The sequence below is a fragment of the Miniopterus natalensis genome, chromosome X (assembly GCF_054644295.1).
Source record: "Miniopterus natalensis isolate mMinNat1 chromosome X, mMinNat1.hap1, whole genome shotgun sequence".
NCBI lineage: Eukaryota > Metazoa > Chordata > Mammalia > Chiroptera > Miniopteridae > Miniopterus > Miniopterus natalensis.
In genome coordinates, this window is record NC_142103.1 from 17,280,570 (window position 1) to 17,341,517 (window position 60,948).

Consider the following 60,948-nt stretch of genomic DNA (forward strand, 5'->3'; position numbering starts at 1 on the left):
CCCTTGTATATCACCAAGTATCGGTATCCAAAAATCCACCATGAGCCTTGTTAGATCCTGATTTGAATAAATTATAGAAGAAAAGCATTTATGAGACAACTGGGGAAATGTGAATACTGGATATTTGATAACATTAAGCAATTACTGTTAATTTTTAGAAGTGTGATATGGTATTGAAGTATTTTTTAATAAAAAGGGTTCTTAGTTTTTAGAGATGTATATTGAAGTACTTACAGATGAAATGATACGTCTGGAATTTGCTTCAAAATCATTCATTGGGGGGTAAAGAATGGGTGGAGATATAAATGAAACAAAATTGAACACACTGATAATTGTTGAAGCTGGAAGATGGGTATGTGGTTGGTCATTCACTGTACCAGTTTCTCTACATTTATGTTTGAACTTTTCCATAATAAAAGATTTTCCAAAATCCACCATGAAAGTGGTAGCATGGTTTTGGAGAAGCTTCTTACAGTGTGAATCTTATCCAGGAATAATAACCCACAGACATCTTAGCCTTCCTTGACCACATTAGTAAGGGTGAATTGATCAAATATATTATAAGGAGTCAGAGGCCAAAAGGAAGAGGAAATGAGTCAGAACAAGTCTGAAAAGAGAGGAGTTCAGAAAGTCCTGGAACATGGACTCTTGGCAGAATGTACAAGCCACTTCCAGCCACTGAAAGAGAGTGTTTGGGGTTGGTAGCAGCTAAAAGAAAGTAGTAGATTAGGAAGGGGAAGGCATCTTAGGTATGTGTGTTGGTAGGGGTTACTGGGGTGCAACTTGAATGGCAAAGCTGTAAAACAAATTCATCTTGATCTCCCCTCTAGAAACATCATGGAGAGAAGACACTTAGAATTCATTCTTTGCCCAATTATCACATCAAATAATAACTTATAAATCATTTTCTGTTTTTGGCCATATTTTCAAATCTACAAGTCTTGGGTCAGCAGCTGTTTTCCTATATCTGCTTCCGTTATCTTTCTAAAACAAAAAAGTTTACCATTTTATTGATTGTGAATGTTAGGCCTGAAGGGACCCCGTTAGAGCACGTAGCCCTTTTTCCACAGGTGAGAAAACGCAAACTAAGAGAGCCCAGCCAGAGTGGCTTAGCAGTTGAGCATTGACCTATGATTCCAGGAGATTGTGGTTTGATTCCCGGTCAAGGCACATACCCAGGTTTCAGGCTCCATCCCCAGTAGGGGGGCGTGCAGGAAGCAGCAGATCAAAGCCTCTCTCTCATCATTGATGTTTCTACCTCTCTCTCATCCTCTTCCTTCCTCTCTCTGAAATCAATAAAAATATTTTTTAAAAAAGAAAAGAATTGACTCAACCAGCATTGTACAGTGCAGACACATGGTAGGCACTTAAGAAATACCTGTTGAATCCAGGATTGATACATACTACTATGATCCCACCAAGAAATTACAGCTGGTATGAGATCTCATTGGTTGGTGCCCATGTCGTATTGTTTTAATATCACCCTTGGTTGGAAAAAAAAGAACAAATAGTGCTCACTTTGGCAGCACATATATTAAAAAATGAACAAATAAATAGAGACCTTCTTCCTGTGTAATTTTAGTTCTGGTTTCCATGGAGCCCTGCGTGCAGACAGATCAGCTCTTGACTGTGAAGCTCACAGCTAATCCAGGCTTCTTCTTGGGGCTGAGATTTATTGATTAGTCTATTGACCTCCTCAGTGTCCCAAGGACCTGGCCAGTCTTATTTTGAGCTGCATGGCAGAATGTACATTAAACCTCATATGTTAAAGTTTTGCGTTGCTCTCCTATCCTGAAAAAGTGGTTAGTTTGGGCTCCAAACTAGCCATTTTATTGTCAAGAAGCAGCTTTCCAGCATTATTTTTAATTTTTATCTACCTCAGGGGTGAGGAGAGAGGGTGGATCCATTCGCTCCCACCCACCCCCCCCCCGACAACTAAAAAAATAAAGGAAAGAAAAAAAACTAATTTGGGCTTTTTATTTTAAGTTTTTAGATGCGTAAATAACAGTTGAGATTCAAATTCTAACATTCTAATATTACTAACTAGATTTATATAATAAAATTATCTAAAAACAGTACAATTGGAAAATATCAATTCATTACAAATTAAGCACAAAGATTAATAGTACACTATTCTAAAAGCTAGATATATTGCTGCTACCAAGACTGTCATTTTCACAGAAGAAAGAATTGGTGTCAGAATAACAATGTGTGCAATCACAACTACCATTTATTGAAGTTCACTTTCCATGGTTTATTTCATTGATATCACTCAGTCCTTGTATCACCATTTTACAGATGAGAACTGAGGCTCAAGTTAAGGAAAGTTAAGATCAAGTTAATGAAACCTCCCAAAAAGTAGAATAAAAAAATGATTAAAATGCCATGTGAAAGAAAGATATGAAAATTAGAGAGGCAGTCCAGGACATCCAATATCCAGCTAATAGGAGTTTTAAAATTAGAGAAAATAGAAAGGATAATATTATGTAAAAAATAACATAAGATAATGTTTCAAAAATGAAAGATGAGTTTTTAGATCGAAAGGGCCCACAAAAGCTCAGCACAGTAAATGGAAGAAGATGCACAACAAGGCATATCATTGTTACATTTTAAAACACTATAGACCAAAAGAAAATCGTTAAAGCTTGCAGAAAAAAAGTTACACACACAAAACTGGAAATCCATAGGGAATCATCCTTCTCAAAAAGCAACACTAGAAGTAAGAACATATTGGAATAAAGTTTTCGATATTCTGAAAGGAAATTGTTTTTAATTAGGAATTCACCTAGTGAAACATAACCACATGTGAAGATATATTCAGACACAGGGGTTTTATTACAATTACCTACCTTGCGATCTTTCTAAGGAAGTCAGTACAGGGTGTCTTCCAGTGAAACGAGGGCATTAAACAAGAAAGAGGACAACCTGAGATCTAGGAAAGAGAATGTAACACAGAAGAGAAGCAAGAGGAATTCCCAGGATGACAGCTGGGTGACAAGTCTAGAGGGGAACCGTTCCAGAATGCATCAGGAGAGTGAGTACTGTCTCCAAGATAAAGAAATGGAACTCATAGATTACCTAATATATTTGACCATACTGAGTGGAGGTTTATGGTTCTGTCAGAAAGTTTGGGGCTGAACTCATGACAGGTACATAGAAAAACAAATCAAACCAAAAAAAGAGAGACAATTTGGAAAAAATAAAATAAAAATAAATATAATTAATGGTACTTTACATGGATCAACTGTGAGCAATAATTATATGGTATAATGCAAATATTGAATATTTTAACCAAAAATTTTTTATTTGTGAAAGAGAAGTGAGTGCATGTGGTGTGTGTGTGTGTGTGTGTGTTGGATAAGAAAGCTAGTTCCTCATCTTCCATAGCAGAAATTTAGAAATCATTTCTAAACCTAAATAAAATTTAAAATATCATTAGGGTGTTATTGAGAACTAAAGAGTAATATATTAGAAGAAAGGGTTAAAAATGTTTAAAGTGTTTAAAACAACACAAATTTATTATCTTAGACTCTGTAGGTCAGAAGTCCAGCATAACCCAAATTACATTTCTTTCCCCACTAATAAAGATGTTTTTGTAAGTAGATTATTCATTTCTCACTCTCTTACATTTTTTACCTATCAGGGATGTGGTCAAATCAAATACTATTTTTTTCTTAATAAAACCATACAAAACACTGCTTATTTGCTAAGATATTAAATGTATACTATTGGAATCAATGCAAAAAATATTAAGATATTGAAGACTGTTACTTTGTGCACATAATATTATACTTTTATATGTGTGTTTTTTCCAAATAGATTTTATCTTCCCAATCTGGCCAATAAAACTTTCAAGAAAAATTAAGAGAAAAAGAAATCCAGCACAGCATGACTGAATTTTTTGCTCAAGATCTCATGATGTCAAAATCATGGGGTTGAGAAGCCTGGGCTCCTATCTGGAGGCTCTGGGACAAGGTCTGCTTCCAGGCTCATTCTGGTTGTTGGTAGGATCCAGTTCCTCCTAACACTTTCTACATGGCCTCTCCCATCCTCAAGCCAGAACAACACTTTGAGTCCTTTCCATACTTTTTTTTGTTCCTTTTTATTGAATTTATTGGGCTGACACTGATTAAAATTATATAGGTTTCAGGTGCACAATTCTACAACACATTATCTGTACACTGTATTGTGTGTTCACCACCCCAGGTCAAGTCTCCTTCCATCACCATTGAGTCCTTTCCATACTTTGAATCTCTACTCCTCTTCTGCTTTCAGCCAGAGAAATTTCTCTGCTTTTATGAGCTCAAGTGATTAGATTGGGCCACCCAGATAATCCAGGGTAATCTCTCCATTTTAAGGTCTGTAATCTTAATCACACCTGCAAAGTCCCTTTTGCCCTGTGAAGTAACATTTCACAGGTCCCAGGGATTAGGGTATGGGCATTTTTTGTGGATCAGGGATCAGGGCTAAGGCGGGGTGGGGCAGGGGACTGCTGTTTTTTATAAGCCCCGTGCACTCTTTTTAATAATATACGTTTTGTTTTGATCAAATAAAAACCAATAAATTAAATTCAATGACCAAATTTGCAAGTACTGAAATAAAATGGACTGTATTTTAGGTAATGTATCAAGTGTAGTCATTATACAAGCAATCTATATTATACAAAATCCATTTTTGAGTTTCTAAGCAAAATGACCTAAGATCTGCAAACCTTGATAAGAAATATTTGTTAGGCACAACCATGGCTGGGCCCTTGTGGAAATTCTGATTTGGATGGACCACAGCGCTCATCCAATGTACCAATTCCTTTTAATAAAGGTCCTACTCTGCTTATTTTTGGCAGTCACTGCTAACACAAAGCTCCTTCTTGTAGTAAGAGTAGGAGATGACTGTAAATATATTTTCTTGATATGTAAAACAAAAGTTGTTTTTGTTGGATGTCAAAATAAGCTAATCTAGTCCAACCTTATTTCACAGATGCCCCGAGAGAGGAAGGGACCTGCCCATTGTATTGCTACTATTCATAGCAAAGATCCTCACTTCTAAATGAGCTTCACAACTTATGGCCACTGTTACGAGACTTGAATGGGATGCAAAACCACTAAGTCTAACATCTGCATTTTATAGATGGGAAAACAGATGCAGACAGGAAGAAATATCTGCCCAAGGTCATTTGGAACTCCTAAATTCTAATCTAGATTTATTTCCCCTGAACAAAGTAGCCTCCTCCTAACCATCTGATACTAAGCTGAATCTTATTTTCTAAGTTCCTAGTACCTAGTGCATTGCCTGGCACATAGATGAATAAATGCACAAATGAATCTTAAGACACTGCAAATAAATGATTTAAATTCTGTCTTCCAGTTGATAAGCAATAATGTGAAATGTTACTTCTTTGGGTAGTTGTTTCCTTAGGACAAATAAATACAACACTGGTTGTATTATATAAACTCAAAAGCTGGGCTGACTTGTCTTCCAAATCCATCTCAATCAATTACTAGCTGTGTGATCTTGCATGTATACATCAATCATTTTATGTCTGTTCCTTCATCTATAAAATGATGATAATAATGCAACCTATTTCATGGGACTCACGTGAGGATTTAATGAAATAATACATGCAACTTGGCACACAGTAGCCACTCAATAACTATTTTCTCTTCCATCTTATGTAATTTCTACCTACTAAGTGTTGATAACTAGGAATGAAATATGGTCCTATTGCTATTGCTGGTAAACTAAAAGCGTGTCCATTAGGAAAGAAGCCAAAAAACTTTCAGGAAGAAATCAGCTTGGGGATTGATAACAAAAATAGCTAGCACATCCAAAGGTCAGTAAAACTCCCTTGAAGTAAAAGCAGGCCAAGATTTAGCTACAGTGTTTATAAAAAAATATTTATTGCTTGATCTAATCATTAGGATTTAAAAAGAAAGAGACTCTGGAAATCAATGTGCTTAGATCATTTTCGCTCCTCTGGCCATGAGATAAGGTGACTGTGTTTGTGGCTGGAGGAATTTGTTTTCCCTAGATCTCATACAGATATACAATCCCAAGGGTCTTTAGTTAAATATTTTGTCATAGTACTGTGTTGGAGGTAGATTTCTAGAATCTTCTTGAAGCATTTTAGATAGTTAATAGAACTAATCTGACCAAGATCAGTACCCCCTACACACATCCTTGGCTTTTGGGTCCTGTGGAAATTCAGAGTAATTAACAAATGTGGTCGGGCTCAAGACCCACCCCTAGAGCTTAACACAAATGAGAAAAAACCCTCTGTGATAAACCATTTTGCTGTAGTTATAGAAAATATGAAACTACATCATTTCTTAAGAAGACAGCTATTGAGGAGAAACAAGATGGTGGCGTAGGTAACAGCTGCACCCGCCGCCTCCCACAACCACATCAAAATTACAACTAAAACACAGAACCACCATCACTCAGACCCTCCTGAAATCTGGTGGAAGAGAAGCCCTACAACCAGGGAGCTGAAGCAGCATCAAGACCAGTAGAAGGGGTGGAAATGCGGGCAGATAGGGGCTGAACAGGAGACGCCGCTGCACACCCGGTGCCGCGGTTAAACCTGGGAGGGAATCTTGGCAGTGGAGGGTTCCCGGAGGAGTGAGGGGTCCCAGCCCCACAGCAGGCCCTCAGCCCAGGGATCCAGGTCCAGGAACAGATGTCCCCATAACTTCTGGCTGTGAAACCAGCAGGGACTGTCACTGAGAGTCCAGGAGGCGGGAGTCCCAGGCTCTCCTCTTAAAGGGCCCGTGCAAGGACTCACTCGGACGCACTCCCTCTGAGCCCCAGCGCCGGGCAGCAGCTTGAAAGGAACCTGGGACATTTAGGGAGTTATTAAGCTGCCTGAAATCGAGGTGAGAGCTGAAGGGGCAGCTTTTTCCCAGGCAGAAGGTGGGAGAGGCCATGGCTCCTGTGGCGAGTCCTCCCCACACACAGCCCGCAGGCAGGCGCCATATTTGAATCTCCAGCACCTGACTCACACCTTTCATCCTGCCCTGGTGATTCCCAGAGGCCCCGCCCCTCCCCACCTGCAGCTCATCCAAGCTGTTTCCAATGGCTTTTCTATGCAAGTGGCCTCTCAAGCCTTATACTTAGGACTTTCCTAAAATCTCTCAAACAAGCAGCACCGTGCCCCATAGGGCTTGATTAGTGGCCCCAGGCCTGGCACTAGTGGCAGCTGCATTGGTTCACAGCTGGGCCTCTCCTGGACAACGCAAAGCCCAGCACAAGTAGCAGGCAACTACAGTTTGCTCTGTAGCTCATGCCAGGTGGCCCTGGGCAAGACACTGGCAGAGGCTGACTTTGCACCTCCAGGGAGGCCCCAGAAACAGTGCACCTGCTGGTCAGACTCGACCACGCTGGATTACAACCCTACCACATCCACAAGTGACACACTCAAGGGGTGGACTTGGTGAACACCAAAGCCCCACTGAAGTAAATCTTGCTCCACAGGGGTGTCTCCAGCACAGCAGCTCTTTGGTTGTAGTTGCAGCTGGTCCCCACAGCTGACTGGCCAGGGAGTCAATTCCTCCCAGTGATGCCAACAGCAACCAAGGCTCAACTACAACAGGACAGTGCACACAGCCCACACAGGGGAGCCCCTAGAAGGCCCAGCTCAGGTGACTGGGGAGGCTGAGCCACTGGACCCTACAGGACACCTACTACACAAAGCCACTCTACAAATTCCAGGAGACATAGCAGCTCTACCTAATAAATAGAAACAGACACCTGGAAGCAGCCAAAATGTGGAGGCAAAGAAACATGTCACAAAGGAAAGAACAGGAGAAATCTCTAGAAGAGGAACTAAATGAAATAGATCCAAGCAAGCTAACAAATACAAAGTTCAGAATTTTGGTTATAAGGATGTTTAAGCATACTATTAGGGAAATAATTGAGAAAATCGATAACATAATAAAGTACCAATTTGAAATGAAGGCTACACAAACTGAAATGAAGAATAATTTACAGGGAATCAACAGTAGAGTAGAGGACACTGAGAATCAAATCAGCAATTTGGAACATGAGGAAACAAAAAACACCCAACCAGAAGAGCAAAAAGAAAAAAGAATCCAGAAACATGAAGATAGTATAAGGAGCCTCTGGGACAACTTCAAGAGGCCCAACATTCGTATTATTGGAGTGCCAGAAGGGGAAGAAAGAGGCCAAGAAATTGAAAACCTATTTGAAAAAATAATTACAGAAAACTTCCCCTACCTGGGGAAAAAATCGACTTACAAGTCCTGGAAGCACAGAGGGTGCCAAACAAGAAGAACCCAAAGAGGTCAACACCAAGACACATCATAATTAAAATGCCAAAGCTTAAAGACAAAGAGAGAATCTTAAAAGCAGCAAGAGAAAAGCAGTTAGTTACCTACAAGGGAGCACCCATACGACTGTTAGCTGATTTCCCAACAGAAACCTTGCAGGCCAGAAGGGAGTGGCAAGAAATATTCAAAGTGATGAAAAACATGGAACTACAACCAAGATTGCTCTATCCAGCGAAGCTATTATTTAGAATTGAAAGTCAGATAAAGAGCTTCACAGCTAAGAAGCTAAAAGAGTTCATCACCGCCAGACCAGCACTACAGGAAATGAAGGGTCTTCTTTAAGAAGAAGCTAATGAACAAAAGAATCTGACGAACTAAATAGATCCAGAGACACTGACACATGCAACAGACGATCATATTTCAGAGGAAAGCGGGAAGGGCAGTGGAGGGTGGGAACAGATTTACCAAAGAAGTTATATGCATATATGCATAACCCATGGACACAGTCAATAACAGGGTGAAGGCCTGGGGAGGGGTTGGGAGCGAAGTGGAGGGTGTCAATTGGGGGGAAAAATGGGATACCTGTAATACTCTCAACAATAAAGATAAATTAAATAAAGCTATTGAGAACTGATTTTCTTAGTCTCAAATCTAACCTAATGTGATCAATTTGTAACTAGGGGTTCCCCTTCATGTATAGCATGACAGCTTCCTTAAGTATATTGTACTCTATTTTAAGCTTAATATTAGAAAGGATCAATTTTCCATTTCCTTTATCATGACTACAATTTTTCAAATACTTCCATCCCTTCAGGTACTGCTTGCAAAGGCTGTATTAATATTAAACTAAGTGCATGGCCTTATCAGAAAGCATAGCCATACTGAGAACAGCAGGGAATCTTATGCTAAATGATTGTAAGATAAAAGAGCTGTCTTGGAATTTTTCACATTTATTCTTCTAACTCCATTTTTTTTCTGCCACCCACTATTCATACTTTCCCCAAAATAATACCAAAGGAAAACATTTGAGTGAACATATAAAAAGACAATATTTATTTTATTCAAGCTTTCCTATAAGAAGTTAAACACAATGATCCCTAGTTGAGTAATGTTTTAGTTAACATTACTAAAAATGTTAACATTGTTTCACATATCCCTTTACTGTCCAGATGAAGACAACACTTATCTGAACGAAAGAATAAGAATGTACATTCTTACAGTAGGTTTACTTAGGCATGCAGAGAAAAAAATCCATATAGGTTAGACATAAAATAGTAAATGAACCTACTAGTTTCCCACAGGTGATGAGAATCCCACTGATGTTCAGGGTGAGGAAAAAGCAGATTTACAGTTGTGAGTACGTGAAAGTTTATTCTTATATTATTACTTAATAATTATTGTATTATTTTTCCATATGAACTGTAAACCTACTTTTGCCCCACCCTGTATCAAAGTCTCCAAGAGCTCCCAAGACCTGGGGATCAGTTTTCAACAATGATAAAACAGCCATAGCTAGCTACTCCCATAACTCACTGCCCCCTTTCCCCTCAACTATTTTACTGCTAAAAGAGGATGGAAACAAAATACAATTTCCACACTTCCAGGATGCATCAGTAGTTCCTTGGGTAATAAGAGTATCAAAGCCCCCCTCTCCCATTGCCATCTAAATAGGGTAAGAGGAAAAATGGCTTTGGTGAGGCATTTTGGTGTTTTGCTTCCCAGAATTATAAAAGACCTGGCTAGGAAATAATCTCGTTCCTACAAAGGAAAACCAAATATTTTTATTTTTAGAGAACAGTAGAACAAACTGGAACATCCATGCCCGTCTCCCAGCCTCGAAATAAAAATCTGACCTCAAAAATGAAAGTGCAGGGAGGCAAAACCTTGGCATATACCCTTGTTCTGAACCCCAATTTCCTCAGAAAACTTGAAGACACAGCGCTCCTCTTCAGTGCAAGCAGGTTGCCACTTTTCCCCAAACCTGTGAAAAGCAGAGATCTCTGATCTTCCTCCCCTTAACAGCAGGAATTATAAGTAGCACTATCTGATTAATATAAATGGGTGAATGTTTGGAGAAATGGAGAAAACAAATTTCTCAAGTTCCTACTAGTAATCTGAGTCTATGTGTGTAAGGAGAGAAACAATGGTGTGTGGGGGGGGCAGTATCATTTCCATACTTCTTTTAATTTGGAGGAAGTAGGGGTAGGAGGAAATATATGTGCTGTGGAAATGGGTGAGAATGGAACACTAACATACGCAAAAAATGTATACAAATGTTGGAGCCTTGGATGCTGCCTATCTATACAAGACACGAAACCTAATAACTACTTGTGACAGTAAGGGAAAAGAGGAAAACAAAACTATTCTTTTTATCAAGCAAATAACAAAGTTCTAAGTGAAGATAATATCTCATTTGTTTAGAAAATATGTAGAGAACTAGTAAATGCTGAAAACCTTCAAATAAATGCAGACTCACACAGAAGTTACAAAATATGCAAGAACTTATCATTGTTTCTCAGTCAACTCACACTTTACCTGAGATACAAATCACTCCCTGCTCCTCTAAGTGTTCTGAGCAGATATTCTATTGAAAGGTGAAAGACTACAATGAGGGAAAATGCAAAAGGGGAAATTAGGTGTGGGAACTGGGGAATTGAAAGGTCTGAAAAATGATTGGTGGAGAAAAAGGAAGTGGTAAGAACTGAGGAGTTCCAACCAGATTGTCAACCCTTTGAGGGAGGTGCCTCACAGCTGGGGGCCTAGCACAATCTGGACACAAAGTAAATACTTGATTTGAGTAGTAGAGGTGAAGAAAAAACAATATGTCATTAGAGAATACAGTGGTTCAAACTCTAATACCCAATAAATCATTCTGTCTCTGCTGTCCTTAAAAGCCTGGAATGGCTTTGAAAGGTCTTGGTAAAGAAGCTGCCACTGCTTTTTCTGTAGCTGTCATCATGGTGGCCAACAATGCCTTTCAAAGTAGAGGAAAATGCCGCTGAAGGGATGATGATTCCGGACCCTTACGTTTTAATAGCCACAAACATTATTTAATGGGATCCCAAACAAGAGATAACAGATTTTCCTCACTTTTGTTTGCTAGATGGTCTCAGTGATTCAAGTTGGGCATTTGCACCCAAAAATGAGTTCCTCCACAAATAAAATTTGTTGGTATTGTTTGACACAAAGAATACAAAGCAGGCATAGATCCCTCAGGAAGTCATCACAGCTCTTGATAAGATTGACTCTGCTGTCATCATCACTCTTTGCTTTGTCCCCTAGTTTGAAACCTTCACAAAAGATGCCTGCTTTTATAATTCCATGAGAACTTCCACTCTCTTCTCCAAAGGGCACATTATTTTTAGTTTTTCGGTGCATGACTCAACATAAAAAACCTGTGGCTCTTATGAGCTGCCTATTTTTAAATGGTCCGGTAATTCTGTAGTTTCAGTTTCCATTTAACAAGTTCCCAGGTAACAAATGCAGAATGGGATGAATCTTCACAAGGGTACATTGAAGGTTAAAATAAATTATCCCTATTACTGAGGGGTTCTCTTCAGGTTTTCTATCAGCACGACAGAATCTGTTTCTTCTTTGGTTTGCTTCTCATAGATGTCATACTTCTTCCAGTGCTGGAAGAAAGGAAAAAACACATTTACGATGACTTTTCTAAACACTGTTCTTTCCCTGAGTACTCACAGCCAATGATTATTTTTAGCTTTGAGTTCATAGAACTATGAGTGTATACTTCCTGTTATGTTTTTGTTTGTTTTTTTTTGACCTAAGAATCTTCATCTATTTGACCAATTAATGAAACAAAACACTCAGGAAGTAATCTTAAAGAGGGAAAAAGTATGGGGTTGGTATGTGACACTGAATGGCTATTTTAAAAGATAAACAAATTTGAACATATCCAAAATTAAAATCAGTCTTTTGAAGAAGAATAAAAGGGTGGCATACTTTTCTTACTTCAACTATTTTTACCTTTATTTTCTTACCACTCAAATTTGGCCATTGCTCCAGATATAGTAGGTTCAAAAAGCCAACTAGCATCTTAGTTAACGGCAATATTAAATGTCCCAAAAGTCTTAGTGCAGTTAAAACTTTTGACAGACCCTGTATTAACATCTTCATGTAACACCATTTGCTAGAATAGGGAATTATGCATAAATTAAGCTCATCTTGAACTCAATTTCAGTGTGTCTCCTCTGGTGAAAGTTGATATCCTGGTCCTTGATGTCTTTACTTACAATCAAAGAAAAGGGTAAAACCTGAGCTCAGTCCCCTCATCTGTAAAAGAATGTTGTTAGACTAAACCCAAGGTCAGCAAACTATGTCTAAAGACCAAAGCCAGTAGGACACCTGTTTTTGTAAATTAAGTTTTATTGGAACACAGCCACACCCACTTCTTTCTGTATTGTCTATGGCTGCTTTCATGATACAACGTTATAGTTGAGTTGCTGTGACAGAGACCAAACGGCTTGCTAAGCCAAAAGTATTTTTAGTCAACCGCAGGTTTCATTCATAGATATAACCAAACCAAGATAAAAACCATATTTTTAATCCAAGGATGATAATCCATGCATGTGGAGGGCCAACTGGATGCAATGTTCTAAGCTATCTTATATAAGGGACTTGAGCATCCCAGATTTTTGTATCTGTGAGGGCCCCTGGAACCAATCCCTCAATGATACAGAGGGACAACTATACTACCTGGCTCTTTAAAGAAACAGTTTGCCACCCAGCCGGCATGGGTCAGCGGTAGAGCATTGACCTATGATCCAGGAGATCTCGGTTCAATTCCCAGTCAGGGCACATGCCCGGGCTGTGGGCTCGATCCCCAGTAGGGGGCATACAGGAGGCAGCCAATCAATGACTTTCTCATCATTGATGTTTTTCTCTCTCCCTCTCCCTTCCTCTCTCTGAAATCAATAAAGACATATTTTTTAAAAAAAGAAACAGTTTGCCAAACCTTACCCTAGATTATTTCTAGGCTCCTTTTCTAATTTTATGTTTTATAGTTCTACAAGCCTAGGAAAGGAAATGGAAAGAAGAAAAACAAAAACAAAAGCAACAATGGCTATTCAGCTGTCTCAGGTCGAGCAACTGGAGACCGACTGAGCAAGTAAAAACCATCCAGTCTTAGAAAGCCTATGGAGGGATGAGTTGGAAAACACTGCTTAAAACATCCAAACTAGGCTAAAGAAATTAAGCCTGATACTCCTAGTAGAATGGATAAAATAAGAAATACTGACAATTCTAAGTGCTAACAAAGATCCAGGATAACCAGATCTTTCATATATTGGTGGTGGAAACGTAAAATAGCATAGCCATCATGGAAAACAGTCTCAAAATTTCTTTATTTTTCTTTTTTTTGTTAATCCTCATCTGAGGATATTTTTTCCATTGACTTTTAGAGAGAGTGGAAGGGAGGGAGGGGGAGAAAGAGAGAAAAGAAAAACATCAATGTGAGAGATACACACATCGACTGGTTGCCTCCCGCATACACGCTAACCAGGGCTGGGGATTGAATCTGCAACCCAGGTACATGCTCTTGACCTGGAACAGAACCCAAGATGCTTTGGTGGGCAGGCTGACACTCGGACCACTGAGCCACACTGTCCAGGGCTGATGGTTTCTTATAAAGCAAAACAATCCCATGTGTCTACCCAAGAGAAATATATCCACACAAAAACCTCTACATAAATGTGTATAGCAACTTTATTCATAAAAGCCAAAAACTGAAGACAACCCCAATAAGTGTCCTTGAATAAGTGAATGATTAAATAAACTGTGGGGTACAGCCATATCATAGAATACTGCTCAGTAATAAAAAGAAATGAACTATTGATACACACAACAACATGGATGTCTCTTAAATGCATTATGCTAAGAAAAAAAGGCAGACTAAAAAACTATGTGCTGTATGATTCCATTTATATGATATTCTGGAAAAGGCAAAACTTTATGGACAGAAAACAGACCAGTGATTGCATGAGTATAGGGTCGGGGATGAGGGTTGACTGCAAAGGGGTAAAAGGGAACTTTTGGGGGATGATAGAAATGTTCTATATCTTGATTAGAGTGGTGGCTATAAAATTGAATACATTTCCTAAAACTCTCCCAATTGTACTTTAAAAAAAGTAAATTTTATTGTATGTAAATCAAATCAATAAACCTGATTTTAATAAGAAATGCACAAATTTCTAACAAAAATAACAATCTGAAAAAGTTATATAACCTTGAAATAACGGCTTATTCAATAAATGGCACTAAGACAACTGGCTAAGCATTTGAAAAATAAAGTTAAACCCTACCTCAAAGCCTACGTGGATAAATTCCCTAAGGATTCAAGACTGAAATCTAACAAACAAAATCAGATAATAGAAAAATATATTGGGCAACAATTATATAAATCTGAGGTAGAAAAGGGCTTTTCTACACATAAAAAATAAAGGAAAATTTGACTGCATAAAAAGAAAAAAAATAGTACATCATTAATGACAAAAGCACAGATGACAAGTCAAAGGATTAATATCTGATATATAAAAAGAGCTTTACAAACCACCAAGGAAAAGATGAATATTGCAGGGACAAATGGACAATGAACAAGAACTGAGTAAAAGAATCAATTCAAGCCAATGAACATATGAAAAAATATAGGCATATAGTCTTTGATCCAGCATCTTACTTGTAACAATTTACTCCAAGAAAGTAATAAAATATATATGCTACCAAGCAAAATAGAGACAAATTCATAGATAGAGAGCAGGTTGACAGCTGTTGGGCGATGGGGGGGGGTTGATGGATTGAGCAAAAAAGAATAAAAAGAGAGAGAGAACTCACGGACACAGACAACAGTGTGGTGATGGCGGAAGGGGGGAAGTGGAAGAGGGCATAGAGGGGATGAATGGTCATGGAAAAAATAAAATTTAATTTAATTTAAAAAGAAGAGCACAAAGGTTTCATCTAGCCCTACAGTATTATAAGAAAAGAAATGCTAATAGGAGCTGTGAAATGATGCCTATAATAATGAAATTTAATATTCATCTTAATGCCCAAGAGAGACTTGGTTAAGTATATAATAATATAGTCACACACTGGAATGCTATTTAGCCATTAAAACATATACTATAGGACTAGGGTTGGCAAACTCTTTCTGTAAATGGCCAGATAATAAATATTTTCAGCTTTGAGGGGCATATAGTCTCTGTCCCAATAACTCAACTCTGCTGTTGCAGCATCAACACAGTCACAGATAATATATAATGAATAGGAATGACAACAAAACTTTATTTATAGACACTGAAATTTCAATTTTATATAATGTTCATGTGCCATGATATAGGATTCTTCTTTAGATTTTTTTCAAATATTTAAAAGTATAAACAGCATTATTGGCTTGCAGGCTGTACACAAACAAGTGGCAGGCAGGATTTGGCGTATGGTGTGTTGTTTAGAGAAAAATCCCCCAACAAAGGAGGTGGTTGGCAGCATGGTTTTTGCTTTTGTTTTTCAAATATATCTTTATTGATTTCAGAGAGAGGAAAGGAGAGGGAGAGAGAGAGATAGAAACATCAATGATGAGCTGCCTCCTGCACAACCCCCGACTGGGGATTGAGCCCGCAACCCGGGCATGTGCCCTGACTGGGAATCGAACCCTGGTTGCCTGGATCCTAGGTCAACGCTCAACCACTGAGCTATGCCCGGCTGGGTGGCAGCATGGTTTTTTAATTTCCCCAAATGCCACCATAAAAACCACAGGTAGGAAAGGTAAGTAGGAAAGCAAAACCAAAATCCATGGACATAATCTACAACAAAACCAGATGAAAATTATTCCCTCATGAACCCTGAAATATTGAGCAGATGGGGACAAATTAGAGATAGCTACAAGAGTAAAATGGTATCAGCTATGCTTGAAGAGCCTGCAGCGAGAATCAGTAGGGCATCTGATAGATGTGAGAACTGTGAAATCACTCAAACCTCAGCAAGCTAACTTATGAAGAATAACTAAGACTGACAGGGGTTTTCACCTTTAAAGAGTGACTGAGTGGAAGGAGGCCATGGTACAGTCAGGAGCTGCCTGGATCCCATGAACTCACAAAACCATCCAAAGCTCCCTTCAAGGGTGAAGTCCCACTCTAAGGAGAAACTGGTGGGAACAGACTCTACATTGGCCAGGAAAGGGACAAGAGAGACAAAATAGAAAATCCCGAAGTAGAAGGGGCAGAAAGGAATTAACTATAATTTTGAAAAATTCTCAAAAACAATAGAAGATGAAAGTCTAGAGCCACAAAATTAGGGGGGAAAAACACCCCAAAACTATACTAAATCAAGCCTCCTTCTAAAACTTCAGGGAAAATAAATTCATGTAAAAATAAGCAACAGAGTATTCTTACAGAATTAAAACATGTCAGAAAGACATATCCACCAAAAAATGAGGGAAATTAAAATCTAATATTTTAAAACTAGCAAAATATATTTTAAAAATTATATGATATGAAAAAATGTATATAATATGGAAGAATATAAAAATTCAGAGTATGAACAACTCAGAAATGACATGATAAAATGAAGGAAAGAATTACCAGTAAAAGAGTATCATTTCAGAAATGAAGACTAAGCTGGAGGGAACACAGGAGCAAATACACACAACAGATAATATCTTAAAAGAAACAGAAGATGAAAAGGAACGCTCTTTTAATAAAAAAGGAGTGACCCGGCTGGCGTTGCTCAGTGGTTGAGCATCGACCTATGAACCAAGAGGTCACAGTTCAATTCCGGGTCAGGGCACATGCCCAGGTTGTGGGCTCCATCCCCACTAGGGGGTGTGCAGGAGGCAGCTGATCGATGACTCACATCATTGATGTCTTTCTCTCTCCCTCTCCCTTCTTCTCTCTGAAATCAAAAACCGTAAAAAAAAGAAGAAATGAAGGTGCCCTGGCCAGTGATGGTTGGAGCATCATTCTGTGCACCAGAAGGTCACAGGTTCGATTCCCTGTCAGGGCACATGCCTGGGTTGCAGATTTGATGCCTGGTCGTGGTAAGTACAGGAGGCAGCTGATCCATGTATCTCTCTCACAAAGATGTTTCTCTGTCTCTCCCTTTCTCTCTCTGCCTTCCTCCCTCTCTAAAATCAATTAAAAAATTTTTTTAAAAAGAAATGAAGGTGCCCCAGTTGGGTGGCTCAGTTGGTTGGAGTTTCATTCCGTACATCACAAAGGTCTTGGGTTTGATTCCTGGTCAGCACACATGCCTTGGTTGCAGGTTTGGTCCCCAATTGGGATGCATATGAGAGGCAACTAATCGATGTTTCTCTCACATCATGTTTCTTTCTTTCTCTCTCCTTCCCTCCCTCCCTGTCTCTCTGTTCCTCTCTCTAAAATCAACAAAAAAAATATCCTAGGGTGTGGATTGAAAAAAAAAACAAGAAATGAAGGTGATAAAAATTATTCAAGAGGATGTGGAAAATGTCTAAGACAGGCAAAGAAAACAAGGAAACAGAGTAACTTAAGTCCATAAGTTAAGACATTTTTACTGAAATTTAAAAAAATCTGAAACTACGTACTAAAAGGGCATGCAATATACATTGGGAAATTAATCCAGAATGACCAATAACATCAAGTCATATTCTGGTAAAATTACTGGACTTTGAAGAAAAAAAATTTTTTTTGACAACCAGGCCAAAAAACACCAAGTGTTTTAATCCAGAAAGAAAATTATATTGTCAGCAGACTTTGACAACATTTTATGCCAAAAGAAGATGGATGACACATTTAAGATACCCAAGCCAAGAATGTGTGAGCCATAGATTTTATATCTAGCTAAAATTATTTTTAATTGTTAATGTAGAAAACTCCACCAACATGTAAATATTTGGTCCCATGAATCCTTCCTGAGAAAACTTTGAGCTTCAAACAACCAAAATGACTGGAGAGACATAAAGACCAGTAGTGAGTATTAAATATATACCCACACAGATGAGGGCTATAAGGGACACAATCTAGTATATAATGGTCTTATGCACTGACAATGTAGATACTGGACAACTTTGAAAATAGGGAGAGAATTGGGGGGAATATATGGAAAATTAATCTTTTCAATAATCATTGAAAGTTACTTTATTATTTGTCAAAAGTTCAGAAATTCCTTTAGTTTCACCTATTTCTTTCCCACCTGTTAAATTCAAATACAATGAAATATGAGCATTTCATTAAAACATGTTATATGATTGGTTAAAAGTGTGGAGTGGAGAATCAGGATGCCTGGGTTCAGATCCCAGCTCTGATACTTATTGGTTAACTTTGGATCCCATCTCTTCTATGTATTATCAGTATAACCTTGAGCAAATTACATGTAATACCCCTGGTGCCTCATTTTCTATATCTGTATAATGGAGTTAATACCTATTTTAGATGAGGACAAATTAATGAGTGAAGTGCCTCGCAGTGTCTGATACATAGTAAAAGTTCAATAAGTATGAACTATTACTATTGTTGTTATTGCTATTATTCCATTTACCGATAAAAGTGGAGTATTTCCACTTCTCTATGTTGTTCATGTAACACTAAATATGGTTATGCTAGGTGGTAGGATTAAGAGTTATTTTATTTTTCTCTTTTGATTATCTGTATTTTGAATTTCTCTACAATAAATATATATTGTTTTCAAAGAAAACATTTTAATTTTAAAAAATGTACCCTGAACATTATACTTTCATTGGTTTCTGGTCATGAGACCCAGTGTTTAGCTGTGTTGGGCAGAAATAAAGCCATCTGTTTCAGTGAGGTGAGCACTGCAGCAGAAAAGCCTTCTAAGACCCACTCATTTTTTAATTGCCTGTTTTCATTTCTGAAACTTGGATACTCTCATTTCCACCCATCAGCAGCATCATGGCCTTTTCCTGAGCACTGCTTCTATGACTATGTCCATGTAAGGGAACAATCGGAAAGGCTCTGGCCTATTCTTCAATTTTGTAAATTATGTCAGTTTAATTTTAAAATTACTTGTAGAAAAAATAAATCCACAAAATTACCAGTTCATAATTCAATTCTCACACTGCTGATTTTGTAAACAAGGTAATTAACAAGAGAATAATGTCCAAAGATGAAAAACATCATAAATGAAAAAAATCAGTGTTTAGGAGGCTAACACAACTGACTTTTAGTTGCAAGTCATTTAACCCTAGTGTTATACATTCCATATTATAACCATAGTGTTATACATTCTTTTATATTTTAAAGGAATAAACATACATTTCATAGGATAATGGAACATCAATTCTCAATTTAAGAGTACTTTCAAATTTGGTTATTTCCTACAGTGAATTTTCCATAGAAGTGAAGTGCAGCCCTAGCTGGTTTTGCTCAGTGGTTAGAGTGTCGGCCTTCGGACTGAAGGGCCCCGGGTTCGATACTGGCCAAGGCACGTACAGTACCTCAGTTGCAGGCTCGATCCCCAGCCCTGGTCGGGGCTCATGTGGGGGGCAACCAATCGATGTGTCTTTTTCACATCGATGTTTCTCTCTCTCCCCCTTCCACTCTCGAAAAAGCAATGGAAAAATATCCTCGGGTGAGGATTAAAAGAAAAAAAAAGAAGTGAAGTGGGTTTCATGCACCTAAGGACCACACAAAACACTGGCCTTTTGTATGCAAGTCAAGAGATTACATGCCCATTTTCTTCAGATCAACATTCACAATAGAAAGTTGTACAATTTGAATTGTAGGATCCCATGCCTAAAAATTATTGCCACTTCAAAAAGAACTGTGGAGGGGACTAATTTGGTACCATTTGAGGTGGCTAATAATCCAACCCCTTATTTTAAAAACTGATAATTAAAGGGAAAGAATTAAACATGTATCCTGCCTTTCTAGCAGAAACTGAATTTCAGAACCAGAGTCCAATTGATGATTGAAAGCAGTGCTTTATAGAAAAGTGCCAGATTATAAATGTAGATGAAATAAAAGATGAAAAAAATCATCATTTCACAACCCTAGTGGAATTAATGATTCAAGCAAGGATAACAACTGGCATAAAAAGCATCAGCTGAATAGTTGACAGGGTGCTAACATAACACCACAAAGATTATCTTCAGGTGGCAAGGGAGAAAATAAGAGTAGATGGCAGGAGGGGAGATGCTGTTATCACGTTAAATACAGTCGTCAATCTTAGCCTTACTAACCGTGGGACAATGGATATTTATTACCTGTCTCTTGATAATTGGGACAGTTGGAAAATTTTTAAATACGGGCTGAGTATTAGGTGATATTAAGAAATAAATAATTCTTAAAGTGTGATCATGCTATTTCCACCATAAAGGATAGCATTCTTGGTTTTAAAGAGATATACTAAAGTTAAAAAAATCAGCAATATTTTGAAGTCAACTCCCCAGTTAAAAAGCTTCTTTCCAATAAGGAATGCAAAACTGGCACAGTACTGAAAATATAATTGATTTCCAAGAAGTAGAGGAAGAACAGATCATTTTTTGTGGATGCAAGAGATGCAAAGGAGAAGCAATCCCCTGTGTGTATCCCCACAATATGGCCAACAGCCCAATTAGTCACAGAGAAAAGGCAAACAGCAAGAACAGGAAGAAATGCTGTTGGCCAAAATGTTACTACAGTGATGAACAAAACATTGTCAAAACACTAGAAACCTTAAGGAAAACTACATAGAAGATTTATTTATGGCCACACCTAAATGACTTTTTAAAAAATATGTTTTTTATTGATTTTTAAAGAGAAGAAGGGAGAGGGATAGAGAGATAGAAATATGGATTGGCTGCCTCCTGCATGCCCCCTACTGGGGATCGAGCCCACAACCAGGTCATGTGCCCTGACCCCAAATCAAACCAGTGACCTCTTGGTTCCTGGGTCAACACTCAACCACTGAGTCACACCGGCAGGGCTCAAATAACTTTTTTTTAAAGAACCACTATTGATGGTGTAGTGTGGAAGAGAAATGTATTTAGAAAGGATTATCATTTCTTTGGATTATGAGTAATTTGGGCTATAATGGCTTCTCATTCAGGTTCTGCAATTATCTATGTACTAGTCCTTGAGAAATTTCTCTGTAGTTCCCAATGTCCCCATCTCTTAAGTGAAGGGGTAGGACTAGAATCTAGAGTTTTAAAATTTTATAATTAAAGAAATATGATTAAGCACGTAAACCCCCACCTCATTAGAAGACCTCTAGGGCCATGCCCACTTTATAATTCAATGACTCTAGAAATAAAAGATTAGTCTTTCTGTTGGATACGCAGTTCAATTTGGGGAGATTGCTGCCATGTAAACAAAAAAGATTGTTCATTTGGTTAAAAAGGAAACATGAAAATTTGTTCTGTTACCCTATCCCCAGTCTGGCATTTTTATTAGACTTTTAGTTTTAAACACTGATTTTATTTAATGGTCTGCAACCATCACAAACAAAAACATCACATGCTTTTAGTGGTCCATCATATCAGTGTATCTGCATCACTAAATTAGAGCATTATCTGACTCATTGGGATAACATATTATCCTCTAGATAGCAAACTGAAAAAAGCAATTTTCCCATCTCTGAGAAAGATAATTGATTTGATTTTGCTGTCATTCACTCTATCACCCAGGCTTGAGATCTTGAAATTATTTTTTACTCTCTCCCTCCCCACCTTCCATCACCCACACAGAGTCACCAAGTCTAATGAGTTTCCTTTAATAATGTCTCTTGCATCAATTTCCTCTACTACCACCCTGGTAAAAGTCCCTATTATCTCTCAGACCTGGATGACTACAATATTCTCTGTTACCTTAGTAACTTATACAGGGTTTCTTTTTTATCATAAAAGTAATACATGTTCATTATAGGCAATTTGAAAATTTCAGAAAGGTAGAGAGAGAGAATGATATCAATTATCCACAATCCCTCTGCCAGAGATGATCATTTTGACCCATTTCCAACCACTCACTGTTCTATGTATATATTCATTCACTTTTTAAAAATTAGGATTACAATACACTACACATTTATGATATGTTTCTTACTTTCATATCATGAATATTTTACTACGAAAGTAAATGCTTTGAAAACATAACTTAAAAACTAATTTCAATTGTTGATGTTTCATTGGTTTCTAATTTTTCACGTTAGAAACAAATGCTGCATTGACAACCCTTGGCCATTGTTGGATTATTTCCTTAAAATAGATTCTTAAAAGTATAATTATAAGATCAAAGATTCTTGTTACAATTTACCAAGTTGCTCTCCAGCAGGAATATATATATAATTTTACAGGCTCCCCAGTAGTGTGTTAAAAGTTCCAGTTCCCCACCCACTTGTTAACACTGGCTATTATCACTTTTTAGAAATTTATTAGGCTAGGAATTTATATCTCATCTATGCTTTGGTTGGCATGTCTTATGTGTGTGTATAAGTGAGTCCAAACATGTTTTCACAGATATTGGGCATTTGTGTCCTGGCACTCTGACTGGTCTTCATTCTGCTAACAGGGGTAGCAAACTCAATTGCCTCTTAGGGGTCTGGCATGTTAGGTCATTGTGAGAAACCACAGTGAGAATTAGGAATGGTAGGGCCTAAGATGAATTGGAGAGTGTGTGCTCTGCTTAACATTCCAAATTGAAAAAATTTAAATACATCACGCTGGCCAAACAAAACATCTATAGGGCAAATTCAGGACTAGGTTCCCAGTTTGCTACCATGCCAGTGCCTCCCCTTTTTAATCCACTCCCTCCTGACTATTATCAGAATGACATTCCTAATGCCTTCCCAAATAAGGCCAGTCATAATGTGACTCCAAATCTTTTTCTCAGAACTCCCCTATTGCAACCTGCTACTTTGAAGAGGGTGATGTTCTTGGGGACAAGCGTTCTATCTTACAAGAGGCAATAAAGCATAGTTGAAAGAGAGAACTCTGGAATCAGACAGTCCTGGGTCAAACCCCACCTAACCTTTACTTACTGGCTGTGCGACCTCAGTAAAGTTACTTAACCTTGTTGAGGCTCCATTTCCTCATCTGTAAAATGGTACTAACAGCACCTGCACCACAGGGTGGTAATGAGCATTCAATAAGGGAATATAAGCAAAGCACTTAGTACACTGCCTGGCACACAGTAGACTGGAACAGTAATTTTCTTTATTAATTTTTTAAAAATGTTTTTATTGATTTCAGAGAGAGGAAGAGAGAGATAGAAACATCAATGATGAGAGAGTCATTGATCGGCTGCCTCCTGCACACCCCCTACTGAGGATTGAGCAGGAAACCCTGGCATGTGCCCTGATGGGGAATCAAACTGTGACCTCCTGGTTCATACGTTGATGTCCAACCAGTGAGGCATGCTGGCCGGGCAACAGTGATTATCAAAGTCTAGTCCACAGACTAACTTGCCAGGATAGGAATCACCTGTGGGCTCCTGTCAACTATGCAAACTCCTGGGCCCCATCCCAGACCTGCTGAATCAAAATTTCTACAGCTAGGGCCCAGGATTCTATGTTCTTATTCTTACAAGCATTCTAGTTGATTGTGAATCAGCTAAAGAAGCAGCCTTGCCCAGTTTGGCTCAGTGGTTAGAACATCGGCCCAAGGACTTTGGGGTCCTGGGTTTGATCCCAAACAAGGGCATATACCTCAGTTGCAGGCTCCATCCCTGGCCCCAGTTGGGGCATGCGGGAAGCAACCAATCGATGTCTCTCTCTAACATCGATGTTTCTCTCCCTCTCTCTCCCATCTCTGAAAAGCAATGGAAAAAATATCCCCGGGTGAGGATAAAAAAAAATTTAAAGTTGAAGAACCACTGGTTGCCATATTCACTACAATTACAGTGTACAATTTTCTCCTCAGGTAGCTGACTTCTGGACCTACCTGGACCCACCTGCCGAGTGGTGCCCTATCCCCCAGGGTCTGGCAGAGATACCCACTGCCTGTGACCATGATTTGGTGAAAAAGTGATCCAAATGAATCGTCCTTGGCTGGCATGTCAGCCTCCCTGCCTTCCTTTCATAGCCATGTATCATCGCTGCCATTGTTAATCACTCATTATTACAAAAATTGTCTGGGGGCTAAAGATAAATGGAAAGTATTATCAATAGTAATACTAATCACCAGTACTTACTAAACATCTATAATGTGCCAGGCACACTAAGCAGTTTTTATGCATTATATGAATTTAATCCACGTAACAATGCTATGAGGCAGGTGTTATCATTACCTCCCATTTATAAATGGGAAAACTGAGGCACAGAGAGGTTAAGAAAGTTACCTAAGGTCAAACAGATGGTAAATGACACAGCAGAGACTTGAATCCAGACAATCTGACTCCAAAGCTCAGGCTCTGCTGAACTGCTTCCCTAAATTAACTGCTCTATCCCAGATATTACTAATTTAAGATACATACTATAATATTGATATTTATTTCATTTAATGTCTTCATTATTTTATTTGAGTGAATGTATTTATCAGAGAAACTTCAAACCCCTTTGTTCCTATAAGGGCTCAGGTTTTCTAGCCACAAATGCTAACATGAGAGTTTGCAGCAAACTAACTATACAGTTGGAGTGGGTTTGCTTTACCTCCATGCATTCAGAGGCCAGCTTTCCACGCAATAGCATGAACAAAGTCTATTTCAATTGTTTACCTTATCTTTATATTTCCCCCAATCAAGCTGTAAAAAATATCCAAGAGTCAGAAGCCTTTCCTATCGGGCTAGTTTCATAACAGAGGCTCTTCCCCCCACACGTTTGGATCAAATATGTTTCCTACTTCAGAGAGAAAATGAAGCCAAGGATATGAGATAGACAAAGTGTTCTGAGGACTTCTTAAATGCTATGCTCGGGCTGAGATATAACCTTTTCAATCAGCTCTTCATTAATTTTTTTAGATAAAATGTACTTCCAAATAACCAATTTTGAAATGTAACTCTGACAGATGCTACAACATAGATGAACCTTGAAAACATTATGCCAGGTGGAAGAAGTCAGACACAAAAGGGCACATATTGAAGGAGTCTGCTTATATGAGGTACCTAGAATAGGCAAAGTCAGAAAGACAGGAAGTAGAACAGAGGCTACCAGGGGCTAGGGGGAATGGGGAGTTACTGTTTAATGGGCACAGTTTCTGTTTGGAATGATGAAAAAGTTCTGAAAATAGTGATGATGGCTGCACAACATTATAAATGTACTCGATGCCATTGAACTATACTCCTAAAAATGGTTTAAAATGGTAAATTTTATGTTATATATTTTTTACCAAACTTAAAACAAATTCCATAGCCTCCAAAAAAAAAGCCCCAAAACAAAAAAACAACCAATTTTGAATCTCGTGGATTCAGAGCTTACCAAGGTATCATCATTTTGGTCTCCAAACATTTCTTTAAAAATCTTTCCAGGATCAGGAATTGGAGGGAATATAATGATCTTGAGCCTTTAAGAAAACAGAGACATTTTTGATCAAATCTTTCACCCCATAGGAATGTCACACTTAAATACAGCCATATTAAAAGGAGGCTTGGACTAAAGACATGGTACCCAAGTCATCTTTAGTGACAGAGCAGTTGTGGAGAAATTTCTAAAATAAGCTGAGAAATCAATGGCCAAAGAGGATTAAGTATGGGTGGAGTAAAGGGACCTTCCGGATAAGCGGACAACTTATGTCCTTATCATTTAAAATTTTTTCCAGCTTTATTGAGATATACTTGACAAATAAAAATTGTATATATTTGAAGTGAATGTACAATGCAATGTTTTGATATAAGCATGCATTGTGAAATGACCACCACAATCAATTTAATTAACACATTCACCACCTCACGTAGTTATGATTGTGTGTGTGATACTCTATTATTTAATAATAATAATGTTTTAGTTATCATAGATCAGATGGGAGCTTGCTATTTATAATTTTGAAAAAATTAATATTCTGAGAACAGGATATATTCTGGTTTTATTTTTCTTTCATTTTCTTACTTCTGTCCTCTATTTTTACATGGAGATAGTGGACTACCTCATCTCCTAGGTCTCTACACATTGGTGTTCCCCAGGGTTCAGCCTTTTGTCTTCTTTATCTCACTCAATCTATGAGCACTTTCTTCCAGTCTTAGGGCTTTGAATCCATTTACATGCCAAGCACTCCCAACATTCTATCTCCAGCCCAGACCTCTCCTAAACTACAGATTCATGTATACAACTACCCATTTAACATCTCAACTTGGATATCTAATAGGCATCTCAAACTTATATTCAAAACTGAAGTTCTCACCTTTACATTAAATCCAGCTCTCCTCACAAATCTCTCCACCATAGTATGTGGCTCCAGCATTCACTCAGTCTGCTGAAGTCAAAAATCTAAGAGTTGTGCTTGAATCAATTTCCTGCACACCTCCACAGAGAAGTAGCCATCAGCTAGCGCTATCAATTCTATCTTCAAAATGTATCTCACATCAGACCACTTCTTACTATTTCCATTGCCGACACCTAACCTAGGCTCCCTCATCATTCCCCTCAAACCCAGCAATACCTCCTAAACTAACCCACCTGCTTCCATTCTTGCCCATTCTTCACTCAGCTACTATAGTGATCTTTTGTGACAGTAAATCAGATCATGTCCCTCCCCTGCTTAAAATGCTCCAGTGTTTTCCCCTTATGATTAAGAGAAAATCTCAATTCTTTGCTATAGCCTATGTGATCTAGCCCTGCCAACATATCCAGCCTCATGTTCTGTCGCTCTCTCCCTTGCATACTCTACTCCAACAAGACACACGAAGCTCACCCCAGCCTCCGAGCCTTTGCACTAGAAGGTAGATAGGGACTTTGTCCTGTTCACTGCTGTAAAGCCAGCAATGAGGACAGTGACTGGCACATAAACAGGCACTCAATAAATATATGTTGAATGATTATTGACATGATAATAAAATATTGGTTTAGAGCCAGTTTAATAACCTATTTCAACCATAGGTATTTGCTAAAAGAGCAAATGACAGTACCAGACTAGTCCCTATGGCGAGACAAAGGAAAGCATTCTCAAGGAATGAAGACCATGTATTACATTCATTCCACTTGGTGAAGCTCTTTCCTACAGCATTAAGTAGCAACATGCTTTGCATTCATAAAAGACAAGTAAGTTAATGAGCAATAGTCTCCATTTCTAAAACTTCATTCCAACAGCTACCAACTAACTGTCGATAAATTAAACATTTGAAAGAGTAGAGTGAACGTAAGTCCTAGCAACAATTCTAAACACATGCAAAGAGAGCAGTGCCTGAGCAAAGCCCTGGGAAACTAATCTAATACTTCCTGCACCAGACAATGGGCATAATAATACTTCTTTGCCACACCATACTACCAAAAGCCAGGTATAACACAAATGCTTTTAATACACTGGGCAAATATCAAACGCCCACAGAGAGCGATAACCATAGCAACCAGGCTAGCAGAAACTGTCAAGCCTGTCTGGGCAGCTGCCTTACCTTTTTAGATAAAGCAGAAGGACTATGATGGCACCTGCAACAATGATGGGAATGATGAGTAACATGGTGATGTAGAGTATGGGATTGGTCTTCTTACCTGGAAAATGAAAAGCAAACAAATATATGAGAAATAAAATCCCTTTAGAAATACCAAGCAACAACTCTATTAAAGTAGTGAGGTCACAGATATTTCTACCCTCTGCTCTAACCTATTTTCCAAAACCCTACAATTAATTTATCTTCTGTTATCTTAATAGTGGCAGGGGGAGTCCTGCTTTGGCACCTAAAATTCCATGAGTGAATAAACCCATTAAAAATTATCTGAAACCAAGATATCTCAACAGGTTTCAGACACTATTAACAAAGATGTTATATCTGTTAAATATGTCATTTCATTAACAGTGACTATATTTTCTTATTGGTTAGTTAATACTATTACAATACCTAAAATAATCCTAACAACTACCACTACTACTATTCTTAACTAAGCACCTACTATATGTGTGATACCATACCAGGTGCTTCCACATGCTTATATCTATGCTACATAAATAATATTGTCTCCCATTTATACAGATGAGAACGATAAAGCTCAGAGCAGCTTACTGACTTGTTCCTAAGGGTTTAGTAAGTGATGGAGTCAAGCCTCAAATCCAGCACTGTCCAATTCCAAAGTCTTTCATTAACTGCCTTGTTACCCCTAACATATGAAACATCGTATATCTATTTATTCGCTTACCTTTTCCACTAGGGCATGAACATTTAGAAAGCATCATCAGGGCCTAGCATCATTGTTTTGGGCAGCCTCTAAGATGACCCCAAATGATCCCTGCCTCCTGATATTCACATCCTTATGTAATCCCCTCCCCTTGAGGGTGGGCTGGACTAATTGAGTCATTTATAAAGAACTGAATAGCAACAGTGATGGAATGTCAAAATCAGGTTATAAAAGACTGAGGTTTCCATACTGGGTGTTCTCTCTTACACTCTTTCTTGCTTGGATCACTCACTTGGGGAAGTCAGCTGCTGCCATGTCATGAGATAGCCCTGTAAGGAGATCCATGTGGCAAGGAACTGAGGGAGGCCTCGTATTAATTTCCTAGAATTGCTGTAACAAATCACCACCCACTGGTTGGCTTAAAACAATAGAAATATATTCTCTCACAGTTCTGGAGGCTAAAAGTCCAAAATGAAGGTATCAAGAGGGACATGCTCCCTCTGAAGGCTATAGAGAAGAATCCCTCCTTGCCTGTTCCTAGCTTCTGGTGGCTCCCAGAATCCTTGGAGTTCCTTGGCTTGCAGCTGCATCACTCCAATCTCTGCCTCCATCTTCACATGGTCTTTGCTGTGTGTCTCTGTGTATCCTTTCTTCTACTTATAAGAATTCTAGTCACTGGATTTAGGGCTTTAATCTAAGCCAGTATGACCTCATTTCATTTTGATTACGTCTGCAAAAACTCTATTTCTAAATAAAGTCACATTCACAGGTAGCAAGAGTTGGAATTTAGATGCATCTTTTTGGAGGATACAATTCAACCTGCTATAGCCTCCTTCCAGTAGCCAGAGAGGAACTGAGGCTCTCCAATGACCACATTAGTAGTGAGCTTGGAAGTGGACTCTCCAGCCTTAGTCAAACCTTCACATGAGGCTCTAGTCCATGCTGATAGCTTGACTGTAACCTCATGACAGAACTTGAGCCAGAGGTACCTAGCTAACCTGTGCCCAAATTCCTGACACACAGAAAGAAACCGTGAGTTGGTAAATATGTGTTTTTTAAGCCATTATATTTTGGAGTAATTTTCTATGCAACAGTAGATAGCTAATACAACCACAGCTTGTTCTGTGTCTCAATTAATAGGTAATTGACTGCCTCAACAACCTGTCTCTCTGTTAGAAAGTCCTTAAGTTGGTCCTCTTTTGCCCCATGGAGCCACAAAAAAGCAAGCCTATTCCCTTTTACTTGACAATACCTCAAATATTAGAATTCATCAATCATGACTCCCCAAGTTTACTTCATCAAGTGTTTCTCCCTGAATTTTGAGATTCTTCAACATTTTGATTACTCACTTTCAAGGATGGATTCCAGTCTTCTGATGCACCTCTTACAATGTGGTACCCAGAATGAATACAGCACACTTCTGACGTGGTGGACACTGTGCCACACCCTGCAGCATTCCCTTGTTTTAGGTGCTGCACTATCACTGCTGCCTATGACTGCATATGCCTTTAGGGATACTTAAGGATTCATTGTTGTCAAATAAAACCCTATATACCCCACCACCCTACAACACACACGTTCATAAAGTGTAGGTCTTTTCAATCCTATACTTGAGCCTGGCAAATAGCTTGTTCAACCTCTCAATTAATAAATGAAACTGATTTTTTTCAAACCTAGATACGGTTTATCTCTATTAAATGCCATCAAAGCTCACTGTTCTCCTCTTGATTCTATCACCAGCACATAGGCTAGTCTAGCATTATACAATCAGCAGATTTAATCATGCTGACCTTCTATATTTTTGTTCAGATTGTTAACAAAGATGGAGACAAGACAGAAGAGAAGAGAATACCATTTGGATTGTGGATTTTCAAAGTGTTATATATTGCAAATCGGGTGATTTGAGAGTAATTAAACAGAAAATACATTTCAACTGTAATACTCTCTGGCCGATATTAAGAATGCAGAACATCCCTTCCTCCATCCTATTTTCTGCTTCAGCTTAATGTCCATGCATCAATGGTTTAAATTCTAATGAAATCCTGTTCCCTTACCTATACTCATCGCTGGACTCCAATTACTCCAGAGTTTGTTATCTTCGTAGCATAACTTATTTGTTTTGACTCTCATTCTGACTGTGTTCAAAGTATCAGGAAGAACACCAGGAACCCGGAAACAAATTGTACCCTTAAAATTAAAACAAAACAAAACACACACACAAGGAATATTAACAGTTTATTCTCTTTCTCTGCTTCTGAATCCTAAATATAATTATTGACCAAATTCTGTATATGATTAAGACTTGAATTGTACTCCAAATTATCTGACTTTAACTCCTGGATAAAAATTGGCAATAACACATAGAACAAAGCAGTTCATTTTTCTCAAAGCAGTTCAAATGCAGGCTATGCTCACCCAGTCCCACCCCCAACTACTCTTATGAGTTTAAGCTCAAATAGCTAAAGTTGAATTTACTGACCTCTACGTTCCTCTCAAATTCTGAATTATCACATATGGGTTCTTCAACCTTGAAAACATAAAAAATGAATAAATTGAAAATATTAAAAAGACCACATTTTACATCATTTAATCATTTCTAACAAGGTTTCCTTTATCCTATTGAAAGAGATCCCGCCCTGGCCGGTGTAGCTCAGTTGGTTCGGTGTCACCCTGTGCACTGAAGGGCTGCAGGTTCGATTCCTGTCAGGGCACAAGCCCAGGTTATGGGCTCAATCCCAGGCAGGGGGGCATTCAGGAGGCAGCAATAGATATTTCTCTCTCATCAATGTTTCTCTTTCTCTAAAAATCAATTAAAATATATTTAAAAATAAAAATAAATAAAAGGGGGAATGAGGTAAAATTATTTTTTTAAATCACATTGTTTAATCTAAATATATACAATTTTTACTTGTTAATCATACATCAGTAAAGCTAGAAAAAATAGTCTTTTTAAAAATAATTTTTCTATTTTTCAATTACAGTAGATATACAATGTTATATTAGTTTCAGGTGTATAACATCATGATTAGACAATTATATAAAAAATATTCAACTTCTATGCCCTAGCCAGTGTGGCTCAGTTGGTCGGAGCATCACCCTATGCACCAGAAGTTTGCAGGTTTGACTCCTGGTCAGGGCACATACCCAGGTTGCGGGTTTGATTCCCCATTGGAGCACATATGGGAGACAACTGATTGATGTTTCTCTCTCTCTCTCTCCCCCTCTCCCTACCTCTCTCTCTAAAATCAATAAAAACTTATCCTCAAGTGAGGATTAAAAATATATATATATATATATTCAACTTCTATCAAAAAGATGTTTAAACATGGGACAAAGACCAGAATACATAGCTATAATTTTTGGCATTCAGTGTCATTCACTAAATGGTTCCTACCATTATTAGTGAAGAGCTAAAAGACCAAGAGAATGATGAAGGGCTATCCTATCAATATTTCATATAGGTGCAGAGAAAAAGCCACTCAGGGACTACTGTACCCTATTGCTGGCCATATGGAATCAGAGACCTGCTGGGGAACCATAAGTGTCAACTACTACTTGAGGGATCAGGTTGCAGGCTGATGTCCTCCCTGCCTTGGATAATCTCCCAGATGATATAGATAGATGATATAGATATAGACAGATATAGATATAGATATTCCAAAGTCAACAAATCATTGTGTAAATTAAAGGCTCTGGGCTCTTGTTCAAATGTAAATCCTGTGTTATTTATCAGTTGCTCAGATACCTCTATGAGAAAACAAAGGCACAGAGAACCAAACAGATAGTTTGCTGGGATAGGGGTAGTCAAAGCCAAGTCATTCCTTACTTTGTGATTCTGTCATGAGCTACCTCTGACCAAAGCCCTCATGTGATGGCACCAGTTCATGTTCCAGCCTACTTCCCTCTCAACTGGAACACCAGGCAAAATAATTCCTCAAAAAGTCTTGAAAAAAGAAAAAAAAAAGGTCTAACCAGCAAAGCTCAAGATCAAGGAGCACACAAAAAGCTGATGACATTGTAGGGAAGGAAGCAGCTGGTGACCATCTGTTAGGAGAGAGTACATTAAATTCAAGTGTATAAACAGAGTTAATTCCACATAGACTATAGTTCTGATTTAGGTAAATAAATTCCATAGCATGTGTGTTCTCTTCCACTTAGAAGTCTGCAAAAAATGTAATTTAATTCAACAAAAATTTATTAAGTGATGGCTACACAAATGGTATTATATCAAGTATTCTTCATCAACGTTTAATACATGGAGACCAACTTTTGAAGTCATACTTATTAGCTATGTGGCCTGTAGTATGCTACTTAACTTCTCTGGGCCTTAGTTTCCCAATAAAATGTAACCTATTTCATGGATTGTTATAAGCCACTGACTGCATAAGAAGTACACAGAGGAATATATTTGTAGTATATCACAAACACTTAATAAATAATGGCTGTTACTTAAAAACAAAATCTTTGAACTTAGACTTTTGCTGAAATCTTGACTCTACTACTTTCTAGAAATGTGATCTTAGGATTAACCTCTGAGACTGAGTTTTCTCATCTGTAAAATGGGAAGGGGAGAAAGGATCTAGATCTTTGGGGTTACTATGAGGACTTAATGAGAATTCAGATGAAATGCTTATTAAAATACCTAGTACATACTTATTGCTCAATACATGTTAGCTGCTATTAATAGCAGGAATAGCACAAAGTAAGCACCACTTAACTCCTCCCTGGAGCTTATATTTTTAGTGGAGGCAACAGGCCTACACATGTGATCAGGGTAACCAGCAGGGCATAAGTCAGTGCCAAATGAGTAATACAAGCAGCATGTGTATTTGGGATTTAACAGAAGAGAGCAGTAAAGGCTGGAGCAGTCAAGTAGATTTCACCTTTCTGATAGCTCACTTAGTTGGAAAAGCAAGCTGCACTCCCTCCCCACTTGGAAGCCCTTTGCTTTTTCCCTTTGCAGTATTGTATGGGGACAATGGTTTCTGTTCCAGGTAATAGTTGCTCTATTTGAGAAATAGATTCATCTGCAAATGCCCAGAAGAGCTCTGTTCAGCTGTGGACCTGGTCACTCCCTCTGGAGTTACTAGCCTGTCAACACTGGCTTATTTTAGTAAGTAGAGATGCTCCACAACTTACGATGGGGTTACATCCCAATAAACACCTCGTAAGTTGAAAATATCCTAAGTTGAAAATGCATAGAATACACCTAACCTACCAAACACCATAACTTAGCCTTGCCTACCTTAAATGTGCTTAGAACACTTGTACTACCTACAGTGGGGCAAAATCATCTAACACAAAGCCTATTTTATTATAAAGTGTTGAATATCTCATATAATTTATTGACTACTGTACCAAAAGTGAAAAACAATGGATGTATGAGTACTCACCATTAACGTACACAGTTAAAACCACAGTGGACCTAAAGAATGTTTGAAGCATTGAACTAAATTAATTACATATGAGAGAGTATCGTACTGTATATCACTAGTCCAGGAATCTCAGAGGGAAGGCAGGGGTGGAGAAGTGGATGTGGAAAGATTAGTCAAAGAACTTACATGCATAAATGCATAACCTATGGACACAGCCAAAAGTATGGGGAAGGCCTGGGGGTGGGGCAGACTCAGAGTGGAGGGGGTCAGTGGGGGGGGAAGAAGGGGGACATTTGTAACACTTTCAATAATAAAGATAAATTTTTAAAAATCAAAATTCAAAGTACAGTTTCTACCAAATGTGTATCGCTTTTTGCACCATGTAAGTCAAACCACAGTAAGTCTGTATTTTGAAACTCCCATGATGAGTTAAAACAACTGAACTCAGGAATTTGCCTATGTGTGAGATGCTGGGCGCCTTTAAAAGCCAATACAATACACTTGTTTTTCAACCCTCTAAAACTCAAATGTACACAGGGCTGGGGCAGGTGGCACACAAGTAAGTGAGTTGGCACAGTCCCTGTGGTCTTGAGGCGCCACCTTATGGAAACTACACTCCTCGGGTATGACAGTTTTAAATCTGGACAAAAAATTGAAATTTAAAAAACAAGCAAAACTCCACTTTGTGGCCCAGTGTGTGACTTCTACTCTAAAGTGTATCAATGAGACTGATGCCCTGAGGTTATGCCACATGCTATTATGCCCAGTTCTCCACAGGGACCTTTAATTAGCATGTTTTGTATTAGATTCTGAATAGTAAAACTGAATATAATCCAACCAATAGTGACTACTTAAATTTGAATACTTTAGTTGCCTCAAACTCCAAGAAAACTGAATGGCCATACCAGAGCCTCCAAGTATCTACCTGATCTGACTCCAGTGTCAATTCTGTTTTTCACACATGCCACACTCATTCCTGCCTCAGTCTTCATGCTTGCTGTCCCCTCCAACCTGAGATCTTCACATGGCTAGCTCCTGCTCATCACTCTGGTCTCATCTCAGATATCATCACTTTGGATGACTACCCTCCTAATATTCCTCAGACCCTCCCACCACTCTATTACATCACCCGTTTAATTTTCTTCATAGCATCCATTCCCTGAAATTAGCTTGTTCATTTACGTATTTTTATCTTCTAGTAGGTAAGCTTCATGGAAAAAAACTTTTGCATCAGGTGTCATGTACACATAAAATAGTGCATGGCACATGGTAGATACATAATAAAAAATTATTTTAAATTTTTTTTTATTGATTTTTTAGGGAGAGGAAGGGAGAGGGAGAGAGAGAGAAACATCGACCAGCTGCCTCCTGCACAAACCCCAATGGGGATCAAGCCCACAACTTGGGTGTGTGCTCTCACCGGGAATCGAACCAATGATCTTTCAGTGCACAGGAGGGCACTCCACCAACTGAGCCACACTGGCCAGGGCTAACAAAAATTTTTGAGCAAATGAATTAATGTATGGCTTGAATCTTGCAGTCAATACTACCATAAACCTTCAAACCTTCCACCACCCTATTTCAGACAAGTTTCATTATCATAATCATAATCATGTGACAAATCTAAGAGCTAATTTCATTGATATTTCAATGTGTTACACTGTAAGAAAAATCAAGTGAAAGAAAAATATCCAAATAAAAACAATAATCTAAAAAGAACTTACGGATAAGATATAATGCATTTCAGTTTGGCTGTTATTGACTTCTACTTGATAAGATAAACAATTGCTACCAAAATTCTGTGGGTTCTTGCCTAGCACATATAAGTCACCATGTTGGAAGAAGAGCCTTTTAATATGTGGAGGATCAGGTTGCACTGAAAGACAGAAATAGAAGAATAACAAATTCGCTTCCAGAGTTTATTTTGATGAGATACATATGCAGATACACATAACGCAGGTCACAAAGTTAAATCAAAACAGGGCTGACACTTTTAATGGCCTTACATGATCAGACACACAGGTCTAGATTTCTGATTAGCCGTGATTAATGTAAGAAGCTTATTTTAAATTGCCTAGTAAAATGGATCTAAGGAACATCTCTGGGTATCTGGCAGATGACATTAACTCTGACCTGCATCTAGTTAGAACATGGCCAGGGTATAATCACGACATCCAGCTGCATCGTAAAGAAAAGAAGTACTTGGTCCAGATGTGCCTCTACTTAATGGGTGGCAGGGGCACCAGGTACAAGGGATTTCCCCAGCTATCACCTATTTTGCCAATCAGAGACCACAATTTAAACATTAGCTAGTCCCTGTCGCATGCTACAACATGGATGAACCTCAAGGACATTAAGCTAGTGAAATAAGCCCATCACAAAACAACAAGTACTATGTGATTCTACTCATATGAGGTATCTAAAGTAGTCAAAATCATAGAAACAGAAAGTAGGAAGGTGGTTGCCAAGAGCAGAGGGAGAAGTGAGAGGGAATTATTAGTGTTTTGGGGCACTGAGTTTCAGTTTTACAAGATGAAAAAGTTCTTGCAGTCTCCTGCACAACAATGTGAATATGCTTAACTGCTGAACAATACTTAGGAATGGTTAAGATGGTAAATTTAATGTTATGTGATTATAGCTACAATGTAAAATAAAGTAAAAAAAATTTAGCTTAGTCAATTTAGTTTTTTGGGAGTCAACTATGTGTAAGATCAAGAAACAGAAGAGAATGAATAATTAACAGAAAATCTGAAGATATCACCTTCTAACTAAGAAGTATCTCCCTTTACATCACTACTAGGCAGAAAACTAACAACAGGAGTTTCAAAAGGTCCATCAAGGACAACCTGCCAAGCAAGGGAGAGGGCAGAGAAGGGCTTTGCTTCAGATTATCCCACTTGGCATGTTACCTCAACCTCACTCCCCTGACCTACAAACTAAGTTGCCTTTGGTTCACTACTAGAATTCACTTTTATGAGTATCTGAAAGAGCAAACAGTGTTCTGCTCACAGACTTGGGAACCTTTGTCAATTCGTGGTTATTTGCCTGTGAATTTTCAGTGTACCACAGCCAGAATCTGAGCTCCCTGTTGGGATATTACAACACATAAATAAACATAATGCTTATAGTAGTCTGCTTTAGATATTTACAAAACACTTTTATACACTTCACATCATTTGGATCTTACTACAGTTGACCCTTGAACAACAGAGGGGTTAAGGGTGTCATCGCCACCTCTAGTATCTGCATACAACTTTTGACTCCCTAAAAACGTAACAACTAATAGCCTACTATTGAACAGAAGCTTTCCCAATAATATAAACAGTCAAATGATGCACATTTTTGTATGTATTATATACTGTATTCATATAATAAAGTAAGCTAGAGAAAAATTGTTAAGAAATTCATAAGAGAAAATACATTATAGTACTGTACAGATTTATTGGAAAAAAATACACGCATAAATGGGACCACACAGTTCAAATGCGTGCTGGTCAATGGTGAGCTGTACAATCCTTTGAGATCAAGAGGGACTATGCACCCCATTTCAAAGATGAGGAAACACTTAAAGAGAATGTATATACTGTATCCAAAGTGAAGAAGCTAAGACCTCAAGCAGATATCTTATTTTCAACTGGGAGGCTCTTTCTAATAGGCTGACACTCAGCTGCACTGGTTGTTCTGCCTGATCAGGGTCTGGACCACCCAGAATGTTAGATAATTTGAATATCACCCTTGATCACTCCACCTCCAATCTAAGCTTTTTTAAATGATGAAATAGATTATTCAGGAACTATATTCGATAATATTTATTCTGCAGCATCATCCTGCCAAGTATTATAAGTAAAAGAGAATAGATGTTAAGAGTCAGAAAGCCTGAGGTCCAATCTTGGTTCTAGAACTAACTGCTCTGAGTCTCTGCACTCAGAAGTAAACAATGAGAAAGCATGTGGCACAGGTACTAAGTAAATATTAGAATTTCTAAGCTTGCTTCTTTAAGAAAGATCAAAAAAAGGTATATAAATATAGCCTTTTTCTGGAAAGATCTTAAAACCAAAATCCATTTTTATTATTTGTACTGATTGTTCAAAAGACATAATACTTTATCCACACCGTCATAGAGGACTTCAAAACTTACCACGAGAAGTTAAAGGCACTATATTGAAGGATGGTCTAATTTTTCCTGCATTATCCTTGACCATCACTTGAACACTGTGCTGGTCAAAACCGGAATCCTTCACTTTAGTCAGAGTAAAAGAACAACTAATGTGTTGACCTTCTCTATAGATGTTTTCACACTGAAGAATTTTCCCCAGGCTGCTGTGCCTACGAGATAAAATGAGAAAATCTTCTGTATTATCTTTAACAAGGAACTCAAGAGGCAAAGGCAGACGTTTTTTTGTTTTGTTTTAATGACTAAAGATGTCCATGGAAAGCAATATTTGCAATATGGCAAGATAGCTTTTTCTAAAACCCTATTTTACATGGCTCCAATTCACACTGCAAGAAGAAACAAATGTTCCTTTTTGATGAACATTAGTACTTTATCAATAGCTATGAAAACTGTAGGAGTACTGGTTCTTTTTCCTCTTCTGAATACGAGGTATGATGAGGCGAAGCTGAGAAGTTTTAAGCTTCTTGAAAATACCCCACCTGCTGAATTCCATGGTTCTCCTCTGGTCCCTTTTTCTTCTCCTTATTTTCTTGTCTTGTTCCTCTAACTCCTCCTCTTTTCAGAGGGTTCCCATCCAGTCTACAGCCCTCTGCACATTTCTGTTTCTTACTACCTCATCTGTCCATCACCAGCTTATCACTTGCATCCCTTGACTAGAATTTCTATCCTAAGGATGCCTAGTCCTAATCTCTCCCCTTGGATCCAGTCCCAGATTTCCAACTGCTCCATTTGAGTATTCCACTCTTGCCTCAAATTCAATGTCCAAAATATATGTTCCCTCTCCCCTGACAAACTGCCTTTTCTTATAATGTTCCCAATTTCCACTATTCAGAGCTCACTTCCTCTGGGGTCCTCAATTACAGCCTTTGAAATCACCCTTTCCTCCTCCTTTCCCTATATTCTATCACTAAATTCTGTTATTTCTCTCTTTGCAAAGTTTCTTGGATGCTCTCCTGTGATATTCCCATTGCCCTCATCCAGCTTCATTTCCTAATCACTTCAGGCTTCATGTCTTCTCCAGACTGACCTCTCGAACATTCATTATTAGTTTTCTCCAATCACTGCCAGATCTATGTTCCAGAACACACTGGTTTTCTAAGTGTCTTACTTCTCCATGTGGCTTTAACTGCCTCCCATAACCAGTACTGCTGGTATATTATTTCCCATTTTGAAAACCTCTACACACACCCTTCCTCAATGATCATCTGCACCTAACACAATGCAGGCAGAGAGAATGTGCTCATTACATTTTTTTGGTCTATGCTATTAAAGGATTCTGTTTTGTAGTAACTGGCAGAAGACAGAGTCAAGCTTTACATTTTCAGCCACAATGGGAGCTGTGCAAAGATTCTGCAGAAAAGGGAAACAGTTTAAATAATAGACTAAGAGTAGAATCCCAAACCCTTGATCTGTGTTTCATGTGTGGGGGTAGGTGGTATATGGGAAATATCTGTATTTCCTCTTCCTCTCAATTTTGTTGTGAACCTAAAAGTGCTCCAAGAAAATAAAGTCTTTTAGAAAAGAAAAGAAAAATTCAGATCTAATATATTGAATCCTTCAAAGGCCATGCAAAGAAATGCTTCAATACAAAAAATGCTCTTGTGCCTTAAGAAATAGTACGTAAGGCTTTTCTCCTACTTGTAGGCCCCAGTGGTTCATGAATGAAAACAGTCTTTTAAAAACTCACTGCCCTGGCTAGTTTACAGATCACGGGCCTGGAATGTTTTCCTTAGACAGCCAGAAACAAAAAGCAAGACGCTGATGACATTTTTGTTACATAACTAAAGAAAACTATGCAGAACATTAATTTTTGTTTCAAATAATGAAAGGAACTCCTCTAATAAGCAAGCTTTGAGATTCCTTTTTCAATTTTGTACCCTGAGTATTTCACATATCCTCATGGACCACCAGATATGAAATTTAAATTTTTTGTTGTAATTTAGAAAAAATAAGAAAATGAGAAATATTAGTTTTGAATAGACAATTTGGGGGGACTTCCTGTGAAAGATCAGATGATAACCTAAGATAGAAGGCATTCAAGTGCTTTGTGTTAAAAATTCACACACAGAAATCCTCCACAAACTCACACTGCAAACATAAGGAGGGAATGGAAAACTATTTCCTCAACTGTGGAGATGATTAATATGGTAAGGAATCCCCTAAAATTCACTGGCATGGCTAGTCTGTAGCTATTAAGGTCAGGCTCCTTCAATGTCAGATTCTCCCTCCAGAGCCACAAGTGACTGCCCTGGGGCTTCAAAATGACACTACATTTTTGGATTGGGGACTAGGGAAATAGTCTGGCAGTTTGACATGATTTAAACTGGTACCTAAATCACTTCCAAGTGACACGTGCCTCTCTTTCTTTTGTGGTTTTGATTGGAAATAATTTCTCTAGGGCAGACAGAAGAGGAAGAAGTATGGGCCAGGTGCTAGTCCTACGGGGTGGGGGAAGGGGCCAGTAATGTGTACTGGCTACATCTGCAAGGAAGTAGGATGAATAATAAAAAATGATATAGCTATTTTGTATGGAGTGCTTACTCTATACATATTAATGGTTAGGCATGGCTCTAAACACTTTTCATAAATTAGCAGCTCTCACAACAACCTTAAGAAGTACTACTATTATTACTATCCCCATTTTACAGATTACAAAACTGAGGCTCAGAGAGAAGGCACTTGCCCAAAATCACCCTTGCTAGTAAGGAAGAGAGCCAAGATTTGAACCCAGGGAGTGTGGCTCCAGAAAAGAATAAGTTATGGGATGGTTAGGGCAGAAGATATAGAATCTATATCAGTACTGCTCAACAAAATTTTCTGGGATTATGGATATGTTCGATATCTGTTCTAATACCAGAGCCACTAGCTATGTGTGAAATTGGCTAGTAAGACTGAGCAATGAAGTTTCAATTTGCTTTAATTTTAATTAATTTAAAATGTAAAGAGTCACATGTGCTAGTGGTTCCTGTGTTGGACAGCATAGGTCTACACTACAACAAGAGTCCATGCTAATGACCAACTCTGGGAACATGTATGACAAGAAGTGCTATCCCTGATCCCTGCCCCCTCAGGGTCCAGTGAACCACCACTCTCTTGGGATGACTTCTAGAGCCACCTCCAATGACAGTAGATTGTGCTCTGTACTAAGGCATCACCTGAGGCTGAAAGGCAGCACAAGCACTGTCTGCTGTCAGCTTTGGCAAGACACTGCATCAACACAGAGGAGGAAGAATGCTTTCTAGAATTGATTGCTCCAGTTTTTTGTGATTTATTCACCCAGGAGGATGATCATTTTGCAATTTGCTCTAAGACTTGGTTTGTGCTAGTATATTACCCAAGGCACTTCCTTATTTTTCTTATAAGAAATCCAAGGACTAGCCTAGCCAGGCATGGCTCATAGGTTGAGCATTGACCCAGGATCTAGGAGATCGGGGTTCAATTCCCAGTCAAGGCACATGCCCTGGTTACGGGCTCTATCCCCAGTAGGGGGCTTTCAGGAGGCAGCCGATCAATGACTCTCATCATTGATGTTTCTATCCCTCTCTCTCCCTCTCCTTTCCTCTCTCTGAAATCAATAAAGATATATTTAAAAAAAAAAAAAAAAAGAAATCCAAGGACTAGACCATCATCTACCTCCAGTGTCATTCCAATTCCTATATCTGGGTTACTTTCCTGCACAGTCTACCATGGAATAAAAGTTTTAAGACGTCTTCCCTTCCTTTCCCTGCCCTCTCTATAGACACAGACTCTTTAAAGGTCTTCCCCGTGATTATACCAATAACGATTCCAGGGAAAGCAAGAGGAGTTAACAGCACAATAAACACAGGATGTTACCAACTTTTGAGACCTCTTAAAAGGCTGTAATAACAGCTCTCTCTGGACCTCACTGCAACATCATCAGAGCCAGGCTATTCCTTTTAAGGCTTAGTTCTCTGGCCCTTTCACTAGCAATTCTTTTAGGGAGTCAAATCCACTCAAACTTCCTCTTTTTAGTTGTAAACTATAATGTTCCTGAGTTGTTTATCCCTCCTAAATCCTCACCCCAGTCCCGAATGTTCTCTCGCTTTGGATCCTACCAAACATTCAAAACATATATGGAGCACCTACCATGTTTCAGGCACAGGGGTAAACAAGACACAGTCCCTGCTCTCAAGGGAGACAGCAGTCTGGGGAGGGCTACAACTAAGTAAACAGGAAATGTCAACACAATGTGCTGAGTACTATGGCATGGGAAAGTGCAAGGTACCATGGGATACCACAATGACGGGACACACAAAGCTCTTGTCCTTGAGAGGTCAAGAAAGGCTTTCTGGAGAGAAAATGATGTTCGAATTAAGACAAGGACAAATAAGAGGCACCCAATTGACAGGGCTTACCTCTACATTTTAAGCTTTAGGAGCAAAGAGACATGTTTATCTCAGCTACCCATTCAGTGCTCTACCCACAATGTGTGCTAATTAAAGTTTTATTGAATTGAATTGATTAACCTGGTCCTTTCTTCCCTGTGCTGTTGCTAATAATTCTAGCCTCTAAAGCAGGGGTGGGGAACTTTTTTTCTGCCAAGGGCCATTTGGATATTTATAACATCATTTGCAGGCCACACAAAATTATCAACTTAAAAATTAGCTATGAAAAAGGCTCCTAGATTTATTGAATTTCAAGTCCCGCCTGAGGTTGCCTTGGCAGGACCAGACCAAATGATTTAACGGGCCACATATGGCCCTCGGGCTGGATGTTGCCCACCCCTGCTCTAAAGGAAAGGAAATGATTAAAGATTAATTTAGCAATTTAATAGATTTTGTAGCTATAGTCATAAATATCAAATATAAGTTATTTTGTGGGGAGCTAAGTTACTTTTTAACCCTGGGCATGATATAATTTTCCTTTTTAAAGGTAGACACCAATGACTCATACATTGCTTGTGGGAATGTAAAATGGTACAGGCACTCTAGAAAATAGTTTGGCAGTTTGTTACAAAACTAAATACATAATTACCATAGGAACCTAGTACACTGCTGGTGAGAATGCAGACTGGTGCAGCCACTATGGGAAACAGTATGAAGTTTCCTCAAAAAATTAAAAATGGAACTGCCATTTGACCCAGTGATCCCACTTCTAGGAATATATCCAAAAAAATCCCAAAACACCAATCAGAAAGGATATGTGCACCCCTATGTTTATAGCAGCGTTATTTACAATAGCTAAGACATGGAAACAGCCCAAGTGCCCATCAGGAGATGAATGGACAGAAAAACTATGGTACATTTACACAATGGAATACTACACAGCTGTCAAAAAGAAGGATCTCTTACCCTTTGAGACAGCATGGAGGGACCTGGAGGTGATTATGCTAAGTGAAATAAGCCAGTCAGAGAAAGATAAATATCACACAATCGCACTCACATGTGGAATCTAGTGAACAAAATAAATTGATGAACAAAATAGAACCAGAGGCATGGATGCATGGAATAGACTGACGAAGCTCAGAGGGAAAGGGGCAGAGCGTCGTGGGAAGAGATTAACCAAGGAACTTATATGCATATATGCATAGCCCATGGACACAGACAATAGGGTAGTGAAGGCCTGGGGTGTGGAGTGGGTGAGGGGGAGAAAAAAAAAGGGGGAACATCTGAAGTACTCTCAACAATAAAAATATTTTTTTCAAAGTTAGGTTCACAAATATTTACAGTAGCTTCATTCATAACAGCAAAAACTTAGACCGGCTGGGCGTGGCTCAGCGGTTAAGCGTTGACCTAGGATCCAGGCGATCAGGGTTCGATTCCCGGTCAGGGCACATGCCCGGGAACATCTCATCATTGATGTTTCTATCTCTCTCTCTCCCTCTCCTTTCCTCTCTCTGAAATCAATAGAGATATATTTAAAAAAAAAAAAATAACAGCAAAAATTTAGAAACCAAGATATCCTTCAATAAATTAATGCTTAAACAAACTGGTACATCCATATCATGGAATACTACTCAGCAATAAAAAGGAATGAACTATTAATACAAACAACAACTTGGATAGATCTCAAGGGCATCATGCAGAGTTAGCTGTTTTTTTTTTTAATCAGCGTCAAACACTTATATGCTGTATGATTCCATTCCAATAACATTCTTAAAATGATAAAATTATAGAGATGAACAGATTAGTGGTTGTCAGAAGTTAGAGATCTGGGGGAGAGGAGTGCGGGTAGGGGGTATAGAGAGGAGGTGGGTGTGGGTATAAAAGCAAAACTCGAGGAACCTTTGTGGTAATGGAACTGTTCTATATCAATACATGTGATAACACTGCATAGAATCACAAACACACACAAACACACACACAAACATGAGTGCATTTAATACTTGTAAACATTGAATGAGTTCAGTGGATTGTACCAATGCTAATTTTCTGGTTTTGATATCATACTCTGGTTACACAGGGTGTTACCATTGGGAGAAGCTGGGTGAAGGGTACACAGGATCTCCTTGTGCATTTTTTGCGACAACCTGTGGATCTATAATTATTTTTTAAGTTTTTTTTTTTTTTAAAGCAGACACCAAAATCAGATGCATTTTCCACCGAAACAAACTGTCCATCTTCTTGGGTGTGCTGAAAAGAATAGGCTATTCTTTTTTTTTTTTTTTAAACTAGGTTAGACCCAAAGGCTCCCAACACCATCACAATCAGTCCTTCCCCTGTAAGTCTCCTGTCCATACTTACCAGTAATAGAGAATATAGTTAGTATCAGGACTTGTATTCCTTCCAGGGAGCCAAGTGCACTTCATGTAGCTCAGGTTGTGCCAAATGCATTGTAGCTCAGTCACAGCTGACTCAGGATCACCTAGAACACCCAGCCAAGAGTTTAGGACCCTCCTTTCCTTGTAAGGCAGACTAGCCAAACACTCTGGGGCATGGGGATGAGGGTGTTTCATGCTGCTTTACCCAAATCTAAAATGCTCAACTTTCTCTCTCACCTCCTGATACTCTCTCCCTAACTGGAGAGAGAGTTGAAAAGTCAAATAATATTTTCATCATGAGAAATGACTACAGAATTCCTAAATTAATGTGAAAATATAAACAACCTCTATATATACATTCTTTTTGTACAAAATCATTTAATTTGATCATATAAATTATTCATCACACTTGAATCCAAAATTAATTTCTTATAAACAGCTTCATTTAAAAAAAAGAAATACTGACTTTCTCTGAAATTATTCAAAGGAATCTGTTATCTATTCTGAACTTAACTTCCAAAGAGGAGTATCAAAAATATTTACCTTGGCAGCATCATTACAATATTTTTTATTTTCATGAATGTGTCACCCTTGTGTAGGGACCATGCTAATTTCTGTATCGTCCCAATTTTAGGGTATGTGCTGCCAAAGTGAGCACTATCTATCTTTAAAATAAACAAGTTTAGCCTTGGTCTGTGTGGCTTAGTGGTTAGAGCATCAGCTTGTGCACCAAAAGGTTAAGGGTTCAATTCCTGGTCAAGGCACGTTCGGGAGGCAACCAATCGATGTGTGTCTCTCACATTGATGTTTCTCACTCTCCCCTCTTCCCTCCCTCCCTTCCACCCTCTCTAAAAATCAATGGAAAAAATATCCTTGGGTGAGGATTAACAAAAAAAGTTTGCTGAGTTATAATTTACTTTTCATCTTTTGATTAATACTGACATCTTGTTTTAAAAATTAAACATTCTCCCTGAAGCAATTTGGGGAAACGTAAGCATAACATAATTCTTAGTAGTTGCCTAGTTTGTTACAACTTTAGGAACTTTAATATCTTTATGGTCTGAAATCTCTATTGTAAAATTCTTTTGAGTTGAGGCATCAGGTGTCTATATTAAATGCCTCTGTTTAAAATGCAAACCTTTTATCCCTCGGCACCCTGAAATGGTACTGTACTGAGCCATCATCAACCATTTTACTATCATAATATAATTTAGGTTTTTTTCAGAATATTTATTAAATTCCTAAAGAAACGAGAATGGGGGAGGTAAGGTTGTCTTAAACCATGCTCCCATACCCCTAACAGTACTGAATTTTATAATTTTATAAATATTACTTCATATACTTTTGATCAGTACAAGGCAGGTAGACAGAATGGTTTGGAGAACATGCCACGTAAAGCTAAGGTTTGGAGGTAGGAGATGGGCCCTGTACAACCAAGGGGAAACATAATATTAATAGATGATATGTACAAAGCATTTCTTCTTTGCCAGGCACTATTCTAAGCACCTCACATATACTGACTTCCATAATACTTTCAACAGTCCTGGTAGGTAGGTACTATCATGTCCATTTTACAGATGAGGAAACTTAAGGGAGGAAGGGGTAAGTGATCTACCTATGATCACACAACTAGAAACTGGCAGAACTGAGTTTTAAACTTGGACGTTTTGGTTCTGGTAGCTCTGCTCTTAACCAGTATATGCTACTCCCTGCATACAACATAAAAATCAAAAGGATACTGGGTGATGGGTGAGAAAGCAGGTGGAGGACAATGACCACCCTGACTACCTGACAGTTTTTCCTAGGGCTAATTGTGAATCAAAGCCAGGCTAGCAGTTCATTTCCTTTTTTAACATCTTTCTCCAAATCTCTCTATATAATGAGGAGAATAGTACATATTTGGAGTTTTTTTCAAGCACTAGATCTAGAATCTGAAAACCTCCAGCAACTCACTCAGTTCCCTCATAAAATGGAAAGGGTAATAATAATATGTGCCTTGCTCACTTCACAAGATAAGCTCATGAGGCTTGATTTAGGAAAAGTGTGTGTGTGTGTGATTTGCCAAATTATTAAGTGCTATGTAACTATTAGGCATTGTTATTCAAGGTGTTGGTGAGCATGTCGAAGGCAGGGATGTCCTCATATTGATCATTGTGTTGCTAGCACCTAGTACAAGTGCTTGGAACTTATTAGACTCTGCAACTGTTTGCAACTGAATGAACTAACGAACACCGAACATAAGTATATGGATAATTTGGATTTATTGTCTATATGCCAAGAGAAATTGCTTTCAGTTGTTACCTTCAGGGGGCGAGATGCACTTTTCAACCAACATGCTAGGATTGTCACTTTCATTGGTGCTACACTGGGTCCCCACTTGCAGGCAAATCCTCTCATTCAGGGGCACTTCTTTCGAACGATGAGTTTCTGGAGCAATTTTCTAAGGTTAGGAAATAAAAATAGGCATTGCTATAGCAAACACATGGAAATACACTTATGTAATAAAACATTAGCATGCCCAGATGTATAAAAAAATGGAAAGTTATCCAATGGTATAGATAAGTCATCTCAACCTGGGTGATTTTCTCTACCTCCCCACCCCGGGAGAACTTTGGTAATGTCTAAGAACACTTGCAGTTGTCATGACTCGAAGGGACCTGCTACTAGCATTTAGTGGGTAGAGGCCAAGGATGCTGCTAAACATCCTACAATGCACAGGATAGCCATCCCTTCCCCCTACAACAAGAATTATCCTGCTCCAAATGTCAATGGTGACACTATTAAGAAACCTTAGTATAGATAAAAGATAATTTCCCACATTCTAAATCTATGAACATCATGACATTTACCTATAAAACCTACCATACTCAAACATCAACTCTCTAAAAGCAAGTCTAAAGGAAACACAATAAGATTATAAAAATTAAATTCTAAGCAGATGCACTTTGCCATCAAGATCAAGGTCAAAAGGACCGCTTAGTCATCCTGGTCACTTCTAAGGAGAGGAAGTAAAGAAAGGGGACTTCAAGGCAAAAGAGAGACTTTTTATTAAACATCTTTCTATACTGTTTGATCATTCTATCTTATATACTCATATAAATGTTAAGGGTTGATATATGCACTGAGTATACCACACACTTATTCTGAAAAGCAGCTTTGTGGAACCACAGAAAGCCAAGTTAAAGACAGCATACAGACATAAATCACAAATCTAGTTATGATTTAGAATAATGAGATTAAAGGGCTCCTCAGGAAAATAACACCTCCCAAGGTGACGGAGTTGTAATAATTAAGAATAGAGTTGCTTTTAATCACAGCTCCAAGGAGTTTCCTGTTTTGTAATAGTTTCTGACTCAAGTTGGAGACAGCATTTCCTATTGCATACGTGCTGATGGCCACGAAGGGGAAAATTTATCACAGCAAACTTTATTTACCACCCTAAAGCGCTCCTCTGCCATTTCACATGCCTGCTGCTAGGTAAACATGAGGGTAACTGTGAGATACTCCCAAAACCAGGACATAAGGATGCCCTCTGAGAGGCAGCTAGCAAATCAAGAATTCATGAACAAGAAAGACGTGAAAAAAAAAAATGACTTTATCGAGACTAAATAGCTCTTAGGCCCAGACAAGACAGCCCTCTGGAAAAGGAGTTAGTTGGTCAGACCTGGAAGAAAAGAAAAAGAAATGTCTGCTAGCAAAATTCTGGCTGGCAGACAAGAAAGGGTGATTTAGCTCCATGGACACTGAGTATTTCTGTCCTATCAGCAAAGTTATGCCTACCTTCAGTGGGGCCTCCAGCTATTCTTAGGAAAGTACATTTTCACAATTAATTCCTAATTCCTTGCCAAGAAGCCTACTTATCATTTGGCTTTCCATACACTTGCTGCCAACAGGGATGGAACACACCAGTTAGGCCAAGAGAAGGCTTTCTAGAATATTTCACCTTTATGCTTTCCATGGCAAAGTAAGGAAGTGGCTGGACCTTGAGAGGTGATGTGTGGAAATGAAGTTTCTCAGCCTGTGAGGCTGAAAATCAGCCCCAGGATCATGGTACTATTGGCAGGAAAGCTCTGAATGCAAATTTCACCAACCTAACAATTTTATTAAGCACAAGTCCTACACAGGAAGTCCTCACTTAATGTTGTCAGTAGGTTCTGCAACTTAAAGTGGAATGACAACAACATATAAAGAAACCAGTTTTCCCTAGCTGGAGTGGCTCAGCAGTTGGGCATTGACCTATGATCCAGGAGATCCCAGTTTGATTCCCAGTCAGGGCACATGCTCGGGTTGCAGGCTCGATCCCCAGTAGGGGGTGTGCAGGAGGCAGCTGATCAATGACTCTCTCATCATTGATGTTTCTGTCTCCCTCTCCCTCTCCCTTCCTCTTTCTGAAATCAATAAAAATGTATTTAAAAAAAGAAACCAGTTTTACCACAGGCTAATTGATATAAAAGAGTTGAGTTCCTATGGCATCTCACCAATGTTGCAACAAAACGACGTTGAACAAAACGATGTTATCCCAGGACATCTTGTATACCCTTAAAAGAGCTACCCTGACCCAAGGATCCTTGATAATTCTTGCTTGGAAGCTAAGTTTTCCTTTTGAAGACACCAGGGGAAAAATGTGCAGTCAAATGCCATAAATTACACCCGGCCGGGCGTGGCTCAGCGGTTAAGTATCGACCTGGGATCCAGGCCATCAGGGTTCGATTCCCGGTCAGGGCACATGCCCGGGTTGCGGGCTGCGGCCGATCAATGACTCTCTCATCATTGATGTTTCTATCTCTCTCTCTCCGTCTCCTTTCCTCTCTCTGAAATCAATAAAGATATATATATTTTTTAAAAAAGCCATAAATTACAATCATCATGGAAAAAAATCTCAGTTCTCTTATTATATTAGATATTGTTCCAGGGAGAGGGCTGAGGAATCTTATTACACAAATATTTTTATTATAATTTTTAATTCAAAAAATACTTTAGTACCTAGATTTGAACCTTATGTTTTGGGCATAGGAATAATAAAATGACTTAGAAAAGTGACAGGAAGGGGAAAGATAGAATCACTTTTTAAAATCTCTTTCAAAACCCAAGGTAAATAATATTAGATTGGCATGAGTAAAGTAGGAATGCGAATTGCTAGTGATCTGCAAGTCAAGCATATCAGACAAGGAACTAAAGCCCTCCCAGTAGATCTGGATGAGTTATGTATGATGGCTCCCATGTGACTTTCAGCTATGGTGACTAATTCCACTGGTAGCTAGCTGCTGTATGACATTATGCTCCACCCGTCAAATAATCTGGCCTCCTTTGAAATTTTATCAAAAATCAAGGCAAGAGTCCTGAACGTTAGGACCAACGTTATTTGGCTGGATCAAAACTTTCCCAGCTGCAGATTCCTTTCTCAGAAGGAAAGGGGTGTCAGCTTCAGCTCTGCCTCTCTGGATGCCTGAATGGAACAACAATCTTTTAATTTATTCACCTGGTGAGAATTGCCTATCTCTTGGTGGTGAAAGATACTATCTAAAATCTGATGCCAGATCCTTCTTCCACTTGCCACATTGGGAAACTATTTAGAGATTGTTAAAACAGTGGTGGAGGACAGCCACTTAAGCTATTTTATTTTATTTTTTAAGAATCATTTATAATCCTTGACTCATCTTAATGGTCTTCAAATCTGAAGACTGAAAATGACCTCAGGGGTTTATCTCATTTAGCAACTTGAGACCTTTAGACATTCACATAAGCCCCTTAACATGTACAAACTATCATAATGCCACTTCTGCAACATGCTTCAAAGGATATATGTACCCTAGTTTTGTCTGATGATATTAATGCTGGATCCAAAGGACAAAAACAGGAAAGGAAAATTACTCCCATCGTTTACTCTCAGCCTCAAGATTGTAACCTTCAAAAGATTTAGATGGGAAATCCCCTAGCGCTAATTGGAAGGAATAATCTATTTTTATCACAAATGTGGGATTTATAGCTTCCAACAGCTGTCAAATGGCTGGAATAAATGACTTTAAGCAGAGGTCACCCTTTGTGTTCTCCATTTGGTTTCTTCAGGGGCAAAATGAAAGGCACATGATCAAATGATAATATTAGGTTGCAGCATATGATATTACCTATAAAAGTGGCAATTGCTTATGGTTCAACCTAACAATAGTAGTAATAATAAAAGCTAACAATTACTGAAAACTAGCTCTGTGCCAGGTGCATTAAAAACATCTCCTTTTCTTTTTTATTTATTGATTTGAGAGAGAGAGAGAGAGAGAGAGAGAGAGAGAGAGAGAGAGAGAGAGAAATTGACTTGCTGCTCCACCCATTCGTGGATTCACTGGTTGATTCCTGTATGTGCCCTGACTGGGGATCAAACCCACAACCTTGGCGCATCAGGGTGATGCTCTAACCAACTGAGGTACCCGGACAGGGTCCACAAATATCTCCTTTTAATACACACACCCTTCACATGAAGTAGATACAGCTCACCCTTGAACAATGCAGGGTGGGGTACCAACACCCCCTCCAGCAGTCTAAAACCCTCATATAACTTTGGACCTACAGTTGGCCCTTTAAATACGCAGATTCAACCACACAGAGATTGAAAACAGCATTTTTGATCTGCAGTTGGGAAACAGTAGGTGGGAATGCAGAAATACTGTTTTTGATCCGTAGTTGGTTGAACTTGCAGATGCGAAACAGGCACATACCAAGGGCCAATTTTATTTATTGAAAAAAATCAGCATATAAGTGAACCTGTGCAGTTCAAACCTGTGTTGTTCAAGGGTCAACTGTACTATTATTAGCTCATCCCCTTACCAGCCTTTACAAACAAGGAAATGGAGGCTCAGAGAGGTTAAGTGACTTTCCTAAGATCACACAGCTTGAAAGCGGAAGAGACAAAATTTCAAATCCAATTCTGATTACACTGCCTCCTCAAGTTACTTTTAAGTTTAAATTTCTGTAAGTATACTGAGGAATTAACCTCATTTCTAGGTTATAATACTGGCATGTCTACCTGACTGATGCTTGAGTGCTGTTAACAAGCTAACAAATAAGGACCTGTTAGAAAAAAAAGTGACCTTTCCTCAAGATTTCAATTAGATACGTAGGGAAGACTTAAGGGTCTCTCCTGGAATTTCTCAAGGTTGAACTACCAAAAATTGCTACTAAGCCTCCAAATGCCTAAGGCCCCTCCTTAGGAACAAGAGGAAGCCAACACTGTGAAAAGCAGAACTCTAACTACTCAAGTTTCACTGCTAGGAATATTACAGGCTTCCGCATTTAGAGGACCTCTTTTAAAATGCAAATCCTTCTTACTAGTCTCAATTCTTTTTTTAATATGTTTTTTAAATTGATTTCAGAGAGGGGAAGGGAGAGGGAGAGAGAGAAACATCAATGATGAAAGAGTCATTAATCAGCTGCCTCCTCCACATCCCCCTACTGGGGATCGAGTCCACAACCTGGGCATGTGCCCTGACTGGGAACCGAACCATGACCTCCTGGTTCATGGGTTGACGCTCAACGACTGAGCTACACCAGCTAGGTGACTAGCCTCAATTCTTTATAAATTAACACCTAAACCTTAATTAACACCTCAGCAAGAAAAGGTCGAGGAAGGCAGATTAGCACATTTCCCTCAAGAGAAAGAGCCTATCTCATCCTCACTTTATTAAGCCTTCACAGGCATTATTTTCCTTGTCCCAGCAAAACCAGGGAAGTGAGTAGAGCCACACTTTTACACAAGGAAACTGAAGCTCAGGGAGGCCTTTTCAATTTAAGTAATTTACCTCAGGCCACTGAGCTAGCTAAGTGGCTCACCAGCTAGAACCTAGTTCTCCTGACTCTTTCTGCCACCAAATTGCTTGAACTGGTGATTTCACAATTCACTGCTCCAAAGTACTGTCACTAATAACTTTTGCTCAGTGGTTAGAGCGCTAGCCCAAGGACTGAAGGGTCCCGGTTCGATTCTAGTCAAGGGCATGCACCTCGGTTGCAGGCTTGATCCCTGGGTCCAGTTGGGGTACATGCGGGAGGCAACCAATCAATGTGTCTCTTACATCGACCTTTCTCTCTTTCTTTCTCTCTCTCTTTTTTTCCACTCTCTCCGAAAAGCAATGGAAGAAATATCCTCGGGTGAGGATAAAAAACAAAACAGCTTCTCATTTGGCCTCCTCAAAAGCCTAGACAAAGTCAACCGCAAACATCCCCCCACACCCCCTCCCACTGAAAGAACGTATAAAGATAAAAAACAGCTTTGAACAGATGACCTGAACCTGTAAATTAGAAGGGGCTACAAATCAATAAAGCCCAAGAGAAAATTCCGTTGAATAAGATTATTATAAAGAACCCAAAATTATCCAATCTTGTTAACAAAAATTCACTTAAATCGGTCAACTACATCAACTAAAAAGGTTGAAAGTTCCCTTCATTTTTCCTCAGGCATCAGGAAACTTCTGGTTAACTCCACTGGCCACTGACGTCTTATTTTTTTTTCACTTGCCATGCAGCCCTTTGCTTTGCATCACATAGCTCTTACGTATCTATCTGTGCATGTGATTAGCAAGATGGTGAATGTGAAAATTCCCTGAGAAACTGAAAATGTTATATAGATAGAAGGCTTTAGGCAGGAACACAGGAACCAATTTTAACAGAATTATTTATTGAGTGTCTAACAGATAAATATATCTAGTATTTCCTATCAGAGAATCTCAATGGCATTTATCAAATAATTAGTAAATAATTTCATATGTTCAATTTCCTCAACAATTGTTTCTGTAATTTTCCCAGTTAAAATTTAGACATTGCCCCAAATAAAATTCTCACCCTGAAGTAAGATTAGAATTTGGCTTATTCTTGGCTCCAATTCATAGTGTTAATTTTACCTCATTAATACCATAAAGTTCCAGAAAACTTACCTTATCCTGCTTGTTGCCAAAATGACTAAAATACCATAGACTACAATTCGGGCTGGCTCCTTCAGGAGGATTCCATGTCCATATTACTGTGCAGAGGTTTTCAACAGAAACACTCAAATTTGTCACCGGTGGCTGAGGTTCTGGTCAAATCAAGCATAAGAAATAAACTTGTCAATATCAGTCTCTGTTTGGGGTGGTTCATTTAATTCATTCCTCCAAGTCTTATAAGTCAAGAATAAGAAAACTGAGTAGAAATATCTAATGTTTATTGAGACAGGCACTGTTCTCAGTACTCTCCACATATTCATCTGTTGAATCCTCATAACCTTATGTGAAAGGGACTATCAGCCTCATCTTAAAGATGACGTGACTGAGGCACAGGGACCTTGAATCACTTGTCCCATATTCTAAGGCTAGTGAATGACAGAGCTGGGTGCAAACCCAGAAATTCGTGTGGCTCCAAGTCCACATTCTTCACCACTTGCTATAAAGAAAAGAGTTTATTCTTAAATTCCTAAGCTTTCCTCCTGCAGGAATTTGGGGTTCCCCACACTTGGGATCCATATCTCCCTCAATACAGTCACTTACATCTCAGTAGTTCTGCCAGTGAGTTTAAGTGGCTCATTTGCTTGCTAACGTGATCTAGCAATTGTTTTTATAACTTTTCCAAAGTACTGAGAAAGAGATTTAACAGACCTTGCTGTTCCCCTGAGGTCTGACACTAACCAGCTGGAACTGTAGCTTTAGCTAATCTGAGGAGGGAAGGAAAGAGGAGAAACTGTGAGCCAGTATCTTAAAAATGGGTTTTATTTGGAGGAAGTCTCCACAAAATATTTACTCACTATTGCTTTCAACCCAGCTCTAAGATCAGGGAAAGGACCCAGGACTACAAAAATCATCCCCCAGATACTGGGTGAGGGGTGTATAGGAGTGTTCTATCCTACCTTTGCAATCTTTCTGTAAATCAAAAATTATTCCAAAATAAAATTTATTAAACTAATTTTTAAAACACCCTCCCAATTATCTATAAAGTGGTAGACTTAATAATTAATTACTTAAGGACTATAGTTATATTAATTTATCAATCAATAGAATTATACTTCATACCCTGTGGCAATACTTTGGAGTGCACTGGGCCTCTTACATAACCTGTAATACTTACAGCATTACTTTCCTCTTTAACTAAACAAAAAAATTCCATGTGTCCCAAAAATATCAACCCCACAGGCACTACGTAGTTGGGATTTCCCAAACACTCAGTTTTGTACATAGCAGCCTTCAAAGGCCCTAGACTCTTAATACTTATTTCCTCTCCCGACTCTACTACTAGTAGATTTTCGGCAAGGTAGAACAGAGGCCCAAAGGTGGGGAGGAGCAGCCCACAGCAGTCCAAGCCCTTATGGAAACACAGAATTCCTATTGCACTTCATTCTAACCCAGTTAGTGCCAGAGAGCACCAATGGCTCAGGCAACAGGATTTGAAGTGACTACAAGTGTACAGCTATTCCACTTTGGCCCTTCTAACCTCACATCAATGATGTTTTGAAGACAAATCATTTGTCAGGTAGAGAGCCTCTACTAAAAGCTTGCTCCTACTGAAGACTATAATCTACTTTAGGATTATCTGCCTTATTTTGCAGGTTCCAGAACCACACTGCATCAAACGTTCTGAAACAACCTTTCCACCTACCTACCTCCCACTCCCACATAAAAATTAAAGCCCTGATAGTAAAATTATTACCTATTTATGGTACAATTAAATCGAACTGTAATTTTCAAGTAATTTAAGACCTTCTAAAGTCTTACTTTAACCTCAGTATTTTTATAGAACAATAGCCTGCTCTATTTCCAATCTCACAAATGGGTTTAATTCCCCCCCCCCCCCACCTGTTTTGAAGTGTCCTTTAGTTAGATCTTATTGTTTTGCATTTTAGGCTACTTGTAGATATCTGCTATCCTTTTTTTCCTGATGGTTCCTTCCACTTTTCTTGAGACTTTTCTACTTCCTATACTTTAAAACACACACATACACACACATACACAGAGATATACACACACTGAAACTTTAAATACAGTCTCCAAATGTTTAAGTATATATGAATACATGTATGTGTATAACACATCCAGACATCTACATAAATAAGTGCAGACTGTACTTCTAGTAAAGTTCTCTAACAGCAGCTCACATGTAGTAGGGCATAAAATTTCAGTATAGTGTAGTGACTAAGAACATGGGCTCTGGAGCCAGACTGCCTGAGTTCATATGCCTGCTCTGCTACTGACTAGCTTCCAAGTTACTTAACCTCTCTATGCCTCAGTTTAGAGGATGATCATAATACCCTAAAGATTATTATGAGGATTAAATGAGGTAATACAAAAAAAATGCTCAGAACAGTACCTGACACAGAGCAAGTGCTAGATAAATGTTAGCTGCTTTCTTTCTCTTTGAAGAAACAAAACGGTTCTAAACAACTGCTTTGGTTTTCTCTGGAGGTGATATGTGCTCATGGCCTTTGAGACAGAACATCTCTCTTCTACTTGATAAACTTTCCTTGGGCATCTAATTCACCCATTTCTTAAAGGCTGATCACTGACTTCAGAAAGCAAAGCAGGAAGGAGAGAGGGACTCAAGTAGCTCCCCCAACTAAACTTTAAACCTCGAGTGAGTATGTGTGGTAATCTAGCACAATAGCCTATTCTAATTAGGAATTAATAGGATCAATGCTCTTTCTAATAAGGCATGTTGCTTGGCTAATAGTTTTACATGCATATTTTGGGAAAAGTTAAGGAAATAACAAGAATCACATGAGTCATCCATCTCCTTCCTTTACATCTACTCAGTCATCAATGTCTGTCCATTTTTTCTTGCACCAACATCTCGCTCTCTCATTCCAGTTACACTAATGTGCTCTGCTGGGACCCGTGAGGCAGTCAGTCATGGTCTTGGACAGGAGGTGTCCACAACACAACTTTCTAGTAGACACCTTCAACCCTAGATTCCTGCATAGCTTCACACTCCAGCAATCCTCCTCACCCAGTGAAGTCTCCCTGTTCGATTCTCCTCCAGTGTAACTCTCCCACTATGCCACCCACTCAGGGCTTTCAAGGGAAAATAAAGCTCTTCTGCTTGGACTGACTTTGCCAGTGCACCCTCTTGCCAAGCTGGGCTCCTCACTGACCACAGAAGAACACTCTTGCCCTCTCACACCAGGGCCTCTGCTCCTGTTATCCCCACCCCCACTGCCAATAACTTCACCTATTCAAATTCCACCCATCCTGAAGGTCTAGCTCTAATTTTACCTTTTCCATGAAACTACTAGCCTTCACAGTTTCCCCTCTTTTGAAAGCCTACAGTACTTGTTATTGTTTGGACCATACAGTCTGACAATTATAAAGCGAGCCTCCAAACTATGATCATTCACTTCATAACAGGTGGCCTGTACATACTTTTATGGGCTCCAACCAGTCCTGCCCTGCTACTCTGGGAGGCACCCTGCTCCTCTCCCAGCCAAGGACTCCCCTCTAAACAAAGAGGCACTGCTACAGTGGTTAAGGCCTCTGAAATCAGGCTGCCAGGGTTGGAAGCTTGGCTGCTCCACTCTACCAGCTGTGAGACTTCGAGCAAGGCTCTCTAGCCTCACTGTGCCTCAGCTTCCTCATATACAAAATGGGACTAATAACAGTACCTACAGGATAACTTTTGTGTAAAGATTAAGTGAAATAGTACAAATGAGAAACTTAAAACACTGCGTGGCATAAACACTATATAAATGCTAGTTGGTGTAATTAATTCGTGCCACAATGGGGGCTACCACTCTAAACAGACTAAACTAAGCTGTTTCATCTTCTAAACACTCAAGATTAGAGCCAGAAGAGCCCTTAGAGCTTACAGAGTTCACAGAAAACTGCTGCCTAAGGAAGGGGAAATGACTAGCTCAGAGTCCAACAGCTGGGAAATGTCAGACCACTAAAACTCAGTTCTCCTGTTTTTTTCTTCATCATGCCGCAATGCAATTCTATCAATATTTCTAATAGGAAAAAAGTTTCTATATTCTAAAGTAATCAAGTTGCCAATGAAACCCTGTGATAAAACTGATTAGGTTGGGGCTTGCTGGTATTGTTTAGAAGGTCAGCTGTTGTTTCAGGTGTGTGTGGGAGTCTGTAGGAGGAAGGGTGCTGGAGTAGCACTGTGAAAATCAGGAGACTAAGGAGGAGGGTGACCTTAAACAAGTCCCTTCCCTTCTATGGACAGCAGTTTCCCCAATAATTATGGGAATCGGATCTCTCCAAACTAGAGTCACCTTAGGGGCAAGGATGATGCAGTACACACTCAGGTTCTAAGCAAATGTGCAGAGCCTGGCTGAGTACAAAACTTGAATACTTATTGAGTGACAATTTTCAAACCTCTCTCAGGTCTCTACTCAAATGCCACCTTTTCAAGGTCTTTCCACTCTATCCTCTTTACAATGGCAAACCCCTTCTCAGCTTTTGTTTTTCTACATAGTACTTAGCAGCACCTGAAATACCTATATGCACCCCCACCGTGACTCTGCCAAAAGCAGATAAGCTACACAGGGCGGGGACTTGATTTGTTTTGCTCAACCCTGCATCCCAGCCCAGAGAACACTGACTGGCACAGAGCAGACTGCATATGTTTTGTTGACTGGATTGAGGACTTTAAGGTTTTCTAATCAGCATTTCAACCTGGGTTTCAAAGCACACCAGGCAGGTGAAAATGCAATAAGCAAATTGTGGGTGTCTGTGTCAACGCGATCATAAACCCCATCAACTTTGGAGCTACTGTCATCACCCAAAATATCCAAAAGACCACTCGTGCCAGAAGCTGTCCGTGAGAGAGTCACTGGCCCCCAACTTTTCACAGTGATTCTGAGGCATTAAATAAAAGTTGCCGCACAGGGTGAGGGGTATCCGCAAACTCTCTATACTTTCTTTGCAACTTTTCCGTAAATCAAGTTATTCCAAAATATAAAGGTTATTAAAGAAAAACCAAAAAAGCATCCGCGTGTCTGCTGCTCTGGGTTTCCCAAAGGATTTCTTCGACGCCAGAGGAGGCCGTGACCGGCACATCGTTTTTCTACCAGGACTAGGACCTTCAGAGGTTCCCTTCACTCCCACCCCTTGACTGGACTGGGCTGGCCCGGATCTCGGTCGCCGTCCTCGCTGGCTCCTGGCCCCTCATTCCCTCCTGGACTTCCAGGTTACATTCCGGGTCTGTTCCGCCGCCCCCTTACGCCGCTGGCGTGTTTCTTCCCGACCGCACAAGGGAAGTGCAGCGGCAAGTGTTCGTTCTCCAGCTCCGCCGTCGTCGCCCTGGACCCGGAAAGCCCCACCGCCCTGGGTCCCCCACCTCGAAGCGGCGCCCGAGGCCACAGTCGCTGATCGCCGGGCGTCCAGAGTACAGACCCCAGCGCACATTCGGGTCCCGGCCCCTGGCCCCCGGAGCCCTCGCCGCCCTCGCCGCCCTCGCCGACCTTCCCGGCCCCGTCCCCCTCCGCCCTTCCGCTGCCACCCGGAGCCCGAGGGCCGCACTCACCCGTGGGCGCCGCGTCCCCGCCGCCGGCGACGCTGAGGAGCAGCGCCCACAGCCCGCAGAGCCGCGCTGGCAGCTCCATGCAGCCCCTCGCCTCGGAGCCGGGCGGGTGGCGGCAGCCTGGCCAGTCTCCGCCTCCTTCGCTCCTGCTCCCACTTCCCGGCTCCGCCGCCCCGGAGGCCAGGGCAGGCGAAGTCGGGAAGGGCCGCCCTGCCCCGCCCGGCCCCGCCCCCCGGCCGCAGGTAACCCGAGCCAGCTAGCGCGGGGGAGGGGGTAGAGCTGGCGGGGTGCGGCCGCTCCGGCTCAGACGCTCGACACCTGTCCTCGCCGCCGCTCCCACCTTCCTGAGTCTCCCCACAGGTCAAACAGAACTTCCTTGACCACGTCGGGGCCCAGCCCTAGCGCCTGCAGGTCCCGCCCCCCAGCTCCCAGGCCCGCGCAGCCCCCACGTGCCTACTTGTGCAGCCTCGGGTGAGCTAAGGACTGTGCCCTGCTGGGCACTGGGGCAGGGCCATCTACCGGGAAGAGCCTTGGCCTGGGAGTCTAGAGGCATGGTTTCTAATCGTGGCCTCTGAGCCATTGTTTCCTAAACTGTGACTCCAGGGTTAGTAATCCCAGCCCGACCTCACCGGGTTGACTTGGAAGACCACAGATTGGACTTGGAGGGAGTGGCTTTGTGAAAAGGACTAAAGGTATATTTGAATAATACATAATGTTGGGGGGTTGGGGGGCACAGCTCTAAATATGACGGTCAGTGCCATACTGTGTACTTGGGTTTTTTTAAAGCACAGAACTAACTTTTTGCGTGTTTCTTTTTCATGGGTATGTACTGAGAGGATGGAAAGTGAGTCAGGAGGATACACATTATATAGAGAAAGTGAGTGACCGAAGGTAATTGATGCTGGGGGTGGGGGAAACTGGAAACCCTTTATTCGTTTCCTATTGCTTCTGTAATGAATTACCACGAATTTGCTAACTTAAAACATCACAGTTACATTAGAGTTCTGGAGGTCAGAAGTCTCGCTGGGCTAAAATCAAGGCATGGGCAGAGCTGCCTTCCTTCTGGAGGTTCTAGGGGAGAATGTTTCCTTGACTTTTGTAGCTTCTAAAGAGTGCCCAAATTCCTTGGCTTGTTGCTATACCACTCAGACCTCTACTTCCCTTGTCACATCTTCTTTCACTCTGACCCTCCTGCCTCCCTTTTTCATTTCTAAAAACCCTTTTGATTAGACTAGACCTACCAGATAATCCACGATAACCTCCCCATCTCAAAACCCTTGATTTAATCAGACCTGCAAAGTCCCTTTGCCAGGTAAGGTAACATGTTCACAGTTGTCTGGAATTAGGACATGGACATGGTGGGTGGGGAACATGATTCTGTTACCACCTGCCAAAAAGAGTCGTGTCTGCATGGATGAGCCCCACTAACTGAGGTGTATTTTGGTTGAATTAAGCCAATGTATATACCTGAAATCTGTTGCAAAAAATATAGCAATAGCTGGGCCAGCTTGGCTCAGTGGTTGAGCATCAATTTATGAACCAGGAGGTCACGGTTCAATTCTAGGTCAGGGCACATGCCCGGCTTTTGGGCTCCATCCCCAGTAGGGAGCGTGTAGGAGGCAGCTGATCAATGACTCATATTGATATTTCTATCTCTCTCTCCCCCTCCCTTCCTCTCTCTGAAATCAATTAAAAAAACCTATTTAAAAAAATATAACAATAAAAATGTTGATAATACATGTAGCCCAGACC

The 60,948-nt window shown here is 39.6% G+C and overlaps 1 protein-coding gene and 1 pseudogene across 1 annotated transcript; both read right to left on the reverse strand.

The window, feature by feature from the left end:
* Positions 1-9,711: 9,711 nt before the first annotated feature.
* Positions 9,712-59,299, reverse strand: IL13RA1 (interleukin 13 receptor subunit alpha 1). The gene is made up of 11 exons (XM_087829357.1): positions 59,200-59,299; positions 53,646-53,785; positions 47,029-47,167; positions 44,711-44,831; positions 37,971-38,158; positions 35,557-35,708; positions 30,937-30,984; positions 30,512-30,644; positions 27,740-27,836; positions 25,614-25,698; positions 9,712-11,917 (listed from the first exon to the last, which is right to left on the reverse strand). The coding sequence occupies exons 1-11, from the start codon at positions 59,276-59,278 to the stop codon at positions 11,825-11,827; spliced, it is 1,275 nt and encodes a 424-aa protein (XP_087685483.1). The 5' UTR covers positions 59,279-59,299; the 3' UTR covers positions 9,712-11,824.
* Positions 45,286-45,385, reverse strand: LOC148090423 (U6 spliceosomal RNA; annotated as a pseudogene).
* Positions 59,300-60,948: the final 1,649 nt, after the last annotated feature.

Bases quoted from the DNA above. Each gene is read 5' to 3' on its own strand.
- IL13RA1 (XM_087829357.1), bottom strand. From the start codon at position 59,278: ATGGAGCTGCCAGCGCGGCTCTGCGGGCTGTGGGCGCTGCTCCTCAGC. The intron at 53,786-59,199 runs GTGAGTGCGGCC...TGATTTGACCAG, and splicing joins CGGGGACGCGGCGCCCACGG to AACCTCAGCCACCGGTGACA. The intron at 25,699-27,739 runs GTAAGGCAGCTG...GTTTTCTTAAAG, and splicing joins CTTCTGCTTTATCTAAAAAG to GCTCAAGATCATTATATTCC.